The sequence below is a fragment of the Rhipicephalus microplus genome, chromosome 5 (genome assembly GCF_043290135.1).
Source record: "Rhipicephalus microplus isolate Deutch F79 chromosome 5, USDA_Rmic, whole genome shotgun sequence".
In the NCBI taxonomy this organism is placed as follows: domain Eukaryota; kingdom Metazoa; phylum Arthropoda; class Arachnida; order Ixodida; family Ixodidae; genus Rhipicephalus; species Rhipicephalus microplus.
Window position 1 is genome coordinate 39,658,754 of NC_134704.1, and position 72,089 is coordinate 39,730,842.

The following is a 72,089-nucleotide window of genomic DNA, read 5'->3' on the forward strand; positions in this document are numbered from 1 at the left end:
ATGGCTCTCTTTTCCTCTTATTCCCCTTTCCAGATTCACCGGCGTAGAGTAGCCAACCGGGTCGTTTGATAGTTATTCCCTTGGCGTATTCCTCAATTCATTTCTTTCTTTCTTTTTTCCTTTATTTCATTCTTTCTTTCTTTCATTCTTTCTTTCTTTCTTTCTTTCTTGCCCCGCCGCGGTGGTCTAGTGGCTAAGGTATTCGCTGCTGACCCGCAGGTCGCGGGTTTGAATCCCGCCTGCGGTGGCTGCATTTCCGATGGAGGCGGAAATGTTGTAGGCCCGTGTGCTTAGATTTGGGTGCACGTTAAAGAACCCCAGGTGATCGAAATTTCCGGAGCCCTCCACTACGGTGTCTCTTATAATCATATCGTGCTTTTGGGACGTTAAACCCCACAAATCAATCAATTGTTTCTTTCTTTCTTTCTTTCTTTCTTTCTTTCTTTCTTTCTTTCTTTCTTTCTTTCTTTCTTTCTTTCTTTCTTTCTTTCTTTCTTTCTTTCTTTCTTTCTTTCTTTCTTGTGCTCTTGCTCAGCATGCTACTGCTCTTACTGCGTTACGCAAGTGACTTCTGGTAAAGTACTTGTGGTGTTGCACTCAGCTCCTGTACTACGTTTAATAGACACCGTTATGTGACACACGACAGTGAATAGACAGAAGCACAATGTTGTCGAGCACACATTGGAACCTTAAGTTTCTAAAGCTTGTGCGGCACTTCGAGTTGTAGTGCGCAAGGCTCAAACTCAGAGCCCCGGAAAAGCCTCAGGCGAAATATTCAAACTTAGATTATGAATCTACCACTTTCTAGGACGGATGCTGCACGAGAGCTCCGCAGAGCTCCGACGAGCAAACCACATCGCAATGGAATCAGCCGCATTTCAAGCATGCCCGACTGTACTCGTTTGACCCTACGCTAAGTCTTCAAGTCCCGTCGAGGCTTCGCCGAGCAGACCAGACCTTGTTATGTAGGCTGTGGTTGGGCGTTGCATTTACCAACGCCTACGCTTTCCGCATTAGGATGGCCGACACCGCAGCCTGTGGCCACTGTGGCAAGGAGGAAACCATTCAACATGTTCTTTTTGAGTGCCCAGCGTATAGTAGGCGGCGATTGTGCCTTCGCAGGGAACTCAACAAATTAGATGATCAGCCTCTGTCGGAGCAGGAAATTCTGCCGTATCATCAGGATGCGACTTCACAGAAGAGGGTCCTGAAAGCGCTGCTGCCCTTTTTGCGATTGACCGGCCTTGCTGAATGGTTGTAGCTGCGACACCCTTCCTGTGTGTGTTTTCGTTTTTTTTATAAGTGCGCGTGCGTTTTTTTTTTTCCTCTATCTAATCCCTCTTTCTTGCCCCTACTTCCCCACCCCCAGTGCTGGGTAGCAAACCAGATGCCAATATCTGGTTAACCTCCCGGCCTTTCCTTTCTCTCTCTCTCTCTAGAATATGAATCATTTGGTCGGGCGGAGACATGATGACATAATGGTAACACGAAACACACGCCCAATATAGAAAGGTTAAAAACAGCAAGACAGTAAGACATCACTAGAAGATGTCGTTGTAATATCATCACGGTCATTTGCTGCCTGCAATGTCCTGTCATCTTGAAATTTCAACAACTTCTAAGCTGTTTTTCCTTTGACGCTCCTCATTATGAGAACGGAAACTCAGTCAGATGGTTACTTTCACATTTCTGGTCTTTCATATCTACCGGAAAGTAATTGTCATGCAATTAGTACTGTCTTGTAGATATTGCTCTTTGCTTACTAACTTTTGCTAATAGTTCGAGTGATTCAAGAGCTTTAAAATTTACTATAAGTAACTAGTAAAGAGTTATCAAAGAAGAAATAAGAACTGATTGCTATAACAGAGTACCCAAAATCAGAAATTTACAGGATGGAGACCCATCAAATGGGAAGGCACGCTCTGTTACTGCAAAACGCTTCAAATCTAGCGGATAAATGTGCGAGTCCTAAGAGCTGCGCAACAGGCTCAAACATCAAATTGGGCGATATCTTACCACATAATGTGGGAATGAAGCTTTCTTGATTGATTTATATCCTGCAAACCTATCCTAGTAGACGAGGAACAATGGTAATATCTAATGGCGTTTCAGCATGTAGCATACTTCCAGTATGTTATAACCACGGTTGTCCACCACGGTGGATAAGCGGTCCCGGTGCTTGACTTGTGACCTGAATGAAGGTGGCGGGTTCGGTGCTGGCCGTGGCGGTCGCATATAAGTGAAGGCGAAGCAGTGAAGGTCCGTGTACAGGGCCATGCCAGTGCGCATTAAAACATCAGGTTGTCGAATTTTCTGGAGCTTTCCCCAATGGCGTCCGTGCTACTCATAACCTGGTTTTGAGACTAAGAGCTCTATTTATTATTATTATTATTATTATTATTATTATTATTATTATTATTATTATTATTATTATTATTATTATTATTATTATTATTATTATTATTATTATTATTATTAAAACCATGGTACTAAGTATAATGTGACGCCCTGTATGTTACGCAATTCCTTGAGAAGCATGGCATGCTGATGAAGATATTAAAACAGGATGAGGAATATGGAGAGCTGCGAGCACCAATGTTCATCGGTCGGTACTGCCCACAAATCGCAACTGCAAACAACCTGGGTCTTCGGAAAAGCTGCCAGCTTCTTGTTCCTGACCCGGGTGTGTTAGCCTCCCATTCTTACAAGCAGCTCGGTAAACTCGTTCGAAAAACCACGCTTCATATGAATACAGCCATTCGTATACGGCAGACAGGTTCATATAAGCGTGTGCCGCTTGCGCAGGAAATCATAGATGTAACCTGCCCCGTCGCGGTGCTCTGGTGACTAAGGTACTCGGCCGCTGACCCGCAGGTCGCGGGATCAAATCCCGGCGGTGGCACCTGCATTTCCGATGGGGGGGGGGGGGGGAGTTGTAGGCCCGTACATGTGCTCAGATTTGGGTGCACGTTAGAGAACCCCAGGTGGTCAAAATTTCCGGAGCCCTCCACTACGGCGTATCTCATAATCATATGGTGATTTTGGGACGTTAAACCATACATATCAAGCAATCAATAGATGTAAGTTGATGTATACTTTTGCTATTATGTAGCGTAAGGGTAGATACGGACAACCAAGGTAACATATCTATGTGGCCGTCATCCAAAATTGCTATCTATCTATCTATCTATCTATCTATCTATCTATCTATCTATCTATCTATCTATCTATCTATCTATCTATCTATCTATCTATCTATCTATCTGTGATGAAAAATATGTACTACCAACAGCGCGAACTTATAATTTCCAAAAAGGCGAAACCAGTTTGGCCCAAACTTTCAGTCTACAAGTAGCCATACAGAAGAGAAAGATTAAAACAACGAAAAATTACAGCATATTCATGGAGTGATTGCATGATAATGAGTGGGGCAAAGCGTTCGTTCGTTCAAGCTTCCATCCGTCTGCGCATGTGAATCTGCGTCCGTCCATGCGTTAGTCCGCCCATGCTTCCTTCGTCCGTCCATGTGTCCATCCATGCGTCCAAATAAGCACGACCTGGCAAGCACACTTCTCTGCGTACGGCAATGACCAAGAAGAATGAGAGATCTCGTGCCGCCACGGATCAGACAATCGGAGGGCTGCTGAACCACCAACGCCATCTAGCAAGCCTTCCCCGAACCGCCATATTGCTCGCATGTCTATGGGCCAGCGTCCTCTCGGAAATGAGAATCATGTGCGTGCGTCTTCATGAGATGCACGCACATTAAGGCTCCCCAGACAAAGAAAACATACACTGTCATCTAGTATATTGTTATTCAACTGCAGTTTGCATGCATCTCTATGGAACAGTGCCTTCTATTGTACGATAAGAGAACACTACGTGATACGCCGGACGGATAGGCGATCGACACCTGGCCAGATCTCACTATAAAGAGCTCTTAAAAATAGTTTACGACAATGTGCTCTTGAGAAAAATGCGCGCCAAAACACACACTCCCGTGCACTAGCCATGACCTACACTCCTTGAAATTTTGTCAACTCGTGCAAGAGAATCTGGGAACGCAAGTAAATTGGAGTGTTCACCTCGTTTTCAGTTACAGGCAGAAACGTCATGGTTTCTTCAAAAAGAAATCAAGTGCCGAGAACGAAATAAAATTTTGAAGACGCGGTTCTGAATCGGGAGCAATTTGAGGTGAGGTGAGAAAGTGAAGTCGAAAGTTCTCGCTCATCGCGTACCTCCTATGAAGCAGATGGACTCGTACGCCACGACACGTGGTTTATTTATTATTACTTTTTTTTTACATCAACCAGCTTCTCGGTACCAGTTGTACGCAAAAGGGCAATAGCTTTACTTGATTGCAGCTTAAGGCGCGAAAACGACACGGACGAAGAGAGACAGTACACACACACAGTACACACGCTCCGTGTGTGTGTACTGTCTCTCTTCGTCCGTGTCGTTTTCGCGCCTTAAGCTGCAATTATGTTAAACCAACAAGCCCAGTCTGCTATTCTCACAGCTTTACTTGCTTTCGAGACACCACCGTTCGAAGTTGCATTCAGCTCAATAAACGTAAGTGCGATTGCCTTCTTAGAAGTCCGCATACCTGCATGCCACCGAACTAGAACTTGGCTTCTCTGAGAGAAGAGCTTTTTTTTTCTCCTTTTTTAATGAAAAGAAGCCCTTGAGCGCTGAAACTCGGTACTTTCCGGCGTTTTCGAATTGCGTTCACATCATCTTTAATCTGGAAGATTAGCTCCTTTTGAAGATCAAATGATAAAAAGAAAATAACAAGAGTGAAAATATCACAAGCCGCCGTCTAGGGCAAGAAACATCAAAAGTGTACGGAAGAAAAAAAAATTAGAACTGAGATTTCGATCGTCCTAATGACATATCTTCGGGCTACGTTTCCAAGTGAATTGCGCACGTAGGAGTGTACCTCTAGTACACACCGTGCACCTTGCAGCTTGTTAACAGAGCCTGATTTATTGAGTGGTGCGTACGCGTAAGATGAGTTGCTCTGGACCCGTGACCGAGTGGGTGTTGTCCGATGAAATGAGTCAACGGAAAAGTGAGCAAAAGCAGAGGTATTACAAACTTTTTACTCTTTGGTATTTGTTATATTACTTACGTTGTGTTCATATAAGAAAGAAGGGAATAGTAAAGAAAGGAAAGCTGGGGATGTAAGCTATCGTAGAATAAATTAGGCAGATCCGACGCCTTGTGCGAATTAGTGTCATGCAAAGCAGTGAAAGCCCCAAAAAAAGCAGTATGCTGTAATTTTTTTTTGGGGGGGGGGGGGGGGGGGTTTGAGACAAGATTTACGAGATAAATAGACGTTGTTTTTTTTTTCAAGTGATCAGTTGTGTGCTCATATTGAGATTATCGGGAACATCGAATACATCGGCGTTTAAAGGTAAAGTCATCAGCAGTCACGTAGGAGCACAGACATCAGTATTAACAAAATGAAGGGCACTTCACGGTGTGATGATGTCAATATTGCGTGTATCTTTTGTTGGCATATTCCTTCAGTGTCGAGCAACATTTGAATACAGCTTGTTGTGTCATGAGAATAAAATGTAATGTTTAATGTGCTTCTATAAAAGCGGCACCAATACTGGAACCACAACTGACGTTAACCTCACATGAAGCCTGCCTCATGTAAATACATATGTATTTTATTGCTTTGTTACAAAACTAGATATCCAGCATTGCAACATCAGTTAACGCTGCACCAACATTATGTGCGCATAGGGCATTTTTGCGAAACAGTTTCAAGACCAGGCATGGCTCTGTGGTAGGATACCTCAACGCCACACAGAATGCTTGGACTCAATCATTGCCGAGAGAGAGAAAGAGAGAGAGAGAGAGAGAGTAAACATGATTCACAGAAAAAAAAACACTCAATCACGTTAGGCATTGTCCGTCACCCCTAGCCATTGGCCGTAATGTTTTGAGACACAGCAGCAGAAGCAAGGATTTGACTAATCATGTTTTGCTGGACATTGGAGTCTGGGCTGTGGAGCAGGGCCTCCCGGGATACTACAGTGTGTGAGTCATCGTTGTGACTTGGGCATGTTTACACCATGTGGACCGAATTCACCACATCACCCCAAACATTGCACTGGGGCCACGAAACGGGGTTCAATTTGTTGTAAAATACAGGGTTACGGTGAACGCTGCACACGTTAGTTTTTTTGTTTCTTTGCGCCCTCGCATTCAAATTACCAATGAATGTGAAATTACCAATCAATGTTCATGGGTAGATTCACCTGTAGTGCGAACCCATATACCACGGCCGGTGGTATACTGGTATGTCCCGCGATATGCTTCCGCACACTAATGACCAGTTTGAGGAATTTACAAAGCTCTGTTTGTGTTCGTTATGGCACTTACCGCAAATATGAGATACGGGATCAAAGAACAGTGGTCTCATGGTTAATAATAAGTTTTAATATGAATTTGATTTCTGTCCTAAATATACAGGAGCAGGGGAGCTGCAGGAAAAGTTGTCATAGACAGCGTGACTTTCCCACAGCCCCTTAATACAAGACAACCAAGAAGGGCGATTCAAAAGCAAATCATTCCACATACATGACTTTCTTTTAAAAAATAGCCCACGCTATAACAAAACATGCATACAATGAAAGAGCAAAATGTGTTATTCTTATTGTGTACACTCATCACAAATTGCTTTCTTAAGAAAAATGCAAATCATGAGTTACTAAAATGATCATGTATCAATTAGCATATACGAAAAAGAATATACGAAATCGTTGCATGTTTTTCTTACTCAGCGTCAGCCTTTAAAGCTCAGCATAGTTGCTGGGTCGTCTAATAAAGAATTAATTGATTAACTGATTATACTTGATTGATTGATTGATCGACTTGTCGATTGATTGCTCGGGTGCGCAAACATAAACGTATCTACGAAGAGGGAGAAAATAGAAGGACCAATTTTTTGAAAAATAAAGGTTTCAAATAATAATAATAATAAAAACAATAATAATAATAATAATAATAATAATAATAATAATAATAATAATAATAATAATAACATCTATTTTACCCGCTTAAACCACATTATGTTTATGAGGCCCGCCTCAGGGAAGGGCCTCCATCGAAATGGCTACTGCGACGGCCGTGAGCGAATCTGCAACCTAGGGGTCAGAAGCCGAGCTACGAAGCCGCAAGGTCACCGCGGTGGACTTCAGGAATAGAAATAAGTGGTGAAGACAAGTGCCAGAAAGGATCCTTCAAAGTAAGAAATGTTGTGCTCGTTATACCGTGCAAATGACCAGGACCAGGAAATGACCAAATGCAGCCATATAACGGATATGCTGGCTCACAGAGTTAGGTACAAACATAACTTCTGAAGCGTTTTGCGACGCCCACAATAACAAAGACCGACGAAGGAGATGAAACCACCATGAAAACCGGGAAATGCAATAAATACAATGATAAGCGAACGACGCTACGCCGTCTTGTGATGCGCACTGAGGGAGTTTGCTCCACCGATTTTTACACCAGTGACCTTTCTTCGCAAACTTAAGTGACACAGGCTAATTATTGCTCTTTTTTTTACTCTCACATCTTGGCCGTCATGAAGATGAGGTTTAACCTGAACGTCCACGAGTGGGCCTTGCCATGGTGAGGTTGAGTTTACTCGCCTTTATTGTTGAGCGAATGAAGTTATTCCACATATTGCATGATTGTTCGGTTGCCACACGATGCTAAACGCTCCACCCCTGCTATTTATGACCTTTATAACTCTAAAAAATGGCCCCGCCACGGTGGTCTAGTGGATAAGGTACTTGGCTGCTGACCCGCAGGTCGCGAGATTGAATCCCGGCTGCGGTGGCTGCATTTCCAATGGAGGTGGAAACGTTGTAGGCCCGTGTGCTCAGATTTGGGTGCACGTTACAGAACCCCAGGTGGTCGAAATTTCCGGAGCCCTCCACTACGGCGTCTCTCATAATCATGTGTTAGTTTTGGGACGTTAAACCCCACATATCAATCAATCAAACTCTAACAAATGGGTATTTTTAAGCTGTAACAACACCACGTCGCTGAATTAACGTTGGAGTCCGGCTCGACAACGACGGGCCCGTCGTACGCCGCGCATGCCTGAGCCGCCAGCTGCGTCGGCTTCTAGTTTTTATTCCGCGGCAACACGTGGCATCTGCGATAGATCTGCACATGACAGGAACTTCGTTACGTAGGAAATTGCTGAGCCGACATGGATAGCTCGGTGAACAGACTTTGACGCTTTACTTTTGTAACATTTTCATTATACCTGTCGTCCTGTGTTCGTCAGCAAATCTCGCCAAAGCTGCAATGCAACGAGAATTCGCGGGACTGGTTAACGCACGGCTGAAACTCGCGGCATAGCGTCGGCAATCTTTTTGATTTTGACGCGATGGAAGAACTAGATGGTAAGTGAAGAATTGAACTGTTAAGCGATATTTTACATTCATAGCATTTTTCTCTAAACCGTAGTTTGTATTCGTTAGTATGATTCGTGTAAATACAGGTGGAAAGGCTTGACAGCTGCTAAACATGTGCAACTTGAGTGGAACCTTATGTTTTGTTAACATTTGTTGACGAACGCTGGTGTTCAAAGCGTGATCGCAATGTTTCATCGAGGAAGTTTGAGCAGCACTCAGACAGTATAACTCGCCGGACAACGGAGTTTCAGGGACCAGTTCTATCACCCTCAATTGACAGTGTTCTGTAGGAAAGCCAAAGTGACGACTGTGCATAACAAGCGGTGGTGTTTTTTGTTTGTTTCGTATCCGTAGCCAGTTAATCTTTGTTTCGTAAATGGCGAGATGTTGGGCCAGAAAAAAAAAGCGCGAGTTTTGAATTACTGCTCTCAACGCTTTGCACACGTCAGCACGCCTTGTGAAGCATTACGCAATATGACACGGACATACAAGCTTCCGTTGTGCGGGGGACCAATGAACATTCAGTGGCGGATTCCGCATTTCACGGTCTTTGCCGAATGTATTACAATGTGAGCGATGAACTGATTTCAGCAGCAAGTATGTTTGCCTGTTTTCGATTATACCATGACGCTTTACTGTCTCAGGTTTTGTGCCCGTGCATGACATCCTGGCACCATATAAAAAAAATATAATTTTGATATGTTTTGACCATGGATCAGGTCTTAAAAGGACATTGAAGATTAACAATGACTTGGTTTAGATAGACAAACTGCAGCCAAAGAAGTCTAATGTCATATAATTTGTTATTGGTTCAGTATTAGCCGAGAAAATCAAGATTCAAGTTTCATTCTTAGATTTCCTGCCGAAATCTACATGCATGCAGTCGAACACTTTAAAATGTATTTTCTTGTGTTTTGCGGACATTGGTTCGATGAATTTTTCCAAAAAAATCGTAGTCTATGGCCACCACAGATGGTACTATACTTTATTTAAATCAATTAGAAGCTACGTACAAACCAGTATATGCCTTCAGAATATAAGATGTCATGTTGTATGTAGCGGGAATTTTAAAGTGACGTCTCCATTAACATTTTTTTACAACAGAAGCTGTTATCAGATCACAACAATGGTCGCATGCGGCGCCGTAGTTATCCGCCGCCACCGCCCTATGAAACGAAATATGAAAAAAAAACAGTGAATGATCATGTTTCTTCGCTTTTGCGCTGCACACAAACGAAACGAAACCAAGGATTATTTTCACTCACCTCGATTATGAGTGCACGGAAAGTGTCATTTATGTTAACGAGCACCTGACGCGGCACAACAAACAGCTTCTTGGTGCCGCTATAGCAAAAAAGAAATCTGCAAAGTGGAAATTGGTATGGTCTGGCGGAGGAAAAAAATCTTGCGCGAAAATATGAAACGTCTTATGTAATCCGAATAACACGTGTTTTTGATTTAGACCTCACATAAGTAAAACATGGTGAAGAGAAAAACTTTTTTCCCCGATGTGAATTCCGTTAGTTCACAATGTCAACTCTTCAAACAACAATTCCTATAATAAATGAATGCTCTTTTACCGTACTGCATCAAAACATAAAAAGCATTAGGAACAAGCGCGAAGCGTTTGATGTATTTCTGAGTAGTATTCACGTGGATATTGATGTAATATTGTTTACAGAGACATGGCTGTGTAATAGGGATATTTCTCCCGTGTTTACAAATTATAATGTAGCGCACCTGAATCGCACAGGAAGGGGTGGAAGGTTGGCGATATACCTCCAGTATTGCTATTTTTTTTCAAATGCTTGATGAACTGTCTTTGAGTAGCGGTGACATAGGGTGCTTAGCAATATAAACAAATGATATTTAGTTGCTGTGGTATACATACCCCCAACTGGATATAAGCGACATTTTCTAAGTCATTTGTAACAAGTTTGCATTGCTTTAATAAAATAAAAAAACTACCTTTATTATGGGTGACGTCAATATCAATTTTAGAAGTGAAGACATGTACGCACTTGATTAACAAAAATAACTTCGTATAATCATTTGAAGCTAAAAAATGTCATTATAGATTCTACCCGTATTACTACCACTAGCTCCACGTCACTGGACGTATGTATAACAAGCTTAAATAGCAGCGATTACACTGCGTGTTTAGAAAAAAAATGTTCAACGACTTTGAGTACTTCGTATTCAACTATGGGAGAGCACTGAGCCGTCCCGCTAAAACCACACACAGCATTCGTTAAGTTTTGTAGGCACAATATGCTCAGACCTAAGTGATTACCTACCTATATATATTTCTACAGAAAACCTGTTGCGTAAAAATGAACACCCAAATGTCAATGGATTTAGGTGTATTAATGACAACTATCTGCTTAAGCTTGCTGATTTGATTGAACAGACAGACTGGTCACCTGTCTATGTGCAACGCAATCCAGACAGCGCATATGATACTTTCATAGCTATCTTCCTAGAGTGCTACAATACTGCTTTTTCGATACAACAAATCGGATCACTAAAGTCTAAGAATAGAAAACCATGGATCAACGGCGACCTTTTAAAGCGAACAAAGCAAAAAAATACGCTTTTTTTCACAGATTCCTTGCTACTAAAATTGCTGAAGTACTGCGTGAATTCAAGCAATTCTGTAACAAGCTAAATAGTGACACCAGAAAGGCTAAACTTGACTATTACGAAGCCATTTTCTCGCGCATAAAATGAGAACCAGCAAAAATATGGAAGCAAGTAAATTCTTTAACTGGAAGAACAACAACATCAGGACACCTGTAGGCAAGTAAAAGTTGGTGATATCATTCTAGAGGGCACAGAATTGGCAAACGCATTTAACCAATACTTTGTGAATGTGGCTGTGAGAGTGATGAAGAGGTAACACAATGTGCCAACGAGGCAAACGTTTCTGTAAATTCTCTCGTGCTACACGAAGTTTTACCAGATGAAGTGTACCTACTGGTATTTAAAGAACTAAAAACGAACGTTGCAAGTTGTTATGATGACGTAAAGGCAGCTCCAGTTAAGGCCGTCGCATCTGTACTTAGCCCTGTATTGGCATATATTATAAGTTATTTCTTATTGACTGGACGCTTCCCGAAAAAACTTAAGGTGGGAAAAGTTACACCCATCCATAAAAGTAGCAACACTTGTGACATTACTAATTATCGTACGATGTTTGTGTTACCTGTATTCTGAAAAATTTTGGAGAATTGTATAAATACACGCCTCATGAAATATCTTGAGAAATATAATATCTTATCATCGCATATTATGGATTTCACAAAAATAAGACTACGGAAGAGACACTAATTAGCGTAAGAAGTCGCATAATTGAAAACACTGAAGGTAGAATGTACACGCTAGGTGTATTCCTTGATTTGCGCAAAGCATTTGATTCGGTTTGATCATGAAATTTTACTGCTGAAATTAAGCCGCTATGGAATTCGTGGAGTAGTCTCCGACTTGTTTAAAAGCTACTTATCATCGAGATATCAATTTGTTAGCATACACAGTGAAAGGTCCGAATATTTAAACATAAAGAAAAGAGTTCTTCTGGAATTCATTTTAGGCCCCGTGCTTTTTCTTATACATAAATGATATTACAGAGGTTCAGTACACACCCGAAATTAAAATGTTTGCTGACAACACAAGTATTTTTTTACAGGCTCCACTATTCAGAAAGTAGAAGCTTCAAAAAATCTGTACCTCCTGAAACTCTCAAGTTGGCTAATAAAAACAAACTAAAGTTAAACATACAGAAAACCTAATTTATTTTGTTCAAACCTATAAACAAGCGCACCAACGATGAAGTAGTCACTTCATTCAGTGATCAGCGACTAGAACAAGAGAGAGCGAGAGAGATAAAGATGCAAGAAAAGCCAGGGAGGTTAACCAGACGCACATCCGGTTTGCTACCCTGCACTGGGGCACCCTTTTAAAGCTTTGGCACTCCATCATGAAAAAACAGAACTCGAGGTGGCTGGAGAATTTTGCACGAGAGTTGCCGTGAATATTATGAACGAGAGCATCGACGCCATGATCGTTCCTGAAACGCGATTACCAGAAATGGACATTCCATACACCATAAAAGAACTGGAAGGTGCGTTATTCGCTTCTAAGCGCATTTGATCGCCAGGTCCTGATCGTATTACTTATAGTGCGTTGGGACATCTTGGACAAAAAGCCAGAAAAGAACTTTTAACATGCTTCAACAACTCCTGGCTCAGCGGCAGTGTTCCCCGAGAATGGAAAATAAGTCGATTAATACCACTTTTGAAATCGGGAAAATCACCATTGGACTTGACAGCATATCGCCCTGTTGCCCTCGCAAGCTGTTTCGGAAAAGTGATGGAAAGAATGGTTCTATTTCGTCTCGAGTGGTACTTGGAACGATACACCAAATACCCTTCTTGCATGGCAGGCTTTCGTCGGGGCCGCTCCTCCATCGACTGTGTCCTTGACTTATCGACATTTGTGCAACAAGAAAAAAGTCGCAAGCGCATACCAGTGGCACTCTTTCTTGACGTGAAGGGTGCATATGATAATGTAGCTCACGATGCCATCCTCACTTCTCTCGCAGCTATGGGAATTGGTGGACGAATTTTTCAATGGATAAAAGATTATATAACTGGCAGGGGTTTCTTTGTGCAAACATATGAGGGTACAACTGCTGAACATTACACCTACTGCGGAGTACCTCAGGGAGGTGTTTTAAGCCCCACATTGTTCAATGTTACCCTGATTGGTCTGGTGAAGGCTCTGCCAAAGTCGGTGTGCCTATCTATATACGCCGATGATATTTGCCTCTAGAGTGATGCAGTTACTCGCCCTCAGGTGCGTGCACGAATACAGCGGGCAGGAACCCTCACAACAGCCTACCTTCAGAAACAAGGCCTAACTATATCAACTGTGAAGTGCGCGTTGATGGCGTTTACACGCAAACCAATGACGCCATACCCTGTTTACATTTATGGGCAGAGTGTCAAATATGCAAGGACGCATCGTTTCCTGGGCATAATAATCGACAGAAGTCTTTCGTGGAGCCCACATTGTGCGTACTTGAAGAAGAGACTGCTATCTATTGTGCGTATAATGAAATTCATGTGCGGGAAAGCATGGGGAACTTCTGTGGCCTCTATGCTACAGCTGTACAGGGCCCTATTTCTGGGTCTATTGCGCTACAGCTTGCCGGTACTGACTAACACTTGCAAATCCAATACTCATTCATTGGAGAGTTTGCAGGGTCAGGCACTGCGTATCTGCCTAGGACTGCCCCGATACGCTTCTACTTATGCCACAATTATGCTTGCCAAAGACCATCCGGTCAGGACATATAGAGTTGTGGATTGATCAGAGTGCACATTCGACATGCTAGCCGTGTCCCCGACCACCACTTCGCCCTTCTACCCTCCGGAAGACCACGTGTACGTTTTCAGACGTCATAGCCAAGCACCTAAAGCGCATTCCATCAAGATATACGCCAGCTGCGAGAATGGCATGTCCTTTGTGGTGCCTCGACCAGCCGCAAGTACGTCTAGAAATTCCGGGAATCAAAAATAAAAGCAATCACTCCAGAGTAGCATTGAAGCAAGCAACACTGCTAATATTACATGAGTCGTACTTAGACCGAACGCAGATATACACTGATGGGTCCGTCTCGTCCAGCAGCTTATAAGGTGCCGCTGTAATTCCGGCTGCAGCAGTGACAATCAAGTTTAAGTTGTCGCATATGACTACATCTACGGCATCAGAGCTTGCTGCTATAAGGGCTGCTTTACAATATCTCGTTCAAGAACGTCCAGGAAAATGGGTCATATTCTGTGATTCGAAGGCAGCGGTTGAGAGTTTGCAGTCTGCCATGCGTAGGAGGAGTCATGACCAATTGGTAAAAGAAATAAGACATTGCCATCATGAAGCTATAGCACGAGGGCATGATATTATATATCAATGGCTGCCTGGACATATCGGTATTACCAGAAATCAATTAGCCGATGATGCGGCCCGCTCAGCTCATGAAGGAACCCGTGTAGTCCCGATTCCTCTATCAAGGAATGATGCAGCAAGACAACTTTACCTGCTGGCTCGAGATCTCACACGCACGTTCCGGTCGTCTACCAGCTTCCAAAGGTGTCAATTTTATGAACCGGATCCTTCGCTCAAGCTAAAGCTACCATCACAACTTTACCGCTCCGATGCGACACTGTTATGCCGCCTTTGGTTAGGTGTTGCATTTACAAAGGTGTACTCCTTTCGCATTGGTATGGCAGACACTCCTACATGCGACTATTGCGGAGCTGAAGAGACCATCGAACATGTCCTGTGCAGCTGCGCTTGCTACGACACACAGCGATGCCAGCTCCGGATGGTTTAGAATCAACTTGACCCCGGTCCATTTTGTGTGCAGAAGATACAAGGACCTGGGCATCTGCCTCAGTTGCGCAGAAAGCAACTAAAGCACTGCTACTTTACCTAAAGTCAACAAACCTGAGCGACCGCCTGTAGACTGTGTGTGCTCCCCGAGTGTGCTCGTGATTGTGTGTACCTTCTCACTAGAACAAGCCAGTACACAAAATTCCTCCGTGTCTGGTTCCACGAGCACCTGTCATGAACGCCTCACGTTAATTGCCTCTTAACAGATCGAGCTCGTTCGGTAGGATGCTTGAGTAAAATCGCATTCCTCCTTCTCTCATGGTTATTTAAATCGCTCGATTATAGCTTGTTCTACTTCAAACTTTTAAATGAAATGTTGGTATGCGGAACAACTAAGAGCAATTATGATATATTATAACTTTTACAGAAGCGCGTGCTTCGTATCCTAGAAAAATATAAAGGTTATCTCAGGGCCTAGACAGTGAAACGCTTTTCGTCAAACACGAAATTCTGCCTGGTAGAAAAGTTTATAATTTTAAGCTGATGCAACATATTCATAGGCATAAACTACAGGATTCCTAACCACGGACTATATAAACGAAATAGGGCTTCAGAAAGTTTTCTCCCGAGACCAAGAAAATACGGATGAATTACGGAAAACAGGACATTGATTACAAAGTCATTGAGTTGCTAAACCTTCACGAATCAAATATAGGCTTTACACTGCAATCCAAACCACTTAAATCTCATCCTAAATCACTTATTTTTTCAACTGACCTCAATGTAGGCCCATAGTCATTTACACGTTAGAGTAATTGTCCGTTTTATTTTTGTTTATTTTTTATGATCGTTTACTGTGATTCTAAAATGGGACTGATTCCAACAGTGCTTTTTTTTTCTCAGTAGTCAGTGTATTCTGAATGTATACTATGTGGAACGAAGCGTGTTTTAAAATGCGTGCTTTTGTTTGTATATGCAAAAAATGCATGTTCTGAATGTTTGATTATTTCGAATATATGAAAATATATACTATGGCATGCCAGTATCTTCTACCAATGAAATATGTAAACGTGTGTGATATATCTAACCGATGTATATAGTTGTGTGTTGCTGATGTGTAAATGTATATGTCGCTGATGCAGAGTGCTTTGGTGAATAGGGGGCGAGACCTCGACAGGCTTTTAGCTTTTAGTCTTTGCCTCCCGCCGCAGAGAAATTCTGTATTTCTTTCTTCCAAATAAGCAATGTTGTTGTTGTTGTTGTTGTTGTTGTTGAATTCAAATATGGGTACCCTACTTGCCAGCCCAGTTTTCTACCATTGAGTCACGCCGTTTTTTTTTTTTCGGTTAAACTTCTCACACTGATAACAAGGTAAATATATTACAATACACAACAACGATGACGAAAAAATTTCTATGACCGTCAAGCACTGCTAAAGCACATCCTGTCGGTTAATAAAAAAAAAGAACACAAGAAATGGTCGTCATTCATTTAAGATTCAGTAATTGTGTCGACGGCCACAATTTTTTTTTCATTAAAAAATATAGGTATGATGCATCTTAAGCAGAGTACCCTTAGTCTATCTTATTGGATTCTTTCTCTTCGTGCAGAATGTCCTGAAACACATATTGACGAGCATGACGGCGATGACATTGACAATCTCGAGGTCACTGAAATCACCGGTAAGTCAAAAAGCTGCTTAAAGAAGTGAACGATCTGTTCTATAGTCTGTAAGCATCGTTTTACTATTGCATACGTACCTCAAAATATTGTGCTTCGTTTACTTTTAGCTTTACGAATAATGAGTGAAATTGTTATTTCTGTGCAAAGTACTTATGGCCAAATACTTACTTCCAGTTTTCTGAAAAATAATGCTGATACAATTACAATAGTTCTCGTTCAAGTTACGGGTTATATTGGATGCCTGGGATATCACAGCACAAGTTTAAATGAGATAAAGTACAATTATCTGCCAGAATAATTCATTACTAGTAATTTATTGAGTTTATTGGAAAAGCAGAAGGGTTTCTTGTGAGTAGCGGATATTGTGACAGCCACCTGGCAGAGCTGATCTCAACTACGAGCTTCTTTCTCAAACTTCTCTGAGATGCACTTTGTCATCACTACAAAACACGAAGTTAACCAAACCAGAGCACACGAGAGCACATTGCCTTTATTTTTTTTCATATACTGCCAAAGTGAGTCACCATACCTGTAAACAATAACTTCTAATGAAAATGCCAAACAACGCAACTTCTGAAAGAACATACATTGCATTTCGTGCACATATTTGCACGCTTTCAATATCCTTCCGTCATGAAAGCGACAGTCCTAATAAGCAGCATTGGGCAGCGAAGTGGCACAGCGGTTACCACGTTTGATATTTGTGTCGTTTTTTTTAGTTCTATTTGTTGACTCATTACGAGGGCGTGTACTGCGTAAAACTGCCGCTCTGCTCGGCGACGTTATGTGTGTGTATGTGCGCGCTCACCACTTCCTCTACTCTTCTTTGAACCCTATTTATCCTTTTATCCTTATCCTCTGCGCAGGGTAGCGTACCGAATACGTCAGACTAGTTAACAACCCTGCCATTTCTCTATCCATCTTGTTTCCTATTTAGTTTGACAAAGCGGTGCTTTGTTCACGTGAACCAATGCACAATAGCGCGGTTCAAACAATAAGAATAAAATTTCAAAAAGCTAGAAAACCACGCTTCCCCCCCCCCCCTTTTTTTCCTGGCCGGTGTTGGAAAAATGATCCATTTTTTCGTATCCGGCACAAATATCATCTTAGAGGGAAGGTTCCCATGTCAATCCTAGTCAACACTATGCATGGCCCTCCGTTGAAGCCTTTGTTTGCCCGCTTCAGCCACGCTGCTTCATTTAGAAATGCAAACGTTCCGGGTTGGCCTTTTCTATCCACATCTTGACCGGCCAGCCCAAATACGGCGGGCAGAGGTTTTTTTTCGTTTAGCAAAGACAAACACTGGTTAGTCGAAAAAAAACAACGCGGTATAAGTTTTCTAAGAAGTTGTTCGCTAACCGGGAACCCAATCTTCTACATTAGGCGTATACCACTCGGCACCGTCGGACTGAAAGGATGTGTTGCTAGGCTCCAATTGATACCCATTTTTTTTTCTTTTTGCCAGAACGGTGGCGCCACTGGAGACGAGTGAGTAAGCTTGTCACTATGCACATCGCGTTTCGCGCTTCTTGGTGCGGCACTATTTCAGTGAAGTCGTCAATATGTATGATAGAATAGAGAGAGAGAGAAACAGAGACAGGAGAGCAAGGGAGACAGCGGGATTGGTTAGAGGTCTCCAGTTTTCTACCCTCCCCTTGAGAAGGGTAAATGGGGTAGGGAAAAGGGTAAGAGGAGGACCGTCTGTGATGACACTTTGAAGTAATTATGACCGCATCAGTGATTGTTATTCTTACAAATACCAAGACCAAATAGACAAAAAAAAAGGCTCACAGCTGCCACCTATATAAACAACACCTGCATGTTGGTTCGGGAAGGGGGAAACATGGAGAAAAGCAAGATAGGAAAAACAAAGAGAGAACACAGAAGAGGAAAGTCAGCGAACGACACATAAGGACACACAGTAAGTATTACATAAGAAAGTGTCTTTGAACATGAAGACAAATACGTTTCCTTCGTGAAAATTAGCAGGGATCGATGAAACTGGCCATGCTGAGGAGCGCATCTTTCCGAAAACAGCCAGTCATCAACACTCGCGCGCTTACGCAATGTTCAAACAGGCACAAAAACATTGTCAGGGCACAGTGAGAATGTGTCATTCGGTACGGCTCCTCGGTAAAAAGCGCGGCCAGGCTTTCACAGGTTAACATGTGCACAGTCGCGCGCACGGGTGGAAGCAGCTTCCCCTCCCCCCCCCCCCTGGTCACCAAAAAGGGACGCAGTCACTCCCACACAGAGACACAGGCGCGTAGCTAGAAATTTCTTTCTTGTGGGAAGTGGGGGAAGGGCGGAATCTTTTAGATTTTAAGAGGGGACCTTCTCAAAATAATCATTGTTTGCTGTCTATGCCATGGCGGAAAAAAATTTCGGGGGAGAAGAGGAAGGCACGGACCATGTGTGCCACCAACCTTGATACGCCCTTGCATGTACGTAATAGGGAGAGGAGACTCGGTCAGTCGGAGGAGGAATACAAATTCAGCCACATACATTGACATAATACAGAGGGGTGATTGCTGCGACGAACCTTTGTCCCCTTCGCCCCCTGAAGGGAAATTCTGCGCACGCCTATGATCGTATGAGTTCGAACTAGTCGGTGCTCAGTAGTTTACCACTGTTAAGCATAATACTTACTTTCAACGAGCTAGGAACGTGTTTTTCTATAACGGACTTGAAGCGTTTACAAAGACTAACGTTTATGTCTGTATGAAGTGGTGCCGTATCTATGTAATAATGACAGGGAGTAATTTCACTCCTTTTTGCAAGTCTTGACTGCTTATGTACACGACTCCCTTTAGAGATTTTTATATTGTCATCGGAGCTTTGTGGCACACAAAAGAGAGTTAACGTTTCTCTTTAAAGCGAGTAAGTAATACACGTGACAAGTCACGATAAGTCACTGAAAACAGTGACACATACTCACATTTCTCTTTGAGTTTTGAGTTTAGATTTCTCTACGCAGATGACTGTCTAGCTTGGAGCAACTGAGAGTGCTACACTTCGGTACTTAAAGCGGCTGCATTCGCAAAGAATCTGCTGGACTGTTTCGCTGCAGCTGTAGAACCCAGATAGTCGGTTATTAAATTCACCATTTATGAAGTAATACGCGCTTTGGAAAGGTGATCTAAGCGAGAGGCTAACAAGCAGGGGGGAGTCACGCCGTGAAACGTCGGGCGTGGCATGTGGGCCCAATGTAGCATGAGCTTGCTACATGCGGGCGAATTCAACAGATCAAGTCTTACTCGATATGCTAGCTGGCGAAGTTGCTCCGAAGGAGGAAGAGGAGGGGGCCTTAAGTAGGCTGCAAATGTCCGAACTTCACCGAAGTGAACATCATGTTTAATGAACACTGCAACAAAAAAATTGAGTATTTTTCAACAAACGTTACTCTCTAAAACGAAGAGACTTCGTTTCGTAGAAACTCCCAAAAAAAGCATTTCTAACATCGCAATATATAACATGTGTGTATTTCATCATCACTTAAATAAAATCAACCAAAGAAGTTTGATAATACACAGGATGTGTTTAGAAAAAATAGTTAACAATTCAGAGTACTACTCTATTATGGGAGAGCATAAAGCTGTCCCGGGGGTTTCCTCTTCTAAAACCAAAAGACTTCCTCTACAAATCAGTTGCTACCGGGATAGTGCTCATGAATGGATTGCTTAGGTTTTTATCAACGTTTCATACATTATATTTGCTAAATGCTTTCATGCGTCAAACCCTAGTAAGCTCTCCGTCTTCATGAAGGTATTATTATCGCTCTATCATCGTTAATTATTACAATACTGTTCTCATTTTTTTATCGCATGGTTCATGTTACCACGCAGCCTTATTCCTTATATACAGCAATAAACTGAGAGTTTCGCTAGCAAGGACCTAAGAAGAAATGAAATGATTGAGTTTGCTTCTTTGATGATATAATCTTACGTAGACCTCTGTGTGTGTACGGTTTATGAAGGTGTTCATGCAGTCGCCATTTTCCACAGATTGCAATGCATTCAGTACAGCCAACATTAATTAACCACTTTGAGGCTTACGGACTGCCTTTTAAGGACGCTTTTCTGATGAAGACCAAGACATTGTTTCGCAATGAACAACACCCACCAGAATGAAGCCTTTTAGGGGTGAAGCTTCTTATAGCGGCACCCATTCGTCCCTCGTAGCCGTTGTAGTGTGTCACAAGTACAACATTTTGACCTCCAAGATGGTGCCGGTGGAAAACATCTTCTGCGCATTGTTGAACAATAAAAAATAGTGCTTAATGTACATGCCAATGGCTGCTGATTGGGAATGAGACACAGGAGCATTCGGCTTATAGTTAACGCGCACACTGCGATCACCATTAGCAGCCATTGGCATGTACATTTAGCACTATCTGACAAGAAAAAGTTGCTACTCGCTGGGCGTAACCTCCTTGGTTTTAGAAAGGTTAGGCGAGCGTTGGGCCGCAGTGCCATGAATACAGTGAACTAGTATATACTATAAACTTGAGGTGGTTAAAGGTGGGAAGTAGGCCCGAAGCGCAAGCCGTAAGAAAGTGTGCGTGTGCCACCCCTCGTTTAGTCCTTGGAATGCCCGCTGGATGGCGGTGCTTCTATATAGTGAATATATGATGAAAAGATGCGAGATGGTGGTACTTGGACTGTTGAATAGATGGACGAACGGACACACAGACAGATGCATGGATGGACGCATGAACGGGCGCAGGGGCGGATGCATGGACAAACACAGGGACGGACGCACGAACAAACGCCACACGGACGGGCGGATGGACACATGGATGGTCACACAGGCGGACGTATGGACGGACGGAAGCTAGAATGAATGGACGCACGAATGCTTCGCCTTACTTTCCATCATTCACTCCGTGGATATGCTGCGAATTTTTTTTCTTCCTTTTCCTCCACACACACAATAGCTTTGAAATGTATGAGACAGCGATCACATGTAGGCAACCTAAGAAGTGCAGGAGATAGCCGACGCGGAAGCGGACTGCCTGTCGAGACCATTCCAAGTTCTTGCAACGTCAAACTGCAGTCTAGTGGTGTCTGTGCGGGGGACACCAGGATTGCTCGGATGCGATACCGTGTGTGCTCGCGTAAAGGCCTCACTTAGTTGCGACCTTCACTATAGGTGCGTGTTTGTTCTCTGGTTTCGACCATTTGGCATAGTTTTTTTTTATTAAGCGAGTACGGATTGCTCCGAAATCCGTCACATCCAACCACGACCGCACACCACAACCGAACCAAACGCTATTGCTTTTCATAACGAATTTTTTATACATTCGGGCACGATGCAAAGCTGTCAACTAGTGTTTCTCATCCTTGCCCCTTTTGCTTACTCCTTATTCGTGTATATAGTCATATTTGTCAGGGGTGCAGCTAGAATTTTTTTATGGGAGGCTGCGATGTTACGGGGTTAACAACCCTCTATGTGTGGCCTTGCGTGTGTTTCTATATGCGCATGTGTATATACATAACCCAAACTGTGAAAATCCGAGTATATAGTAGTTTAAACCATCAAAGCCATTTTTTCTCCTCCGCTCATTGGCTATGCTTATGATCTTTGAACCAGGCACTGTGGTCTGGTGATTACAGTACTGAACTGTCCGTGCGAAGGTCGCAAGACTGGATGTTACCGCGGCGTTAGCATTCAGACCTAGGCGAAATGCTAGAGGTCATTATGCTTATCTATAGTTATACTAGATGTGCACGCCAAAACACCACATGGTGAAAACTTCCCTGGCCTTCCATTACGGCTTCCCTCACAATGATATCCAGGTTTTGGGATGTAAATCCAAAAAAAACTTTTCTTAGTGATCTTTGTTAACAATCACGGCGTCAAAGATACCTGCTAACTATGAGAGGCCAGGTGGGATATGGGTAAATAAGTTGGTTACCTCAAAAAAATCGTCTAATATGTTTGTTCATATTTTTCGTTTTCACCGTAGGAGTTTTTTATTCAGAACTTTAGCCCACCGTATTGTAGCGCGGCCTTTACGCGAGTTTATGCGGTAGTTTTCAATTTGTATAAAGTCGTGCTTCGCGGGCACGCTGTCCCGAACAGCTGCGCTCCAAACGGGATATTTCATAGCACACGCCGCTCAAGCGTGCAGCGAGGGGGGGGGGGGGGGGGGTTAAGCGACAGCTTCATTTTCTTTCAAAGCCACTCGATCGCCTCGACATTGGAGGATAAATGCTGTTGACAAAATGCTGCGTCACAAAGACAGAACGATGCAATGATTGTGCTTCAATGTTTCTCTATTTTGTGTCTTTATGGTGGTCTGTCTGATGCTCCATCTAAAGATATTAAATCGCTAACATGACACGGACAAGGAAGTCTACAACAGGAGCGCTTTGTTGCGCTTGTCACCCTCGTGTTTGCACCTTTGGTATTGACAGAGAAGCCGTCTAGACCGACTGCTAGTGCGTGCATGGCGAAGAAAAAATCTGCCATCATCACAAACCAGCACGCGGTCTCTCCGTTTTTTTTTCCTCTCCTGAGTGAAACAACTTTATTGATTTTTCTTTAGTGAAACAACTTTATTATCTCCTGCTTCACTCCCAGAACTATAGTGCGCCCATTTGTCTGGCTTGTGACGCAATAACTCTGACGTGTGCCTAAAGGAGGAGAGAGAGAGCGAGATAATAATAATATTATTGTTACGAGTCAGTGGGCATGGCTCCGCCGTCATAGACACATCGATGAAGAAGAAGCGTATTCGGCGCGCGAGATCCTAGCAGCCCTAGTGTCTCACACCTACGTGTAAATATTGCAAATACACTTGTTTCTCTCTCTCGTGTATTTGTAATCCCCATTACAATACTTTTCGTTTAACGTCTCAAAGTCACGAAATCACTACCAGAGACGACTGGGAGGTGGTCCTATTGAGTTGCTCAGATTTGGCTCAAAAGGCCTTGGTCAAGAAGGCCAAACTGGCGGCTTCGACCAATGGGGACCCGCACTAGGGGCTCCAACAATTATGTAGGGCTCCTACGTTAGTCCACCTCTCTCGTTTTACAAATGTTTTTCATCTTGACCACTATCGAAATGCAACCACCCCAGCTGGTAAAGACAATTCAAGAAATACACTACGGCACACTAACGTCAAGATGCGAGTGCCACAACCTCGGCGTTCGAGGATATTAGGGGAGGGGAGGGGGGGCTTCGAATTTTTTAGTACGAAGCAATCTAGGGTCTCGCTTTTCGGCATCACCTTTCATCCTGGTGCGTCACGTAGTCACGGTCCATCATAAAAGGGGTACGCGTTAAAATATTTTGGTAAATGCCACCACTCAGTTGGCCCTACACCAAGCTGTACAGTTGATCCTACGAACCGATGACATACAGTAGCCGACGACATATTTCGAGCCTAAGCTCCCATTCGTTCGGGCTGTAGGGAACTGAAATAGGGCAATAGGGAAAAAAATGAGGAGAAGGGATAAAAATGATAACAAAAAATGGCAGCATATCCACGGAGTGAATGATGGAGAGTGGGGCGAAACATCCGTCCGTTCATTTGTTCATGCTTCCGTCCGTCCATGCGTGCGTGTGTGTGACCGCTCGTGCGTCCATGTGCCCGTCCGTGCGTGCGTCTGTTCGTTCGTGCGTCCGCACGTCTATCTGTGCGTCCGTCCCTGCGTTCGTCCATGCATCTGCTCCTGCGTCCGTCCATGCGTCCATCTTTCTGTGCAGCCATCCGTGCGTCCGTCCATGCATCTGTCTGTGTGTCCGTTAGTCCACCTATTCAACCCTACAAGTACCACCATCTCACATCTTTTCATTATATTCCTCATATAGAAGCACCGCAATCCAGCGGACATTCCAAGCACTGAACGAGAAGAGGCACACGCACACTAATTCTTTACGGCTTGCGCTTCGTGTCTACTTCCCACCTTTAACCACTTCGAGTTCATGGTATATACTAGTTTGCTGTATTCATGGCACTGCGGCCCAACTCTCGCTACACCTTTCTAAAACCAAGGTGGTTACGCCCAGCGAGTATAACGTAGCAACCCTCTCTTGTCAGATAGTGCTCAATGTACATGCCAATGGCTGCTAAGGGGGAATGAAAGACAGGAGAATTTGGCTTATAATTAACGCGCGGTGGCGAATTTTTTATTGTTCAAGAACGCACAGATGATATCTCTCACCAACACCACCTTGGATGTCAAAATGTAAGACTGGTTACTCACTACGACTGCTACTACTACTACGAGGGACGAATGGGTGCCGATTTAAAGAGCTTCGCTCCTGAAAATCACAGCATATCCACGAGCTGAATGATCACGAGGGGGGCGAAGCGGAGGGACGCGCGAATGGACGCAAGAATTGACTGACGCACGAACGCACGGACCCATGCACGAACGGACACATGGACGGATGAACGCACGAAAGCACGGAAGGACTGATGCACGAACGCACGCACGGATGACCACTGGATGGATGGACGCATGGACGGACGCATGGGCGGACGCACAGACGAACGAATGGCAGACGGACCCACGGAAGGACACACGGACGGACTCTTCGCCCCACTCAGCATCATTCCCTCCATGGATACTGTGATACCGTTTTTATTACCATGCAATGTATTGCCACTACGACTACGACGCCTAAGATTGATATGATGTGTGAGCTTTAACGTTTCAAAACCACCATATGATTATGAGAGACGCCGTCGTGGAGGGCTCCGGAAATTTTGACCACCTGGGGTACTACGGGTGGCTACGACGGACGCAGCGAGCACTCCAACGCCACCGACGAGACGCGAGCCAAGGAAGCCGAGTGCAAGCGTCTTCAACGCGCCCACGGCTCTGCTTCGCCATCGGGAGAAGCAGGGGTGGCTACTGCGACGGACGTGGGACTAACCCACACCCGAAGGAGCTTCGCCTTTAAAAGAAAAATAAACACGGCATGCATCACCTTTCTTCAGGTTTCAATTTACTGGCGCTGAAACACCCTTTCCCAAATGCTTCGCTCCTCTCCAGCTTTTTCTTTTGTCTTCGACGTGCCAGGAACACATAATTATTGTCGTTTCACTTCGCACGAACTTGACGCATGCTGGCAACCGTCTTATCTTTCGTCATCTCTTAATCTTGTTTTAGCGTAGCGTAGCGAACTTTACAAGTGTCCCGATGACCATCTTGCCTAGCCCTCAATGATAGGCACAATGTGCGTGCTCCTATACCGGGAAACGCAACCCCATCAACTGGAATCGCAGTATTAGCAGTAAAAATCCTGGATCCAGTTGTTTAAAGCCTTCCTAAACATTATGTACAATAGTCCAACTCATAGGACAGTTCAAGCCGGACCATACGCTGCGATACCCCGGGCCCAGAGCCTTGCAAGCCTGCCTTAACATCATGCGTTGCAACCTCGCTCATAGGAGAGTCAAAGTGGAACCGCATGCTGTAATTAGTGATGTACACCCAGAACCCAGTCCATGCAGTTTTCCTTAACATAACGATTGCAGTCTGCTTTATAGGACAGTTCAAGTCGAACCTTACGCGGTGAGAGTTCGCAGTTTGAAATCGGCTTATGCGTGGGGAAAACTGATATGCATGCGAAGTATTAGTCTTCCCCAATTTCCTTCTCAGTTTTTCTATTGATTTCATTTCATTCCACCTCCTCTGTGAGTTTAGCTAATCGAGTGCCACATCATTAACGTCGCTAACTTTCATTTGCTTTTCTCTCTCCCTGGTACGTTTTCTTGTTTTCTTGAGATTAGGAACGAAGGAAAGAAGAAAGGAAAATAACTTTATTTTGGTCCTACGGAACGTGACAGTGTCCCACACTCGGTTCAGTCTCACGTAGGCACCGGCAATAGTCCCTAAGCGACAGTTCCTATAAGCGGAATAAAAGCTTTACCTATCATATGTCATAAAACGTATTGCCTTAACTCTTAGCAGGACGAGTAAATGTGGTAGGACAATCTTTCACAACACTCAAGAAGCTTTAGTGGTCGTGTGCTATAACACACTTGTTTACGAATGCAGTAACAAAAGAAAGTATGTTTCGGCCTACTTGGAATGGCAATAGTTGCTCCGACTGACGCTCCGTTTTAATCTGAGCATAGGCACTTGTTTCTCATGAAACATTACTATTGGGAATTCTGCGCTGGAAGCAATTTAGCGAGCTCAGGTAAACTATGACATTGAGCCCGAGTTCTTATTTCCGCAACGGTTATTGGTTATGTGGGGATACGAATACGGCGTCCTGACTTGAAAAAGATGTATCTACTTTTTCGCTTTAATATGTTGCATTATGAACTTCTATTACGCTTCAGTGCTGTGTTTAGTCGTCATCACTCCTTGAAGGTCAATTCAGAGTTCACCTTCTTATTCGTTACTACTGTTCAGTAAGTCTTAGTACCAGCTTGCTAAGAGCTCATATTGAAGAATCCTATGCGCATGTTATGGTAAAAAAATTCTTCGTAAAGCTGCGTCTTTATAAAAGGGTGCATCTTGAAGCGTACACATAAACGTAATCACGGCAGCCCTGCAAGCCAAATGCAAGCGTGAAAATCGTGAGCAGCCGCGTCGATGAAAACTGCATCGGAAGAATTGAGGCTTTAGAAGAACTTCCCATCTGGACTCAAAGCAAAGCAGCGATGGTTGGTCAATTTTTACATCATATCCCTGTAATGAAACGGAAGGATGTAAGACTCATGATACCATGCGAGTAGCGGTGACCTAATTTATTACATTTGTGACCCCGCAACGTTTATATAAACGATGCATGGGAGTTTCACGTAACCGATGCCAGCGCAGAGTCAAACAAAAATTGGCCGACCCCACGTACCTTGGGAATCGACGGGATGCGAAGCATGCAGATGGAAGGTGTTTTGTAAACTTATGTCGAATTTATAAAACTACATAGTCAACAATGCAACCACACACTTCACGTTTCGGCAACATTACGCCTGAATAGTATAATTTTCCATAGTGAAGACCTCGCGTGGCTCTGTGGTAGAATACTTGATTGAAATGCGAAAAGTTCGATTTAATCGGGGACACTGATATTCAGACGCGGATGGCTAGATAGATAGATAGATAGATAGATAGATAGATAGATAGATAGATAGATAGATAGATAGAAAGATAGATAGACAGATAGATAGATAGATAGATAGATAGATAGATAGATAGATAGATAGATAGATAGATAGATAGATAGATAGATAGATAGATAGATAGATAGATAGATAGATAGATAGATAGATAGATAGATAGATAGATAGATAGATAGATAGATAGATAGATAGATAGATAGATAGATAGATAGATAGATAGATAGATAGATAGATAGATAGATGCAAAATATACCTGCAGTACGCAAAGAAGTGGTTCGCAGTTAACAACCTGGCAACGGAGAACAATACATGCTGAAGTAAGGCGTGGCATTGATTACGCTTCACGGCGTTGTACACAATTACCCCCCGTGGAAAGATGACGCAAACGAGAGAACGCGTAAATGGTACAGTCGGTCACGTGTCGATTAGCGCACTACAGTCAGTAGCGCGTTGCAACAGCGCTTTGTTTCGCGGGATGTCATTGTTTCAGTTTACAGCAACCGCGCTCACTGTTCGTCAGCCCGATGCAGTAAAATACGCGTTATTTGAAAAAAAAAAGCGTCAAGTACTATGTTCTTACATCGTTGCTCTATAGCTAGGATCCTTCTATGCACGCTGCATTCGTTGCAGTATTTCTCATTTGGACTTCATGGACTATACGCCCACACACAATATGTATTATTGTCATAGCTCAATCTCGTGCAATAAAGAAAATAAGTACAGAAGGGCTAACTACCGAGAAATACTTATTTTTGTGGTAGGTTGCCAAAATCGTTGCTGATACAATTCATGCAAAAAATCACAGCATATCCACGGAGTGAGTAATGATTGTTGGGGTGAAGCGTTCGCAAGTCCGTCCGTGCCTCCGTCCGCCCATTCGTTCTTACTTCCGTCCGTCCATGCGTCCGTCCGTGTGTCCATTCGTGTGACCGTCGGTGCATCCATCCTTCCATGCATCCCTTCATGCGTCCATCCGTACTTCCGTTCTTTCGTCCGTCCGTGCGGCCGTTCCCCGATCTGTCTGTCCATGCGTCCACCTCTCTGTCTGTCTGTGCGTCCATCAGTCCGTCTGTCTATCTAGTGAACACTTGAAGTACAGCCATCTCACATCTTTTCATTGTGCTGCCATCCAGCGGACATTCTAAGGAACGCTCTTTTGGGTGTGTGTCACCGGTGACTACATACACCATCGGAGTATAGATAGGCCCACATCCTAAGGAGCTTCGCCCCTAAATGTATGAATTCACACTTGAACACAGACTCTGGCAGTGTGGGTCGCCCCACCTTCGTAATTTCCGAGATTGGTTTTCAGGCATGATTAAATCCCACGATCATATCCCTCAAGTCATGCCTCTTCAGTATGCATTTGACAGGACTGGGAGGCTTGAATTTTTTGCCCCAGAACGCGTCTAGCCAGCCAGGTGGAAACACACCAGACGGGGCGTGAGCAAAGTTTCAAGTGCGGTACATTTTAGGAGCTCGCGCACAGTCTTTTTCGGCTGTCGCTTGACGCAACGCAGGCATAACTTCCTATATAACAAAAAAGAGGAATGAGGGGAGATATAGAAACAGAAAGAAAGAAAGAAACAAACAGAAAAGTAGAGAAATAGGAATGAAGAGAGAAAGAAAAAGAAAAGAAACTAGAAACAAAGGTACTGTTTCTGATGACAACAAATAATTATACCGGTGTGCTTTATTATTGATGGGCGTTGTAGCCCACCACCTGTACAATTTACATGCTTTGATGCCTGGTGGGATGCTCTTCCACCACATAATATTGAATGTGTTAACGCCACTCCTCGCACCACATAACATTCATACCAATTTTTTAGTTTTGAAGGAATTTGGAGAACGGCTGTGGCACTGTGGTATAACACCTGCTTGACGTGCATAAGTTGTCGGCTCGATGCCCACTCAAACCAAAGACTTCTTTCTTTCCTTCCCCCTCTCCCTTGTACAACACTGACTTTTCGCCCCCAACCAACGACACCGATGCCAGCAAGAGAATATCTGTGAAACGAGCTCTTAAACGCTGTAGCGTTAAACCTTGACCACACATAGCTCGACGCTCACTTTAATCAGGGTATACTAAAAACAAATATATCAATCAACAATGTGGTGGTAGGGTTTTGTTGCTGTCATATAACATGTAGCTTTGATGTCAACAAATAGTCAAACGAGTTGTTTATCACAATTTAATTGCGAGCATACCGACATGTTCTGAAAGCAGCACTACGCACACAACGTGGCTTAAATTTGGAGATGCGTAGCACCTTTTCTCCCCGTGGCAAAGCAGCATCTGTGCGGTGTGTTGCAATAAAGCACTGTTGAAGTAACAATAGTACAGCTGAACAAATGCAGAAATTTTAAAGCTTCTTTTAATGGCCTGCATCTTACGGTGTCAAAAAAACTTCATTTCATAGGTCGATAAGTTTCCCAGATGCCCCTGAATTACCTGAAATCGCAGTGTGAGCACGCGGTTACGTGATCTGTAAAACATTATTGGCCCCATATCTGCACGTTAATCTGCAAATGTCGTAGGAAGACGATAGTCTTGCGTCTGGAGAGACTGAAGAAAACGTTTATATGATGCTCTGCGCAAGAAAGTCAGTGAATGGTATTCTGGAGGTGCTGCCTTAGAATGCCTCGAGCGTGCAGTGAGGCGAACGAGCGCATAAAGTCACGTCACGCGTGAGACATGAGCGCTATCTGGTAGTTAGCTTGAAAAACAAAGCGTGCGGGTCTGAGACGCACGTGCGCACCCGTCTCAAAGGTTATAAGGTGTAGAAAGCAAGGCGACGGCGGGTAGGTGCCACCACCCGCCATTAGCAAAGCGTTGAAAACACTTGCCTTTTCTTGCAAGCGTTGCATGGTCAGTGCAGCGTGATAAACGCTACAGTCCTTAGAAGGACTTATGTATGCCTTTCCTATTAAAAGACGCACACACAGAATATATTCGTGTTGTCATGGTGGCTCAGATACTCGCAATTATTGCTTTTTTAATTTACAATTGCATAAGTATGAACGCTGAATCTTGAGCAACATTGGTGGTTGTTGCGGTTGGGTTCGGCCGTTTTGGGTATAAGCTTGCACAGTTTAGAGTAACCAGTATCGTCAAAGATGGATCAGCGCTGCATTGAAATGCTTTTTTTGCACCACGCGTAACAGGACGGCTATATGCGCTCCCTTAGTAGAGTACAAAGTACCTAAATTTTTGCGTTGAAGGTCCCCAAGAAGGATTTGAAATAGGCTCTTGGGCACCCTGTGCTTACAAATTAGCGATGACGAAAGACGCCGCCTTTGGAGGAGTGTGTCGAGTGAGGGGAGACACAATGCTCAGGAGGGGGTTTGGCAGGGCGAGAGCGAAGAAGAGCACAATGTCTGAATGAGTTCCCCTCGCCACTGGCTGGGAAAGCGCAGCGCCGGCATTATATTTCACCAGTTTACTCAGTGGGGGCACCTGGTAAGACACTTGACTCCTGGCCATGCTCTAAAGAGTACAAACCTGGACACAACACAATGAATGACTCTCTTGCGTATAGCTGTGTGTTTTGTAAATGTAGGTATTTGTGTTTACATGTGATCATTGTATACTTCATAGCTCGTAACGCCGCAAAAACAAGCCAGGCAAATAAACCAGGCTAACAACTGCGGAGAGCTTCAAGAATAAAACCAAGGTAACGAAGTTAAGCCGAAGATTTGTTCTTTATAAAGTTGAACCAGTTAAACTATCGATCGTAAATAACCAACAACACCTAGTAAAAGAAGTTTCACCTCAAATGAAAGCTTCGTTTCCGCTGGGGCCAACGCACACTGCCAGAAAGTCTGCAGCTTAGCCAACGGCTCTCCCTACAGCGAATGTGACCACGTTACTTCGGGCTACCATATCAGCTTCACGTCCGCGGTCTGTTTGTTCAAATAGCGTGTTTCAGTCAAACTCAAAGTAAACACGCCCTAAACCTCGTTTCTTTGCGGCAAATACAGCGCGGCGAGGTCTCACTTTCTTAAATGTAAACACGATACGATACACGCAGGGAGCATTTTTCGTAATCAAGAATCCACACAACACTGGGTTCGTCCTCGTCTCTGTTACGCGGTTGTGAGTTCCCTCGAGCTGACTTAAAATATGGAGCTTCTGGCATGGCTAGTGACTATTTTGACGTAAGCACTAACATTTGCGAACACAATTTGCGGCGCACTTAAGCACACGGTGGGAATCGAATTAGAACTAATAAAGAGTGAGCGAGATTAGTTGCAACAGAAGAGCTGGATACAAGATGTTTGCTTGTATTCGCCAAGAATTAGGACCCGCTTGTCCAGTTCTTAGCCCCAAAAAGTTGAAACACGTTTCACGTGCTAATTAAAATAAAGTGAGAAAAAGTTTACAAAAAGGGAAAGAAAAGTGGTTCAGCGATCTGGCTTCTTTTTTATTTAACGTATAACCTGCAGGTAAACGAAGGTACTGGGCATAGCTGCCGGTAAGTAATTACAGGTACAGTGAAACCACACACTAAACTGTAAGTAATGTGTACATAACCGCCGGTAAACATATGCTATAGGCTGATGTCGCTGGGTAAGCCTCATTCGTCTGATACACGACACCTTTTATAAGAAGTCAACGCACATGTTGGTGATTTTTCGTTACAATCTCGTATGTTCATTCACCTTTGATCGCATGGTGACATTTACAAAGCTGATTCCCTTGGTCTGCCTATGATTTTTTGTACACCTTTTTACGAAGACAATCTACTGATTAGGGCATCTTTCGTCGAAAATTACCACGAAAATTGCATGAGAATTTGACGAAACATTCAGGGTATGTGCGAATATGGTGTGCCATGGTCCATTGGCTCTAAAACCTAAACTTTCAACTTTTTCTGGTTGTAGCTATATTCGATATAACATACTACTTAATGAAGCTCATTTCATGATAATGAAACGCACGTGAGGTTCGTCAAGGTAGTTTTCAACTTTCCACCCAGGCCACTCGAAAAGTACATATTTGGAGGTTTGTGACAGCTCGTTGAAAAGATGTCACATTGCTCATACTGATGCCAACAGTGAATGGTTGAGACATCATGTCCGGAATTCATCGTAACCGTTGTGGGTATCATTAACGGGTATACACGCCACTGATTGGGTAAATCTCACAACTCATCACTGATCCACTAAAACTCATAGCGAGAGATAGCCCAACGAACGGCTATGTGTCACGAATGGGTTATCAGAAGACTATCATCAACATGCTTCTGTGTGTCACAGAAATTGGGGATCTCAGGCTACAAGCAATTTTCACAGGTTCAGTGGGTCTGTGAGAGTCGCAACAGACGCCAGTTGTTTACCAGAAGGCATACATACGAGCACTTTACGTAGACAAAGTATCACTATAGTCATTTTTTTTCAGAGACACTTAATTAGGTACAACCTAAAGATAAGGTATTAAAAAGATTTTTTTGTTCAAACTTGCCACGTCAAAGTGATCTCGAAAAAGAAAGGACTGTTGCAAGTTACTGTTTTACGACATGCGAGCTGTTTCAAAGTGAAACAATTGTCACTTGTCATTTTTGATACAGGTTACATCCACAAAGGGTTCAAGTCAGGAGTAAGGAAAATGAATAAATTGTCGGGAGGGAGGTATTTATAATGTATAGTACGTGATATGTGAAAAAAAAATCAAAATGTGTACAGAAACTACGTTCTGGGTACACTTACGCACATGGCATAATTGCATTAAAATGGAAAGTTGAGCAGGTTAGTGTGAATCGATGGTGAGAACAAGCACTACAAAAAAAACATGGTTTTGAAAGGAAACAGAACATGCACTGTCATTTGTCACCACCTATTTTATTATATATTAATCAGTGTTATATAATTTGTATACATAATATACCAATACATATATGTATAACATATTACTATAATATATGTAAAGTAACGGGAAAGCTGCTTAAAGTGCTGTGATCTGCACGCCATATCAGGTTTCATAAACGGGTATGTGGCGTATAAATTGATAAGGCACAAGTCCAACTAGTCCCACAGTTAGCGTGACATTATAGGGAACGTGAAATGCATTGGCATCTGCGAGAGGACTCCGAAGCGATGGAAGGCGAATACGTCAAAGACAACATGCCTGTAGATCTATGAGGGGCAAGAACGCTTGTTTTCAACGCGAAAATGTTTCCAGTGGCACATCCACGCTGTGTCTGTGAATGTATGAGGGGGTGCGAACGCATGGCTTCGGCGCGATTTACGGTCTCTGGAAATTGGACATCCGTGTCATGTCTGTAGATATACGTGCTGTTATACTCGAACCTCTCTGCACTGAGAATGATTGTAGAGGCAACCTAGCGTCTCCTATCTAGAGCCTAGCAATGACCTTGAAGCAACTATCACCAGCTTCATAAGGCCTTTAGCCAATAGCATTAACCAGATTAGTCTTGAGAATCGTGCCCTTTCGCTTTTTCAAATTTCGCGTGGCATAAAGCTCAATGCAAGCTTCGGCATTTTTTTTGTCTCCGGAGCTGCCCTAAAGTTTGATCCTCTTTCACAAGAAAAAAAAAAACTTGTGAAAGCAAGGCGCTCTACTTAATGGAAAGTAATTTCCCTGAAGGCACACGCCAACACGAATATCTGAGTTGGGGTTTAAATAATAACGTCCGAAAGCATATACTACTTCGGTCTGATCTCGTAAACTTCGCCAACTGCAATTACGCGAGACGCAGCTGCGATCTTTTGATCCCCCGATGGGATTGGCTCGTTGAACAAAATTACGCAAAGCGCAAAAGAGCCTAATTGGGAGAACAGATAATCAATGGTGGCGGGATCAAATGATGAGCTCTTATAACAGGTCTGAAGATGTCACAATGAGCTGATGACAACTTAGGCTTTAAGCAAATTGAAAGAACACAGCTTCTAAGTGGCATGCAGAGCGGAAAAATTGCCTCAGAAAGTCTCAACTGTCAGGAATGGTTAGTTCAGTGACAAGTTTGATTCTCGCGAATGTAGCGAATATAAGAATACAATTATCAGAGACAAACCTAATACGTTCTTTTTTTTCTTTTTCTTTGGCAAAAACTTGAAAACTGCTGACGTCGTCTTCACTCATTGATGAGAATTAATTCCTTATGCTGAGAAATTTGTTGACAGTGGGTGCTTGTCGGAAGCTATCGCTCCAATATATGAGAAGAGCACGCTCATCGCGCAATTAAACAAGTACATAAATTTTTAATCATAAATATACCTAACTTGTCGGGTATTCCAACAATTCATGATGTATTTACTTGAGATAACTGAGATACGAGTTTTTATGCACTTCTTAACAGTAAACACGTTTAGCATTATTCATGTTCAGTGGACTAACATGATTACCCAATTAATAATAGCTTGAATAAACAAAATACCTTGCGATTAGGGCACAAATAACCTTTCTGGTTATGGTTACTCTTAATTTCGGCGCATTACTAAAAAAAATGTAGTTCTTTACGCAAATATAGCTTCACCTACTTGAATGAGCCTGTTTTAATTATTTTAATTATTTTAAGCAGCGATGGCATGTACTTGACATCGCTGCTTTACTGAAATACAACTACAGCAAATATTGTGTAACTGGAAGTGAGAACAACTGCTGTTTCGTTCACCGTGATCTCGTAATCACGCAGTTTGCATTGTTATGTCTTCATAATCAACAAACCCCTTAATTATCATAGGTAACTGGTGCCTACATACGCATGGAGGGTCGGTTCCAACATTGACGTTGAGAATAAGCACACATATATAGACACACATCTACAGGAATGATCAAGATTTTAGTTCGACCCTGTTAGCTTTGTTCTATTAAAATATCCAACATCGGTAAATATATTCAGGCTCCCCGGTCTCACTTTAAGTGCACCAGACTAATGTGCAAAATGTCGCAAGTGGTATGAATTGCTTACCACTCGAAAGGCGTCACACTCATGACGATAGTAATGAATGATGTATTTCCAATCTATATGTCATTGAACTGGGTTAAATAACCCCAAAAAGTGAGGTAAACGTTATCCTATGATTAAGTAAAATATTGCGACATCCAGTGCCCACACATAAACAGGTAACATTATCACCAGGTTACCCCGGAGACTCATTATTAGCGATAATAATGGATATTCCACTTGAGAACTACATGAAATCAAGCCGTGAGAACCTTGCAAATATGAATCATACTATGTGTAGTCCTCAAATGCGTTGCTATCGCTGTCGATGCGTTGCCTTTCCCTGGCTGGTCTGCGGCTTTTAAATCAGAGTTAACAACAACATCCTTCAGTAATTCAGAATTTTCTCATGTGATAGTCGTTCCTAACCTGACAAACTAATCACGCCTCTAATAGGCCTAGATGGTTTTCTCCCCATGAATCAGTGGTTCTAAGCCATGGACAATTAGTGTACCCTTTATGGATCGGCTGAATTGATGAGCGGCCCCTTGAAGCTGGAGAAAAGGGAGACGGGGCAAGAGGGAAATGGGGGTGAAGTCCTAAAGTAACAAAATATCGACCGTGAAGTAGGTGCTTTTTTTTTTTTTTGCCGAGCAGAAATTGGTCACACTAAGGTAGCACATCAATTCAATATCATCAGCTCGTCAATATTTCGCGTGGTCTGCAGCTTCAGTTAGTCAATTTCTAGCCAAGTTTGCCTTTAAAAAAAATGGCAGCATATCCACGGAGTGAATGATGGATAGTGGGGCGAAGCATTCATCCGTCCATTCGTTCTTGCTTGCGTGCATCAATGCGTGCGTCTGTGTGGCTGCCCGTGTGTCCATCCGCCCGTCCGTGCGTGTGTCTGTTCATGCGTCCGCACGTTCATGTGTGTGTCCGTCCCTGCTTTCGTCCATGCATCCGCTCCTGTTTCCGTCCATGCGCCCATCCATCCGTGCAGCCATCCGCTCGTCCGTCCATGCATCTGTCTGTGTGTCGGTTGGTCCACCTATTCAACACTCCGAGTACCACCATCTCGCATCTTTTCATCATATATTCCTCAGAAGCACCGCCATCCAGCGGACATTTCAAGGGCTGAACGAGAGGAGGCACACGCACACTTTCTTACGGCTTGCGCTTCCTGTCTACTTCCCACCTTTAACCACCTCGAGCTCATGGTATAGGCTAGTTCACTGTATTCATTGCACTGTGGCCCAACGCTCGCTAAACTTTTCTAAAAAAACCTAGAACCTAGAACTTTAGAACCTAGAACTTAAAACTTACAACTTTATGCCCAGCAAGTATAGCGTAGCAACCCTTTCTTGTCTTCTGTGCGTTGTTGAACAATAAAAGATCGTGCTCAATGTACATGCCAATAGCCGCTAAGAGAGATTGAGAGACAGGAGTATTCGGCTTTTAGTTCACGCGCACGTTGTGGATTTTTTGTTGTTCAACAACTCAGTGAGGGCACCTGGTAAGACACTTGACTCCTGGCCATGCTTTAAAGAGTACAAACCTGGACACAAAACAATGAATGACTCTCTTGCGTATAGCTCATTGATTTGTAAATATAGGTATTTGTGTTTACACGTAATTATTGTATACATTATAGCTCGCGACGCCACAAAAGCAAGCCAGGCAAGTAAACTAGGCTAACATCTGCGGAGAGCTTCAAGAATAAAACCAAGGTAACGAAGTTAAGCCGAAGATTTGTTCTTCAGAAAGTTGAACCAGTTAATCTCTCGATCGTAAATAACCAAAAACACCTAGTAAAGTGGTGTTTAACCTCAAATGAAAGCTTCGTTTCCGCTAAGACCGACGCGCACTGCCAGAAATTCTGCGGCGTAGCCAACGACTCTTCCTACAGCGAAAGTGACCACGTTAGTTCGGGCCACCATGTCAGCTTCGCGTCCGCGGGCTGTTTGTTCAAATAGCGTGTTTCAGTAAACTCAAAGTAAACACGCCCTAAACCTTGTTTCTTTACGGAAAATACAGTGCGGCGAGGTCTCACTTTCTTTAAAGTAAACACGATACGATACACGCAGGGAGCATTTCTCGTAATCAAGAATCCACACAACACTGGGTTTGTACTCGTCTCTGTTACGCGGTTGTGAGTTTCATTGTGCTGATTTAAAATATGGAGCTTCTGGCATGACTAGTGACTATTTTGACGTAAGCGCTGAGATTTGCGAAAACAGTATGCGGCGTACATAAGCAAACGGCGGGAATAGAATTAGGACTATTGAGGAGTGAGGGAGGTTGGTTGCAACAGACGTCTGGATACAACATGTTTGCTTGTATTCGCCAAGAATTAATACCAGCTTGTCCGGTTCTCAGTCTCAAAGAGTTCAAACACGTTTCACGTGCTTCTTGTTTTTAAGAAAGTGAGATAAAGTACAAAAAAGAAAAGAAAAAGGTTTAGGCTATCTGGCTTACTTTTTTTTAGTTAAAATATAACCTGTAGGTAAACAGAGGTACTGGGCATAGCTGCCGGCACGTAATTACAGGTTCAGTGAAACCACACACTAAACTGTAAGTAATGTGTACATAACCGCAGGTAAACATATGCCAGGCTGATGTCGCTGGGTAAGTCTCATTCGTCTGATACCCGGCACCTTTTATAAGAAGACGATGCACATATTGGTGCTTTTTAATTACACTCTCGTATGTTCATTCACCTTCGATCACATGGTGGTGTTTACAAAGCTGCTTCCTTTTGTCTGCCTATAAATTTTGTACACATTTTTACAATGACAGTCTACTAATTAGGGCATCTTTCGTCGAAAATTACCACAAATCTTACATGAAAATTTGACGAAGCATTCAGGGTATATGTGAATATGGTGTGCCATCGTTCGTTCGCTCTAAAACATAAACTTTCAACTTTTTCTGGTTATAACTGTATTCGAGATAACATACTAATCAATAAAATTCATTTCATCATGATCAAACGCATGTGAGATCCGTCGAGCTAGTTTTCAAATTTCCACGCAGGCCACTCGAAAAGTACATATTTAAAGGTTTGCGGCAGCTTGTTGAAAAGATATCGCATCTCTCATATTCATTTTAGCAGTGAATGATTGAGACATCATGTCCAGGATTCATCGTAACAATTGTGGGTATTATTAACGGGTATACACGCCAATCATTGGGTAAATCCCGCAAATCATCACTGGTCCACTAAAACTCATTGCGAGAGATAGCCCAACGAAGGGCTATGTGTCACGAATGGGTTATCAGAAAACTATCATCATTATAAGCGCTTGTGTGTGTCACAGAAATTGGGAATTTCACGCTACAAGCAATTTTCACTGCGAGAATCGCAACAGACGCCAGTTGTTTATCATACGGGCACTTTATGTAGACAAGGTATCACCATAGTCGTTTTTTTTTTCAGAGACACATAATTAGGTAGAGCCTAAAGATAAGGTATTAAAAAAGGCCTGTTGTTGAGACTTGCTACATCAAAAAGATCTCGAAAAAGAAAAAAAAACTGTTGCAAGTTACCATTTTACAAAATGCTAACTCCTTCAAAGCGAAACAATTATCACTTGTCCTTTTTGATACAGGTTATATCCACAAAGGGTTCAAGTAAGCAGTAAGACAATTGAATAGATTGTCAGGAAAGACGTTTTTATAACGTATGGTGCGCTCTATGTGAAAAAAAAATATCAAAATGTGTACTAAAACTATGTTCTGGGTACACTTACGCACATGTCATTTCTTTTTTTCATGAAAATGAAAAGTTGAGCAGGGCGAATCGATGGTGAGAACAAGCGTTTCAAGAAGAGGGGTGGCTTCGAAAGGAAAGCGAACATGCACTGTCCTGTGTGACTACCTATATTATTATACATAAAACAGTCCTATATTTTATGTATACATATTATACCAATACATATATGTATAACATATATTTATTTCAATATATGTAAAGTAACAGCAAAGCTGCTCAAGGTGCTGTAATCTGTTCGCCGTATCAGGTTTATCAGGGTCAATAAACGGGTATGTGGCGTAGACATTGACTAGGCTCAAGTCCAACTACTCCCACTGTTAGCTTAACATCATAGGAGACGTTAAATGCATTGGCATCTGCGAGAGGACTCCGAAGCGATGGAAGGCATATACATCAAAGACAACATGCGTGTAGATCCGTGAGGGGCACGAGCGCTTGTTTTCAACGCGAGATTGTTTCTAGTGGCACATCCATGTCGTGTCTGTGACTGTATGAGAGGGTGCGAACGCTCGGCTTCAGCGCGATTTACGGTCCCTGGAAATGGGACGTCCGTGTCGTGTCCTGTCTTACTCGAACCTCTCTGCACTGAGAATTATTGTAAAGGCAACCTAGCGTCTGCTAGCTAAAGTCTAGCAACGACCTTGAAGCAATACTCACCACCTTCATAAGGCCTTGAGCAAATAGCGCAGATTAGTCTTGAGAATCGCGCACTTTCACTTTTTCTAAGTTCGCGTGGCATACAGCTCAATGCAAGCTTCGGCATTTTTTTTTTTGTCTCCAGAGCTGCTTTAAAGTTTGATTCTCTTTCACACACAAAAAAAAAAAAACTTGTGAAAGGAAGGCGCTCTACTTAACACCAAGTAATTTGCCCAAGACACACGCCAACAGGAATATCTGAGTTGGGGCTTAATAACAACGTCTGAAAGCATACACTACTTTGGTCTGATCTCGTAAATTTTGCCAACTGTAATTACGCGTGACGCAGCTGCGACCTTCTGATCCCCCGATGGGATTGGCTCGTTGAACAAGATTACGCAAAGCGTAAAGGGGCCTGATTGGGAGCACAGATAATCAATGGTAGCGGGATCAAATAATGAGCTCTAATAACAGGTCTGAAGATGTCACAATGAGCTGATGACAACTTAGGCCACGATTTAGTAATGAACACAGCTTCTACGTGGCATGACGAGTGAAAGATCGCCTAAAAAAATTAAACTATCAGGAATGGTTAGTTCTGTGACAAGTTTGATTCTAGCGAATGTAGCGAATAGAAGAATACAATTATCTGAGACAAACCTAATACGTTCTTTTTTCTTTTTGCTTGGCAAAAACTTGAAAACTGCTGACGTCGTCTTTACTCATTGATGAGAATTAATTCCCTATGCTGAGAAATTCGTTGAAAGTAAGTGCTCATCAAAAACTGTCGCTCCAATATATGTGAAGAGCACGCTCATCGCGGAATCAGACAAGTTCATATATTTTTTTAATCATAATGATACCTAACTTGTCGGGTATTCAAACAATTTATGATGTATTTACTTGACATAATTGAGGTACATCTTTTATGCCCTTCCTAACAATAAACACGTTTAGCAATATTCGTGTTCAGTGGACTAACATGATTACCTAATTATTAATACCTTGAATAAACAAAAAGGCCTTACGATTAAGGCATAAACAACCTTCCTGGTGATTGTTACTCTGAATTCCGGCCCATTATTAAAAATTGTAGTCCTTTACGCAAATATAGCTTCACTTACTTGAATGAGCCTGTTTTGATTATTTTAATTATCTTTAAGCAGCAATGACATCTACTTGACATCGCTGCTATACTGAAATATAACTACAGCAAATATTGTGTAACTGGAAGTGAGAACAACTGCTGTTTCGTTCACCGTGATCTCGTAATCACGCAGTTTGCATTGTTATGTCTTCATAATCAACAAACCCCTTAATTATCATAGGTAACTGGTGCCTACATACGCATGGAGGGTCGGTTCCAACATTGACGTTGAGAATAAGCACACATATATAGACACACATCTACAGGAATGATCAAGATTTTAGTTCGACCCTGTTAGCTTTGTTCTATGAAAATATCCAACATCGGTAAATATATTCAGGCTCCCCTATCACACTTTAAGTGCACCAGACTAATGTGCGAAATGTGGCAAGTGGTATGAATCGCTTACCGCTCGAAAGCCGTAATACTGATAACGATAGTAATGAATGATTTATTTCCAATCTACATGTCATTGAGCCGGGTTTTATAACCACAAAAAGTGTGGTAAATGTTACCCTATGATTAAGTAAATATTGCGACATCAAGCGTCCACAAGTACACATGTAGAAATATCCCCAAGTTACCCCGGAGACAAATTATAGCGATATTAATTATTAATGCACTTGAGAACCACATGAACTCAATCCGTGAGAACCTTGCAAATATGAATCATACTTTGTGTAGTCCCCAAATTGTTGCTATCGCTATCGATGCGTTTCCTGGCTGGTCTGCCGCCTTTAAATCAGTGTTAACAACATCATGCTTAAATAATTAGGAATTTTTTTATGCCATAGTCATTCCTAACCTGACAACCCAATCATGCCTCTAATAGCCCTAGATGGTTTTCTCCTCCTGCATCAGTGGTTCTAAGCCACGGTAATTATTGTACCCCTAATGGATCGGCTGAATTTATGAGGGGCCCCTTGCAGTGGGGAAAAGGCAAACGGGGTAAGAGGGGGTGGGAGTGAAGTCCTAAAGTAACAAAATATAGAGCGTGAAGTAGGTGCCTTTTTTTTTTTTGCCGAGCAGAAATCGGTCAAACTATGGTGGCAAATCAATTCAATATCATCAGCTCGTCAATGATTCGCGTGGTCTACAGCTTCAGTTCGCCAATTTCTAGCCAAGTTTGCCTTTCAAATACGGAAGCATACAAAAAGTATGCTGGCGGGTATGTAGCGCAAAAAACTACAACAGAAGCTTCACACAGACCTCGTAAAAAAGAAAAATATTGTAGGTCAGCTCCGCCGCTATGCAGGACATTTATGTGATGAAGCCTACTAAAATCAAATAGAGTCATTTTATGGGACATTCTGTGGCTTCAAAAACGCATTATATCGAAGATCGGTTTCGTGGATCCTCGGAATGGCTTCACGGACCTTCTAGGGTCGGCATACTAAAATTTATTACCACTGGTTTATATTCTGCGCTTGAAACTACATTCAGTAGTACTTCAAGCGTATCTATAGGTCTGCTGACCTAAACAGTGCATGCGCAGTGTAACAAACGAATTCAAGAAAGCTTGAGTAACTGCGTTTGAGGCCTGCTCAAAAGAAAGACTGCAAATGCTTAAGGCTATCGTGTACATGCGCAGACAGCGTGAGAAGTTGAGATACCACCAGTTTTGAGAAAACATTAAATTTTCCAGCAATAGACCTCTACCAGGGTACGTCACAGCGTGACATCACCTGCGCACGTTCAAGGCGGCGGTTGACGAAACACCCCTGCTGGTGGCTCAGAGTGGCATGGTCATGCGGTGCTTAGAGCAACATTTTATATGCAAAGCATTTCTAACAAACTTCGGCGACTTTGTGCAAATCTATCATTCTATCTATCTATCTATCTATCTATCTATCTATCTATCTATCTATCTATCTATCTATCTATCTATCTATCTATCTATCTATCTATCTATCTATCTATCTATCTATCTATCCATCCGCTCACGTTTGGATGCCCTCGAGGTCACCCCATTAACTTGGCGTGAACCAAGGTTAGCAAGGGTGGGTAAGAGGGTTCAACGAATATGACGCGCTAGTCAAGACATGAATAATGACAAAATCCCGTCGCGTACGTCGTCAAACACTTCCCGGAAGACAGTGGCACATACCCATGGGCGGGCATGTGCCGCTGATATGCGGGTATGTGCCACAGGTGATTGACACTTAGCATCTACACAGGAACGAGGAGAACACACATGGGCGATTATAACGCGCGAGCGTTGAAAAATACCCGACATCGGTAGCGTCGACCCGACGAATGCAAAGAATAAATGTCAGGGTCCCAGCTGGAATCAAATCTAAGCATTCTGCGTTGCAACGAAGCATTTTACCACCGAGCTACGCCAGGTCTCGGAACAATTTTTCATATAGAAGCTAATCTACGTAAAACGTCAATAGTGGTTGCAGTGCTGCCTACCCAATTTTTCAAACATTTCATATGTACTCTTTTAATACATCCGTCACGTTGGATAAAAATCAATTGTGGTTAGTTGCCATGCGCTGAAGTTCATTTAAGTAGCAGTGTCCAGGGCCAGCATCACCGCGAGAATCAGCACTTCATATCAGTTTCTGCATGGTGTTTCTGATACGCATGTTCAAGTTCGCATCGTTGTGCAAGTGCAAACAACTGGTTATATAAACATCTGAAACTCTTCAACATATGCATGTGCGTGCAACATTTTTTACATATCATCATCATCATCATCATCATCATCAGCCTGACTACGTCCACTGCAGGACAAAGGCATCTCCCATGTTCTGCCAGTCAACTCGGTCCTGTGCTTGCTACTGCCAATTTATACCCGCAAACTTCTTAATCTCATCTGCCCGCCTAACCTTCTCTCTCCCCCTAACCCGCTTGCCTTCTCTAGGAATCCAGTAAGTCACCCTTAATGACCAGCGGTTATCCTGTCTACGTGCTACATGCCCAGCCCATGTCCATTTCCTCTTTTTGATTTGAACTATGATATCCTTAACCCCGGTTTGTTCCCTAATCCACTCTGCTCTCTTCTTGTCTCTTATGTTACACCAACCATTTTCTTTTCCATGACTCGTTGCGTCGTCCTCAATTTAAGCTGAACCCTCTTTGTAAGTCTCCAGGTTTCTCCTCTGTAGCTAAGTACCGGCAATATGCAGCTGTTATACACCTTGCTATTTTTACACATATTTAGTGTCAATTCATGACGTGTCTCTTAACAAAAGAATTGCAACACGGTCACTTTCCCTCCGCATGCTTCATATAACGTCGATTTCCTGGTACGCGGGATCATCCGAAATTTTGTCTTTGTTTTTAAGGCTTAAACTTCATCTTACTGTGACAATATTAGCTGTAGTATGTGTCAGAGAGGTTTTAGGTGCGGTGTACACTGCGTGACGAACTATTTTCCTCGCTTGCTGGCTGTTTATCTTCGAGAAGTGAACACATGTGATGACCTGGCGAGAACAGCGGCACCGTCTTCAAAAATGTGCCGTGTTTGTGGATTGTAGTGTGCGTTCAAAAGCATTGACAATATTGGTTCACCATGGCCTAACGCATAGGAAAGAGTGTTTCCTTGTTTGTTTGTTTTTTCATCTCCAATCAGATTTTAGCACCGTCAGTGAGGACCTTACTTGTGTCTTCGCACATGGCAGCTCAAAACCATGCTGCCGCCAATGCTGTACTTGGTTTAAAACTGCAGTGAAGATGCCGCGACGGAGATTGAATACGTTCACATTCATGGCATGCAAATATTTCTCGAAGCACCCGTCACCTTGAACATGCAAGACGACGCTTTCGAAGAAGCTAATAGTTCTTTTTTGTTGTTTTTTGCTGCCTTCTACTACGAACAAATCACTGCATGTTAACCCAGTATAATCGTAAATTCTGTAGGCAGCGACTCTCCCGTTTAAAAGCTGGGACTTAAAAAAAAGCGATTCGCAGAAATTTCTGACGAAGGAATTTCGACACACGCAGCGCTGCTAAGGAGAAATATCCCTGCCGGCGGAACTTCTTTGCCAACCAGCACCTGCTCCGAAAGAGGGAACGGTGCGTGAGGTGCTCGCAGTGACGTCACACTGTGCGCAAACTGAGAGAGGTTCACTCGAGACTGAATGTGATTGAAATGCGCAGTAAATGTTGTTAGCGCTCTTTTGAACGGGCTGAAACTATTTATTCAAGGCTGGTGGGTAAAGAAGAAGGAATATTTTCACATTTTCTATGTCTTGCGATCTCTATGGTTTCGACGCGGGCTGTAGATAGACACGTGGCAGTTCGTTTATTCGTTTATTAGTACCTCAAGGGTCCCGAGGGACATTACACGAGGGGTGGGCAAAAAAAAACATAACAGTTGAAACCGAAAAAGAAGCAAATTGGAACGAACAGTAACAAAATGTAAAAAAAAACAGCAGTAAATCATAATTAAAACGATAAAATATGGCTTTTCATGGCGTTTTTAAATTGATCGAACTGAGATGGCATGGCGATGTGGGCGGGAAGGTCGTTCTAGCCACGTGCTGTCTGAAAGAAAAATGACTTCTAAAAGGTCTTTGTTTTTGGGCGCATGGGATATACTGCGTTGGTGTGCTAATGTCGTGATGTCCGATATGCTGGTCTGATGAATGCACTACCTGGTGGCAAGGAATGAAAAAAAAAAACTTATGATACAAGCACAAGCGTGAAATTTTACGACGAGAGGCAAGATTAGGAAGATTAAGCTGGTGTTTGACTGCTGACACACTTATGTTATTTGAGTAATTTGAGATAATAAATCTGGAAGCACGGTTCTGAATGGATTCGAGCATAGTGGAAGGGTTAGCTTGATGAGAATAAAAAACGGCATTAGCATACTCCAGTTTAGGCCTGATGAGTGTTTTATAAGCTATTAGTTTAGTAGCAGCGGGTGCCGAAGCAAGATTACGACGTAGGTATCCAAGAACTCGATTAGCTGAGTTAGCGATGCTAATGATGTGTAAAGTCCATGTTAGATCAGATGAGATATGAACACTTAAGTATTTGGTAGTGTTGGTGGCGGCTATGAGGCAGTTGTTTAGAGAGTAAGTGTTAGCGATGTAGTTATTACGACGATGAAAAGTCATTAGGAAAGATTTGTTAACATTTAGCGACATTAACCAATCCTCACGCCATTGCTGTATAGTGTTAAGATCTGACTGTAAAACGGAAGAATATGAGGCATTATTTACAGGGTGATACAACATGCAATCATCGGCGAATAGTCTTATAGTAGAGGTGACGTTACGTGTAGAATGTAAATTGAAAGGAGGGTACCTAGTACAGTACCTTGTAGAACGCCCGAGTGAACGGGAGAAAGGGGAGATTTGAAAGAGTTAGTAACAGCAAACTGTCGGCGATGGGCTGGAAATTCGCGAATCTAGTTCAGCACGGAAGGGTCTAAGTTTAGGCATGAAAGTTTAAGCAGTGAGTGACGATGGGAAACCTTATCAAATGCTTCTTCCGAATCAAGTAATATAGCATCGATGGGGATAATATTATCAAGGTGAGAATGAATTTCATGCAAGAAAAGGGCTCGTTAGGTTTCACAAGAATGGCCGGGACGAAAACCATGTTGATTGGGATGGAAAAAATTATTAGTAGTCAAAAAACGAGCTACTTCACAGTACACTATATGCTCCATTATTTTGCAACAGCCACTGATGATGGATATGGGACGGTAATTCTTAGGAGACGACCGATTACTTTTCTCGAAGACGGGGACCACTTTCCCGATCCGCCAGTCCTCTGGAACAGAAGCTGAATCTAATGATTGCTGAAGTAATAGTGATAAAATGATACTGGTTCCTTTTTTGCGTTTTTTAACACTTTGGTATTGATACCGTCAGTTACAGCTGCTGACGAATTTTTTATGTTGTCGATGATATGCACAATGCAACTTGGACTAAAGGTAATACAATGCATGAGCGAATGCGCGTAGGGCGAATATGAAGGAAGCGTCTGAGTGGATTCACGGGTGAAAACCGAGCAAAACGTACTGTTTAGTACAATAGCGACATCCTTTTTGTCAATGGGACAACCATCATAATCGATTAGCAAAATACCTTCCGTTTCTTCGGGTTTAATATTTTTCTAGAGCTGTTTAGGATTGTTGTGCAGCAAAGAAGGTAGCGTGGTCCCGTAAAAGTGACTTTTGACCTGCGTGATTGAAGTTAGATTATCTTTCGCTGCAGCAAAATATTTAGCCCAAGCCAAGTTGAAATTGGGACACTTAGCATATCCGAATAACATTCTTTTATTATTTTTGAGTTTCTTTTTTACCGTTAAACCACGGGAAGGATGCTCACTCTTTAACAATAATAATGGGGATATATTTTGTGGTTAGACGTAACATCTCATTTTTAAATTGACCAGTTAGTTTTGATGTAGCGTGATTGATAGTGATTTTCAAAATCGTCACAAAAGAGAGCTAACTCATCAGTCATAGAAGCGTAGTCACCTTTGTCATATAACATCAAGATTTTTATAGTTTTCTTGGTTTAAGTAAATAACTAGTCAAGTTGCCATGAACTACACAGTGATCACTCATTGGTGGGAGATTAGTTAATGAGAACCAGATGTCAGCGTGTGTTGTAAAAAGTAGTTCGAGAATGTTTGAAGAATGAGTTGAAATGCGTGTTGGCTGAGTGACTAGTTGAGATAGATGAAATGTGAGACACGTGTTCAGGAAATCACTTTCAATGCTATTTCTTAATAGCATGGCTGCTTGTTTAGACCAGTCGATCAAAGGAAAGTTGAAATCACTGATGATGGGAGAGTTAGGATGGGCTTCCTTTATGGTTTTCAAGCATACATGGAAGCTTTCATTGAACTAGCTGGCACTATTAGGTGGTCGATAACAGCCACCGATTAGCATACGCGGCAACGTAGCATCACAACATATCCATAAGAATTCTAGATTTGATGATACGTTTGCTAACGTGCAAATCAAAGATTGGTTAGCAGCAATAAGAACGCCACCACCGCGCGAGCCATCGGGTCTATCTTTCCGAAATATATGAAAATTAGGAAATGCTGGTAACAACTCGGAATCTAGGACAGACGAGTTAAGTCATGTTTCGGTTAGTAAGACTACATCGCTTGAGGATGAGGATATGAGGCCACAAAGCAAGTCACGCTTGGGTATTAAGCTACGGATATTTGTGTATAGGAATGACAGGGGCGTTCGGTGCGGGCTACTTGGATCATTACGTTGTGTACCTGGCGCTAGAATATACGCTCAACGACCTTTTACGCAGTATAATAATAAATATAGGTTTTTTTTATTAAAATAAAGGGCGTCGTATCGGAGCAGGAAGTCTAGTTTACTAGCCTTACCAAACTGCACTAGTTGTTTGCGGGCTAAGCGTGTTTGCGGCAAACAAGTCCTCGCTGACACCATAGACAGATCTTTTAATTTTTTTTACTTTGAAGAAGGATATTTTGTTTTACTCTAAAATTTCCAAACTTAACGTTTATGGGTCTATTTCTGCCTTGTTTGTAGGAGCTCAGTCTGTGCGCAAGCTCAATGGAACCGGAATCAATAGTTAGACCGAGGGATGTCTTGCCAAGACAAAGGATTAGTTGTTCGCTTTCTTGCCAAGATTGTTTTGGCGTATCACTAATACCGAAACTAGAAGTGTTCCCAAGGGACGGCTTCATGCTCTCCCATGGTTGAGTACCAAGTACTCAAAATCGTTAAGCTTTTTTTTTTCTAAACACAAAACGAGATTATTACGATGGGACCTGTCTTCTGCATCTTCGTCCGAGCAGACAGCGAAGAAACTTGGCTTGCGCAATCAGCAGTAGCTACTTGAAGTTTTTTTTTCATGTCAACTTGAAGAGTGTTCAATGACAAGCACTCTAATTCAATTTTTTCAAGCCTTGTTTTGAACTCATTGAAAGAGTTATCGTGAATAAGAAAGGGTTAGACGGATTGTTATCAATCCCTCTAGTATGGCCGACTGCCTTGATTGCAGCTCTTTCATTGCGCAGACAAGCTCGCGCGGGACGAATAATCAGAGAGAGGGCCAGGATTGGCTTCAATATCACCGTCTAGAAGTAGCAAATTGAGCAATATACAACCACAATCATAAAATACTTTCGCGTGCATCGTGGGCTGGGCAGCACAACAAGCGTACTACAACTCGTTTTTTTGGCAAACAAGCAATGGCAGTTAGTTACCTGCATGGTAAAGACGAGCCAGTTATGTCCAGCCATAGCTGTCGTGCTGCCACGCTGATTACACTGTGATCTTCGAGGATAGTTGCTTTTGTTGTAGTAACGTGGTATCATCGATGACGTCACTGTCATGGTGTGATGGCGCTGCAAGGCCCCATAAGATACCAGAAGAGGGGGTGGGTTATCATCGTTCAACGCATCAGATGGTGCACTCACGCTCCGCAAGTGGAAGGCGCAGTAGTCTTGGTGGTGTTGAGTTCCGGGGGTCTCGGCACCGCACCCATCGTCGACACCGCAGAGCAGTGGAAAGCGGTTAACAGTACTCGAATGCCAGGGAGGTCTGTCAAGGCGCGTGTGCCGCCGCAGGCAGCAGGCCCTCCAGACCACTACAACGGTGAGTGTACGATATCGAAAATCTGCATAGCAAAGACGAGCCAGGTAGGTCCAGCCATAGCTGTCGTGCTACCAAGTCCATTTATTACCAACGCATTTAAGAGCGGAGCTGTTTAATCCAACCACTACTCAGCGCTCAGTTTGGGACAACACCAAACACGTATCTTAACAAGTTAAAATTTTGAAATCATTATGTTACAAAACTGCCGGTCACTTCCGTTCGTTCTCCTTTCGTGCAGGGGAAGAGGAACCCGACGACTTGTCATCGAGCATTTTCTGGTACATGGTTATGCCAATCGTCTTCGTACTGACCGTGCCCACCTTTGTAGTCTGCACAGTCTGTTTTGTGATAACGCATTGCGCTACGCTATCTCTCGCCCTGGAGTCCGGATTTCTCAGTTTCCTATGGAAATCCTTGACGACGCACGTACTAGGGCCGCGGGATGGTTGGCAGTTCCTACTGGCGTTCGCGCTGTACAGTTCGCTGTCCATCGAAGCGCTGCGCGGCAAGAAGTACTGGGGCCCGACCACTTCCTCTGGACACAAGCCCGTCTACTGGAACACGGGTTTCACCTACTACCTGATGACCATGGGATTCGCTGTCCTGCTTCTTCTCAGGGAAGACCTTCCGTGCTTCACGATCTACCGAGCCCTGCCCGGCTTCACGGTTTCCTTGGTGATCGCGGGAGCGTTCGTGTCGGTCCTGCTGTTTCTAATGGGAACAATAGACCCTTCGCCGGGAGAGTTTGGCGTCACGGGCAACATCGTGTTTGATTTCTACTGGGGCATCGAGCTCTATCCTCGGATCGGTGACAGGTTCGACATGAAGATGTGGTTCAACAGCCGGTTTGGCATGATGCTCTGGCAACTCCTCGTGCTCGCCTGCTGGAAGGCGCAGGTGGACACCATAGGTTGGAACTGGGCCATGGCCGCATCGGCACTTCTGCAAAGCTCGCACATTGCGAAGTTCTTCTGGTGGGAAGACCTCTACATGCAGAGCATGGACGTAACGGTGGACAGGGGAGGTAAGCAGGAAGCAGCACTGATCGTAGTGCACACGCAATGTCCAATAACATCGCTAGTTTAATCCTGAGTTGGTATTTACTATCAAGGCTGTCATTCTCTACAATTGTTCGTGCGAGAAACTTCCATATCCTATCCTGATTCTGTATTATTGAAGGTGGTGCAACAACGCCAAGAGGCACAAGTAAAAACATTGTCAATTCTAACGCCCGAGTGTTAGCTTATTTCGCGGAAATTGGTGTGGGCAGCATTGGCTGCGGCGTCCTTGGTTGTGCGCGAAAACACACCATGTTGTACGTAAGCGAAGACTCGAAGTAGTTACAAATCAACATATGAGCCGGGCAGAGTTTGCCCTTTGGCCTTCCACGCAGTTTGCTTTATGTCAACATAAATAAGCTAGGCTAGCGCTTGTCAAAGTGGTATAATCACGGCTGGATTACGGTGTCGCGTTCTGCTTTTGTCGCCGCCTGCGAGAGAGACGGGTGCATGGTATGGTAGCCATCTCTTCGAGGCATCGCGATGGTGCAGTTTTCAGTTTTCCCACCGCTTTCGAGAACTGCTTTGACCATGCCACGTGGTCGTCCCTTTAAAATAACGTAGCGGGTGCATCGCTAGTTGCCCATACCAAAGGGTTCAGACATTTGTGCGCGCATTCTCTTACGCCCGCATCCATCGATACCATGAGAGAAATGTCGAGAGTGTGTAGACGTTCCACCGAGCTGTTGACACGCCCTTGTGACAGGTTCTGTGCATTCGAAATGGCCTCTTACTACAGCAACTGAAAGTGCCAGTGCAGTGCGTGGGTGAAGTGAGCGAACTCAGCGCATACGAACGCAGTGACTGCCATGACAAGCCCCTACAGCGCACAATACTCGCTCGTACTTTGGGCACACAGGACACTCTCTTCAAAAACTGTTGTTGAAGCATGTGTAAACCTTTACTACAAGTACTTTGCGTGTGTTTGTGAGGGGTGGGGGAAGTTTGCAGATAAGGTAACGTGTTTAAGTCTTAAAGACGAAGCTGAAGTGTCCTCCAATTTCGTCCCATACGTTAGGTTAGCAAGTGCTTTTCACCATTTGCATACAACCTCAATAATACGTAGACCACCCACACTGAGCGGAACTTTCAGCCGCAATACTTCGCGCGGCGCCCGCTTGGTGGCCGCAACTGTATATGACCCGGAGGTTTACTGAAAAGGTTTAACAGATAAATAGAATACAGTTAATTGAGTTGAGTGGCTTGAGTAAATTAGTGAATACAGTAGAAGCAAGAAATGCATTGATTCAATCGGTTTGGTATTTACAAATCTTGAACGCAATATTACACGCAACTCTAATGAATTATGTTCATTCACACACGCGAAGACTGAAAGAGATAGTGAAGGCCACCTGTTCGTAGCAGTAAGACACAAGAAAGTCCTTACGGAGTCTTCAGAAATAAAACCCTATTTTGTTTTACCGGCCACTCTCGTAAGGCCCAATAACATGACTCTAATCCTTCGAGGCAGATGCTCCGCTCAAGATACAAAAACTACTCACAGCGAACACGGGGCTTGAACAAAAAGCAAGAAAAAGTAAAGAATACCTATAACGCCTAATTATTTTCTTTTTCGCAGGCTTTTACATGTGCTGGAGCCACATGGCCTTTGTTCCGGCAATGTATTCACTGGCCAGCGTCTACATGGTCGAGAATCCAGTGGACATGCGCCCCGTTTCAGCCACGGTCATCATGGCGGCGGGGATCGTCATGATTTCGTTGTCATGGTGGTGTCAACGTCAGAGGCAGTTGGTTCAGGAAATGAAGGGAGACTGTAACGTATGGGGCTCACCGGCCAAAGTGATGAAGGCTGCGTACAAGGACGCAGCCGGCAACGACGACACGAAGTTCCTCGTCGCATCCGGGTTCTGGTCTGTGTGTCGGCACCCGAACTACGTATTCGATCTGCTCGCAGGTCTCAGCTGGGTTCTGCCAGCTGGAAACGCCAGCGTGGTGCCGTATTTCTACGTCATCTTTCTCGCGTGTTGGTTTGTCTACCGTACGAACCGCTTCGAGGGGCTGTGCGCGAAGAAGTACGGGAAGTACTGGGAGGAGTACTGCTCTTTAGTCAAGTATAAAATGGTGCCATACGTATTCTGAGAGGCACCTTGTATTGTTAATAGTAGCAGTGACCTCGAACTCCTGTAAATACTAAATATATATTTACTTCCTTTATTCCTTTTTTAAGCTGTTTTCGTGTGCTTAAGATATTTTTTGACGTGCTTTCCGAAGCCAGATTACATGCAGGCGCATACATGTATACGCTGGTGTAACTGGCTGTGTGGAATAAACGGCTCCACTGTCAGAACGGGGCTTTCTAATTGTAGTAGTTTGTTTTAAATGTACATACAAAGGACTAAATGCCCTATGAATTTGTGCCTGTAGGTGAAGCCGCACTCTAACTCGCTCACCAGATAAATCGATCAATCAATGAATCAATCAATCACTCAATGCTCTTCCTCCTTTTTACTTTAACTTTTCATATTTTTATTTATTTATAAAATACTGCAGGCCCAAACAGGGGCCCAAGCAGGAAGGGCAAAAAAAAGGACACAAACAAAGCAAATAAAGGCAGAGAAATCGCATACTCAGCAAAAAAATAACACTGGCATGTGTAAAAAAGAAACTGCAGCAAAAAATAAGGCAAAAACTACATAATTTCTTTAAAAGTGTTACGTCAAGGTGAAGCAACAAAAGTATAAACATCAAACAAAAAGTTTTCACACACTGAAATAAGACCATGCGGTAAAAGCACGTCAGATATATATACACAAAGAGGCATGAGACAAGGCAAGTGACATTGGCTTTTTAAACTATGAGTCGAGGAACAGAAGGATAACATATAATGAAGCTATAAAAATTGGTAAATCATTGTCAAAAGTTCAAACAGTAACATGTTCTAAGAAATCGTCGTTATGTATGGGGGTATATGGTAGGTTGTTCCAGGCGGTGATAGTTCTTGGGAAGAAGGAATATTTGAAAAGATTAGTGCGTGTCCGATAGGGTGTTAGAGAGTCAGCATGACGATGCCGTGTTGTTCGAGCAGTAAGCGACAATAAATAAGGACTTGGGCTTATGGCAAAGCGTTTATTTTTCAGTGCAAACAGGAGTTTTAGTCTGTATTTTTCTGCGCAGGAGTAGTGTTTGACTATTATTCTGCATCATTAAACTAGAGGGAGAGTCACTATTATGATATTTAGAATAATTGAACCTGACAGCTTTACGCTGAATCATTTCCAGTCTATCGATATTAATTTTTCTAAACGGATCTCAGACAATGCTGGCGTATTCGAGTTTAGGCCGAATCAGTGATGTATAAGCCGTTAACCTTGTACTAGAGGGTACATCCTTTTGTTTATGTCTGAGAAAACGAAGTTTCCTGAACGAAGAGTTGCATCTGTTGGTAATGTGCATATTACAATTAAGGTTATTAGTTATTGTGATTCCCAGGTACTTGTATTGCTTCACTTCTGCAAGCATTTCAGAACCCAGCTTGTACCTAAAAGAAAGTTTTTTAGATTTCTTTCTAGTTATTGACATATACACTGTTTTACTGAAATTTAACTGCATGCTCGACCGATCACACCAAGAAACAATACTTTAGAGATTATTGTTGAGCAATACTTGATTTTCATGGCTTTTAATTTTATTATAAAGTACACAATCATCCGCAAATATTCTAATTTGAATAGGGGAATGAATTTCGTTGGTTATGTCATTATTGAATATCAAGAATAATAAGGGGCCAAAAACACTGCCCTGAGGCACACCAGATGAGACTGGTAGCTTCTCAGATGAGTGGCCATTAATAGAAACGACCTGACTGCGGTTGGTCAGATATGCAGCCACCCAATTAACTAAATAAGAAGATTAATCGATTCTAGTTTAGTAATAAGCTTGCTATGTAACACAAGATCGAACGCTTTCTTGAAATCTAGAAATATTACATCAACCTGGCCTGACCCATCAAGAACACTAGCAAAATCATGAACAACTGTTGTTAACTGTGTGATAGTAGAGAAACCATTGCGAAAGCCATGTTGACAGGACGACAGTAAGCAGTTATCCTCTAAATACTTATTAATTTCCTTAGCTATAATATGTTCAAGTAGTTTGCAACATGACGAGGTTAGTGATATAGGGCGATAATTTGTTACTAGTGTGGGGTCACGTTTTTTTAGTATGGGTACAACACGTGCCAAAAGCCAATCATTGGGCAGTGTAGCTGAAGACAGGGACATTTGAAATGTACGAGCTATGAAAGGTGCTAACGCTTGTGAATATCTTTTCAGAAAAACATTAGGTATATCATCTGGACCTGAGGAAGACTTCGTTTTAAGGTTAAGTAGCATAGAAACGACACCTGGCATTGATACATCGGGAGCAGGGAAGTACGCATCTACGGTTATGAAGTGTAGCAGCATCAAAACTCGAAAAAACGCTGTGGAAGTATTCATTAAAATATTGCGCAGTGTTGTGCCTTTCGTTATTGATGATTCCCTCGTGTACAATGTGGCTAATTTCCTGGTTCTTTTTTCTTAGAAAGCCCCAAAGTATTTGTGGCGTGGAGCGAATAAACTCTGGTAGCGTATGCTGGAAGTACCACCGCCTAGCATGGCTCACTTTTAGATTTAACTTATTTTGCATTTGTTGAAAAACTTCACGTGAAGCACACCGCCGTCTTAAGCGCTTAACTCTTCTTTTAAGTTGCAAGATATCTCTTGTCATCCAGAGAGTAGCTTTAGATGTACGTTTAGTTTTGCTCGGGATAAAATTGTTGAGGCAATGATTGATAATTTCTTTAAAACGGTTCCAAAGAGCAGTAATATCACGGCCTTGTAAACCGTCAAGACATATTTCAGCATAATCTAAAACACTTTCATCATTGGCTCTAGAATAATCTTTAATAGTGATTTTGTTATTTTTAATGACGTCACACGGTTTCAATGAGCACGTGAAATACACGAGTTTATGGTCCGAAATGCCAGGTTCAACAGAGACAGAAAATTTTTCAATTGATCGGCTTACAAAAATAAGATCGAGAATCGTTGCTGACGTATCGTGAATACGTGTCGGTTGTTTGACAACTTGCTGCAAGTTATGATAAATAAAGCATGATGTTGCGTAGGTAGTTCACGTGCAAGTTGGATTCGACAAAGAAGGACGAGTTCTCCAAATCAATACCTGGGAGATTAAAATCACCTATAAGCATCACATTGGTACTTTTAAAGGATGCAATATGTTCGCAAAGGTCAGAAAGAAATTGGGCAGGTGAGTTGGGGCTTGGTACATCGCAAACAACAAAACTTGACGTCCGAACTTAATTCAACAAAAGCTTAAAAAACAACAAAACTGAAAACTCCGAACTTAAGAAACAACAAAATCAACAAAAATTGACTTCCGAACTTAATTTAACTGCTGGGAAACAAACCACGTGCCCACATCTGAATGCTTCCTTTGGCCTTTTTGTATAATCTGTAGCCGTTCGTACGCTTCTTCGTTTAATTAGAAGTGTATCAAAGGAAGTCAAAGTTGCTCAATATCAAGACAATGGGAAACTGACGCCACAGTTACTTTAGGTACATCGTGCTGAAACAAAAGAACAATAAATTACCGGCAGAAGTTGGGTTACAATACAGTTTAAACAGGGTGGTCTTGCGTAGTTCATTGTCTCTGGGGCTTCTTCTGGAGCAGAGTACGGTATTGTGTTACTTATGAAGGGGGAAAAGTCGCGCCGAAAGGCCATAGTTGACTAAAGAGGATGTAGTCGTGTATTATGGCTTCCAAGATATAGCAGCTAGGTAAACTTAGGACTCGGAGACACATGTCACCCATTTTTTTTTTTGCGTTATCAAACCTTCGTTCCATTCACACACTTTTGTTGCACTTATCATTTTGCTGAAAAAAAAAAGATTCTTTTGTGCGATATTCCCACATGACACGAAGACGTGATTTTTCCCAGCTCAAGGCTTTCAATACACCCAGGACTTCTGCCATTCCACTCCTCCCCCTCAAAGCGAATAATAGTAAGTGTTCGCCCCAGTGTGTTGCTTTAATTTTTTGTTTTCATTAATTACCAAAATAGATCACGGTCAGTTTTCAAACTAGACATGTGTTTCCTTCTTTTATAGAAAAAAATTGGGGCAATTGACGTTCGAAAATCACAATATGACAGTGCCATTCGGTGTATTGGAGATCTATGAGAATTTAGAGCATCCTGGATTATATTTCCTTTTATGTTATCGTGCTTCTAAATTTAGGTACACGCTTCTCTAGAACTTCGCCTTCATTGAAATGCGGTCGCCACAGCCGGTATTTAATGCCGCGATCCTCGGGTGAATAGTCCAGCTACGTAACCACTATACCACTATTGTGGTACATCTGCCTTCGTTAAGTGCCCCGCCGCGGTGGTCTAGTGGCTAAGGTACTCGGCTGCTGACCCGCAGGTCGCGGGTTCGAATCCCGGCTGCGGCGGCTGCATTTCCGATGGAGGCGGAAATGTTGTAGGCCCGTGTACTCAGATTTGGGTGCACGTTAAAGAACCCCAGGTGGTCGAAATTTCTCGAGCCCTCCACTACGGCGTCTCTCATAATCATATGGTGGTTTTGGGACGTTAAACCCCACATATCAATCAATCAAAGCCTTCGTTAAGTAAACAACAGAAAATCAAACACTTGTCATGTCTGTCTGGCTCTCTGCTTCTCGAAAGTTTTGATATTTCTCAAAATATAACTGTCAATTCCTTCAAGATGAATTGGGAAATATGTCGATTAAGAGCAGCTTACTCCAGGGCTGCTGATCTTTGACGTTCGCGACAGTGAAGCTACGCTTTATTTTTTCCCATAGGCACATGGCGCTGAAGAACTCTGAAAAATTGCAGTTGTATATTTATAATCTTACAGTTTAAATGCGGTTTCATTGCGCAACTGAGTGCCTCCGGTATTAAATATAGCTTGGAATAACGTTTCAGTCATCCCCACACTCCCCCGTTTAACTAAAGGTGTGGTGGGGAGTTGCACTGCCTATCTCAGACGTCCAGAAAGAGATTTGAACGATCCAGCAAGCCGAGTGAGCTGCCGAGAGACAGGTTTTTTTCTACTGCCTCCAATGCCGCCCAGATATAGGGCACCACTTTGCGGGATAATTAATAGAGATATCTCACCGACTCACGCCCTTTCACATCCTCTCACACAAAACAAAACGCACATACAAAACGCATGCACACAAATACGCTCACTCATTCACTCACTAATTCGGCTTCTCTTGCAAAACCAGTAACTGAGTTTACAATCCTTCTATTTGTTCTAAAAATAAAGATAACATACGAGACATCTTCCGAATACGTATTTCTAAGATGCAATATAAATACCCCTTGCAAAAAGATTGCGTCTTCCAAAAACTGGGCGTTTACAGAAAAAACTCTCCTAGCTCAATGTTACGCAAGAAGGATGCATTTAGCTTTTGCGTGCTTCCGTCATTTTTCTCGTAGTTAATGGGCTAAGCTTTTTCATACTTTAATATAAAAGAATGCCTGCCGCCAACAAAAAGCTTTGCTCTGCTTGTGCAATCCTCGTTAACTCAGCAAGCATGTCTGCTTCTACGACAGATTGATAATTCCTCCTATGAAACAATTTTCAGAGTAAAGGTCCTACGTAAGTTTCGGTAGGGGGTTATTATGTGTTCGAATCATGTATGCCCGAAACTCAATAAAGTAGACTTGATGCATTATCTGCTTTTTTTTCTCTTTATACACGTTGTTGACTTCTAGTACTTCTCCTGAAACAGTGGCTTAAAGCAGCCGACAATTCGTACTTTTATTTCTTTCTTCATTCAGTTTTTTTTTATTTATGATGGCTTGCTTTTAGCTCTGTAAAACACCATGTCCAAAATAGACGAACAATGTTGACTCGGGCAAGAAGAATGTTGTTTTTCTTGTTCTCGATAGTATACCAGATATTCTAAGAACACTTGTCGTTTGGCTAGTTGGTGCATTGCGTCAGAAAAAAATCCAGCTGATATAAATAACGAACACAGGAAACGAAGTTTCTGTGGCAACGAGTCCTTCAGTTCTGGCCGAAGAAGGCTAGAACGGCGCCCACGAAGCCCTGCACTCTGGTTTTCCTCGACGAGGCGTCTGTACCTGAGTGTGTAGCTGCCATTGATTTTGTTGCATATGCAGCATATTTTTTCCGTGCACTCAATTTTGTTTTGTAGAAGATGCCATTTGCAGACGCAGCATGGTAAGCAAGGCCTCTTGAGGTTTATAAAAATAGCTTTACGTTAAGGAAAAGCACCCAGTCTCGGCCTAAGCCGATGTAACGCGCTGTATTGAGATATTGTCCGAAATTTAATAATAATGCCTCTGCCTGCAGTGTAGCTTTATACAGACTTTTCTCCAGCACGACGCAACAGCACGACGCCGTTGCGTCGTGCTGTGCTTTGTGTTGAAATGTCGCACTGCTTACGTGTTATCTATAACCACCACCTCTAGCGAAGGTTCTTAAGCAATAAGACCACTCCAATCACTTGTTTTCGAATATGCTCTTATCAGGCGAATACCACAGAACACGTGCACGCGCTCTTAAAATACGAATCATTGAATTACGACGCTTCAACGCATCTGCCAGGCATCCGCAACGTATAACTCAAATTTCACAATTGGGTAATCTGCTGGCACCTCTGCATGTCTGCTACGAGAGCACAGCTCTGAACCAGAAACAAGCGAAAAAAAAAAGAGTTAACTTGGACAATTGGGAACTGCGAGTACGAACGCGAAATGTGAAAGAAGCAATGTAATCTCAACTGGCACCCTCAACACCAACGCAAACATTGTAGACAATCGCGCATTTCCACAGTTATTATAAAGAGGCAATCGAGCCAGTCACGACTTTTTAATAAGAGCAGCAAGTAGGCTTGGGTGGCTTCTCCGCTGTGCCGAAGGTAGGCAGTCGCGTTGGAGGGTTTTCGTTGGTGCGCGAACTTTTAACGTTATCGTATTACCAAAATACCAGATAAATTATGCCACGCGCAAGGCTTCACGGAACATGGACTCTCTTTCACACAAAAAAAGTAAACCATACTCGCAGTTTTCCGCTCATGGAATGATGTCGTAAAATGACGTCTTTCTTGGTACTCGCGAGATCCTCTTCGCGGAAACAGCACCTGCCAAGTCTAGATCACGACCTTGTTTATGAAGTGATTGGTTAAATCAAAATTTGAATGCTCTTTCCGACCACTCTGTCTGAGCTGGTTTGCCGTAGCCGCAGGCATCAGAGTTCAGATAGGCGGCGCCAACGAATGGAGACGAGATAAACCAGTCAATCACAAAAGTATGTCATTGCAGAAGCATGAGGCATTCTAATTCACTGCTGGTGTTAATATCTTGCAGCGCCATTATTCCAAATAAGTTGCCATTTTAATCTTTTACTACACGATAACCCTAGGCCACAGCAAGCGTGGGTCCAACAGTGGTTGTAAAACGCGTCACAAGTTGACACCAACGCCCGGCCATCCGCTATTTTTTGTACACTTTAGCGTATGCCGGAATACCATACACGCCAGAAACCTACCTCTATAATGGTTTTGTCGCAGTCGGAATTTTATTTATTTATTTAATACATACTGCGGACCACACTTCGGTCCAAGCAGGAGGGCATGGTGTAATGCAAAGAGAAATACAATACACGCAAAACAAAACAAAAAAAAACAGTGCACAGTTACTCAGTATCGCAAGTACTACATTTGATTGCCTGGTTCCAGTCTGAAATGGTGCGTGGAAAAAATGAAAATTTGAACGTGTCCGTTCTTGCGAAGTACGGAGTTAGTGCATTTGGTTGGCGATGTCTTGAATATTATCTTGAATATTATCTTGAATTGAATAGTATCTCAAATAAATAGGAATTAAATGCATCGTTATCGTCTAGTTGTCTGCGCAAACGCGAAATTGGGCGTTTACGTACGTACGTAAACGTCTGTGCCTGTGTGTCTGTGTGGTTTTACGTATGTGTCAGGTAGCGCAGTTTTTTCCTCTTTTTTTTGTAAATATGCCCCAACTCGCCCAAGAAAAACTTTTCTAAGTCTACACCTGTGTAGCTAAGACTGCATCAAAAAATTCGCTCGAAAAATGGCGCGTAGATGTTCATAAGCAAATATGTTTGCTCTTATGCATAAAATTGTCTAAACCTCCGCTTCGTAAAGCATTTATTCTTGAATTCTTGCTTGACATCTATAATTATTTATTTAGTTAGTTGTTTATTTATCATTAGACTAATCACACATACGAGGTTGTTGCTTAAAAGTGGGTACAATACATTGACAAAAAAAAACATAGTTAGGTAGGCGTGCGCATAAATGGACAGCGTGCATACGTGAACTGTGCATTTTTTTTTTTTGCCATGTTTCAGGTAATCTGGTTATTTATTTGTTCTTTCCTGCTTCCTATCTCTACCTCCTTTTTTTCGATGCGAATCAGCGTTTGCTCGGGGCTGTGTCCATCTTTTCCTCATGCGTCCGCCCCCTCCCCCCACACCCACTGCACATGCGTCCACTCTCCTCTCTCTCCTCTCTTACTATGCTCCCCCTTCACTGTCCCTAGTCGGAGGCTAAGGTAGCAACGTTTCGGTGAGCCAGAGCGCGTCTGCGTTGGTCCCATCATAGGATCGCCTTCGATGTCTCTGGCGTGCACGTTGATGGGTCGACTGTTTAGCAGTCATGGTCGCCAGCAGCGTTGGTCACCGGCCGTGTTAGTCAAATAGAGATTTTGCTTAAGGTGACGTAAACGAGTTTCTGTCGGTGCCGTTCACCGTCTCTCGGCTGCTTTGCACCTACACACGGTTCCCTTTCGCGCGAGATGGTGTGTTTTTTTTTTGCACATTTTCTTTGTTCTATGTAAGAAAAAGCTTCTTCTCGCATGTATCATATTTTTTACATATACACTAGAGGGAACACCGGCGCTAGTGTCTATGGGAGCTCCAACTCACGGAGCTTAAGCCAGCAAAGGAATGGAGCATATACAGTACACGGCTTTGTCTAAACTTAGTTCTCGCGGATGTGTTTGGCTCCGCGGGACCTGAATCCGCTTTGCCCCAAGACAAAATACACCAAAGGTTTAGTAATTACACACCTTGACTTTTTTTCTTATGATCACTAATTCATATAGGCCCATGAAGCTCGCAACGGTCTGTTCTCTTATTTGAAATAAAACCAACACACAAAAATAAACAAAGCCAAAGGTGCGTTCAAAGCCCGTCAGCACGAATACTAAGCAAACTTGCGTACTACCCATTATTCACATGGTGGCTGAACGACCACAACACCAGAGTTCCCTCTGGCGAATAATATGGGAAACTCTACGATATGGACCACAAAAATTTTGCAACCCGAGCCTCACTACTCCACACCAGTTCAACAAAAGTAGAAAGCAGGTGCGAATACATAAATTAATCATTCTTCAATATTTCTATAAATCTATAACGATCCCGGTTGGTTTCTTTCTTTCACCTAAATCGCAAATTTCTCCTACTATATTACCCTCAGTATCATGGCCGATTTCTCGAAGTGGGTGATAGCCAAGAATCAAAGGTCAAGCAGGCACGAGGGAGTGAGCACAAGGTGAAAAAAAAGCTGTCCTCTCAGCGTTCTGAACATTCACTTATTCAATTTATATTCTCCATTTGAATCCGACTTTTATTTATGTGTTTTTAGGACATCCGTAACGAAACGTTTTCGGCTGATAAAACAATTTCAATTCTTAAAGTGGGTAATGCCCATTTCATGGCCGATGATGCGTGGGGGTTGCGCCAGGACATTAGGGAACAACCAACCGTTATCCCTATAGCCTGGTATAAGCTGAAACGTGCCGCCCTGGTGTGTTGTAACCAGGTAAAACCTAAACCTAGTACTAGCCGTTGCGATTAAAGCATTACTAAACGTCGGTTTCACTGGTTAAAAAACTCAGAAGAGTGCATGAAGGTGTGCGAATGTGTGTTTTTCTTTTAGTTCCCCACTCCCCACGGAGCAGGCAGACATTGTGTACCCGCAGTCAGTAGCAGTTACCATGCTGCTATTCCATTAATTCCTTTTCACTGCTTCCATGTATACGAGCTTACGTATACCTACGCTTTATATTCATAATAACCAAATGATCCATCTGTACGCTCTCCATTCATCTAGACGGTTTCCCGCAGACTCAATACACTTTCAGCCAGCTTAAAGCAGCATTACCATCGCTAGCGTAATCCCCATAAACACTGCCGTAATTCCACTCAGTACCTGTGTGTATAGGGAATACGTGGCTAGCGAGAATAAATGTGGTGTATGAAGGGTGCGTTGAATTGTATGAACAGATGATAGACTCATTCGAGCGATATTCGTTCGTCCTCAATGATGTGGCAGTCGGCTGTATATCGGATCAGCCTGCATAATGCGCATTAAAGTTTCTATGCTAACACAATCCTCATGCACATTGGCATATCTCCACACAGGGTGCGCGTAGAAGGAGTGCGTTTTTTGTAACGCGAGGAAAAGTTCCCAGAATACATTGCATGCGATTGTGTGCACAGGCTTAAGTTATTTGAAATAATATTCACTAGTCCTGATCGAAGGTTGATGGTAGAGTTAGTACGGTTTAAGAAGGCTTAAAAGTGTTTGAACTCTACTAACGTAATCTTTATAAACACGGGCTCCACAAAACGCCCATGCAGTCTATAGGAACATGCTTTGAAGACACTGCATGAAATCTCGTGCCCACATGTTTTATTCGAATCATGTCCGCTCATATTGATGCGTGACTTCCCCCTGAATGTAGCTGGACGCTATCAGGGAGCGCACATTAACGCAACAAGAAAAGAATCCCAAGTACAGCGTTGCGGCTTTATGTTGCATTAATTATATGAAGCTGATGCGCGAACGGGGATATGAAAATTCTCTCCACCCCCGCCATCGCGACCGCATTTCGTATTCAAGCCAGTGTATATTATTCAAGTTTTCTGATCATGCGTTCTTATTCAAAAGAGTACACATCAAGTTTTAGCTAGCCGTGTATGATGACGACAGCTGCGATTACCTTTTGCACTGTGTGGCCGACCTTGCGACAGCTTATAACGTTTTTTTAATGTGCGCGGTTCAGAAAAGCATGGTATTGTAGCACGTTTTCTAGCTCAGTTTTTTTCGCACACATGCTCACGCTTGACTTTTATGCACTCAATCACGCTCATGAAAAAAACATAAGCATGTACATTGACGAAATATGCAATCAGGATCTGAAAACTGGTCGTCACTTGAGTGTAATCCAGGATACTGCGACTTACATAGAAATACTGCGACTTACACAGCACCGCGTATAGGTGGAACTATGGTCGAAAGAAGAAATAGAGAACGCCGGTGCAGGAGGAGGAGAGAGGAACGTTACTTTTATCTTACTAATGCACCCAAGGGATTTACTTTATACTGGGGATCCTACATAAACGGTCGGTCATGTAGGCTCACTATATTACACAGCTGTGGAGCGCCCGCCCCCTCAGGCCGAATTCCTGAGAATGTAAAATCACAACCGAAACTGGTCCGACACCACAATCATTATTCACTTCGTGGAGATGAAAATAGATGTTGGTATTGAAAGACTAAAAACAGCAGTTGCTTTAACTTTGGTCATTATCGGCTTAGGGTGTATCGAACGCCAAGTTATTCAAGCTCTCTGTCTCATGAGTCACTCAGGGCTTTCACCTTGGTAGATGAGAAAAACAGCAAATAAAAGACGGTTTACGATAGAAACTTCGTGAGTGTAGTAAAAGAGAGGTAAATGTGTTGGCGGAATCGAAATGCTAGACAGGCAACATGCTGCGAGACAGTGGTGACCCCAATGGAGGCAGTTGTCACGCGCACTATTTGTTGTTACTCTTCTATTTTTTCCTCTTGTTTTGAATTAAACTGGTTTCTGTTTAAAAACTGTGAGTCTGCGAAGAACTTCTTAACAAATTCTGATGATGTTTATGATAATATTTTTTTCAGATGAGGTTCAAACCCACACCAGGCGATTCATTCATATTTGTCTTTTTTTCCTCCTACCTTAAGGCACATGCTTACTTCGCAGGATTGGCGAGGAATCCATGGTTTGAAATTTTGAAGATAACTTGAACAATATTGGAGTACAATAGCGAAATGAAGAGAAAAATTCGCAGATCTCACGCACAGCGGAAATCGATTATATGCGAAACACGAATGAGAAATGTCCATATGTCACTCTACGATCAGCACAACGTTACGATGTGGAGGTAAATGAGGCCGTAAATGATTTCCGTGTGGTCATTATCATATTTGGATGTGTCGTTTACCTTCGTCATCTATTCACGTCACGTGATCCCAAGTTTATTATATGTAGAGCTAGCAAAACGGCCCTGAGCAAGCCATGAGCGTAGTATGTTGTCATGTTCTTATATGACACATGTGTCAGGATTATCATTTTTGCACCAGTCGTATATTTCGTCATCCATTGACGTCACGTAGCACCAAATTTGGTATATGTGGAGCTAGCAAAACAGCCGCGAGCGCATCATGAAGGGCCCAATATACTCCAATATAGCGTCGACGCGCGCGCACGCTAGGCACAGTGACGCTACGTTAGCAAAACGCGAGCAATCTATATTCTGACACAAGGTGCGACCAGCGTCCGTTGGCGCAGCCCGATGGCAACCAGCACAAAATGTGACATGCTGCATTTCGCGCCGAGGCGTAATTCAGATGACACTGCGTCTCCCTTTTTTCGTGACGGATGGATGCCGGACGCGCAGAAACGCGCATGCGTCGAAGCAACGCTGCGCGGCGCGCGCCTGCGAGTATAAGGCAGGACCGGCACCTGAGGTGGCAACGCCGGCGCGACGCGACGAAATCAACGCCGGCGAGCATGCGCACCGCGTCACGTCAAAATGTATTGGCGCCTTGATGGTGGCATGTAGTCAGATTCTCACATGACACGCATCTCATGATTATCATGTTTGCACCAGTCACATACCTTCGTCATCCATTGGCGTCACGTGATACCAAATTTGGCATATATGAAGCTAGCGAAAGGGCCGCAAGCGCATTATCAGTGTGGTATGTTGTCATGTTGGTACATGACACGCATGTCGTGATTATCATGTTTGGATGTGTCATTTACCTATGTCGTCCGTTCACGTCCCGTATAGCCGAGTTTGGTACTTGTGAAGCTAGCGAAACAGCTACAAGCGCATCATGAGCGTAAGATGTAATCATTTTGTTACATGACACACATCTCATGTATATCATGTTTGCACCAGTATCATACCTTCGTCATTCATTCCCGTCGCGTAATACAAAATTTGGTAAATATGAAGCTAGTGAAAGGGTCGCGAGCGCATTATCAGTGTGGTATGTTGTCATGTTGTTACATGACACGCATGTCGTGATTTTCATGTTAGGGTCTGGTGCTTGAGTTCGCCAAGCCATCATACCATTCTAGTTTTACAACATGCCATATAAACGAAACCACTTTGAGAACTTCTGGACCAAGAAATGTAAGTTATGACATTCATGACATACTTGTCATTATTTTAATGTTACGACTAGTCAAATATGATCTTCATACAGTCATGTTACGCCATACCAATTTTGGTATTGATATCAATATCGAAACGGCCAGGAGAGCTAAAAGTCGTTTATGCGGATATGGTATATGTGTATCTATGATAGATAGATAGATAGATAGATAGATAGATAGATAGATAGATAGATAGATAGATAGATAGATAGATAGATAGATAGATAGATAGATAGATAGATAGATAGATAGATTCAAAGTCGCCGAAGTTCACTAAGAAATGCTTCGCATTTTAAACAATAGTTATTATATAAAACAAATGCTGCGATTTCTTCACAATTGCGCAAGTAGTTCGGACGCTGCTGACCCGCAGGTCGTGGAATCGAATTTCGGCTGCTGTGGCTGTATTTCCGATGGAGGCGGAAATGCTGTAGGCCTGTGTGTTTAGATATTGGTGCACGTTAAAGAACCCCTGGCGGTTTCCGGAGCTCTCCACTGCAGCGTCTGTCATAATATAATGGCGGTTTTGGGACGCTCAACCCAACACATCGATCAAATCATCAATCCTGATGAAGGGCCTATTTAAGCTCTACGCGCGGTTCCTGGTGCTTGTATTTAGCGCAGCGCTCGCTGTTGGCTATTTCCCACGCTGCTGGCGCCGGGGCACGGTCATTTTCATCCCGACGCATGGCTGACCTCCCAAGCACACGACGTCGTATAGGCCCATTTGCGTCTAGTGTGCGGCAAGACCTTGGAACGGCTCTTGAACTGTCGCCTGCACTACTGCACTACTTCTTGCGAAATAACGGGCACGCATGCTCAAATACATCAATTCAGGTATACAGGAGAAGTACGGTGAGAAGTACGGGAGAAGTACGTTACAGGAGAAGTGCGGTGCACCTGAAAGAAACGCTTCTACTCGGGGTCTTGAAAACATCCACGGCGTTGATGTCGTTAGATTTTCAAGGTGCCTTCGACAGTTTTTGGCACCCTCGAGTGCTCAGTTTTTTTTAGAGCACCACGTACCTGCCAATTTATACCACCTGATATAGGTGGGGTTTAACGTCTCAAAACGACCATATGATTATGATAGACGCCGTAGTGGAGGGCTACCTATAGATTAAATGATCTATATGTTCGATGCTCACTAGACTGCCCTTCGCACTGTTTTTGTAAGCCAAACCAAATAATGGTTCATCAAACTAACGAGAAGATCAATCACGAATTGCTTGCTTGCCTCAAGTTTGAAACCGACGTTTCGCTGCTCGCTTATCGCTGAAAAGAAAAAAAAATTACGGTGCTGCGTCAAATTCTGCCTGTGGTTTCGTACTACATTATCACGTGGCGGTCGCTTTTTCGTTCATGTTTTTTCTTTATCGGTGCCATCTTGCCATCGCTTAACGTCAACAATATTCAGCGATAGCCTGTTCAAACGACCTTCTTCTATGAATAGTCTTTGATGATTCCTAGAACCTATAATTGAAGACACTAAGCCCACAGCACGTTAGGTGGCAGTGATGCGATAACGTTTTCATTTTGCGAACTTTAATCCAAGGCTGGAGAGAATTAGGAAGTGCAGCTGTCTTACCGCCGATTGAAAATGCCATTATTTCTGTTTAAGCACTGAAAGTTTAGTACTTAAGTTTTTTTTTTCTAGAGTCCCTGTTTCAATGTTTATTAAGTTATATTTGTGAACTGCCAAGCTTGATGGACTGGAAATATATTTTTACATCCTCTATATGGCTCAGAAACATTCTGCGCCAATTTAAGACGGGTAGTGCTCAAGTATAACTTCTTTCATTATTTGGTGGTTTTTAGCTAAAACACCCTCTAAAGGTGAGAAGATGTGAACTATATAGGGGCACAGCACCACAACTATACTATGCGCATAAAAAAAGATATAGGGGCGTGGTGGACAGAACACTGCAATAACGCAATACTACATGAGCGCAGGTGAAGGATGATCGTAGTATGGCTGCTGTTTTCATATATATAGGCACATAGTTTCAGGTGTACAATGATGCAGTGGTTTCTAACTGTGGGGGTGGGTAATGGCCAAATTTTGTAGACACTCCCAACCACATGCATGAAAATCTGATGGGGTATTGTCGGTAGAGGTGCTAACAATCCAGAATGGCGCGCCAGCAGCCGCTTAAATTGTTGACGTGTTCGCTTTGCAGCACGCGCCATAACTGTGCATATTGCATGTTCGGTCTACTAAAGTTTTCTTGCAGCTCATGGAGCAAGAATCGTTGGTCGATGTGTGCTCTGTCGGAGTAATCACAAGCTGCTGTAGTGTGAAAAGCGTGAAATGCTGATAATCTGAACACTTAGCGCTGATGCTGTCAACGTGTTTTATGAAGCTGTAAGTGGTGAGGAGGGTAATGAAAAAGAGGGAGATGCCCTTTTTCGTCTTTTAACTCAGGGTGCATCGGGGTCCTTTAAATGCCAGAAACTAGGTATTTCGATTCACAAGTTTTTATTCTACGGTACGTTTGCAGGAAAGACCAATTAGCACTACATCATGAGTTCAGCGCATCATGGCCCTTGATCGAAGCAATCCTCATAAAACATTCATACTTGCCCCATCTGTCCTATCGAAAATATTAGTGCTCGAGTACACATTGATGTAAGGCTTAGCTTTTCGCCATCATCTAATATGTCTACCTGCATCAGCCGAGAAAATCGTCTCCGCGCAAGAACAACGTTTATGGGGGCTCAACGTGTGGCCCACGACGACATGGTAGAACCGTCGCTTACATTCAGAGCGGCACTTCGAACCTCGAACTCATGCTCATAGTTAAGGCGCTGCGAACTGCGACTAAATGGTGCGACTTGAGCAGCCTGCGGCTTAGAGGTGGAATGCTGGCATGCACAGAACTCGAAAGGCATCCTTAGATTTGTATGCCCCGGTGAACGTGACGACTCGCTGCTACTTTCGGGCTTGCCACAGAGGCGCTTCGGTGAAGGTAGCGTTGGCGCCAGAGAGCGTGCCGGGGATGGAAATCTCCTCGTAGCTGTGGACAGCACTCCATTGGACGTCGCGTTCAGGGCCAAGGCTTCGTTGTGAAGATGTCTGCTACGGGAGGATTCCCGACATGCTGACCTGCAGTTTCCAGTCATCGAGACGTTTTGTGGCTCCCGACGCAGAAGGGGAGAAACGAGAAGTTTCCTTATTTCCTTGGGTAGCGATTCCTTGCCATAGACAGCAAACGCTTCACACGTCCTCGCTTTGCGGTCTGGGCCCTTGCAGACGACGCGATCATAAGGCCACGTCGGCTGACTGTTGGTGGAACCCAACTTGAGGTCCTTTCGGACATCACGTTCGCCGGTTGGCAACTTCATGCATGACCCGCAGCTACATCCCACGTGTTGACTCCACGACTCGACGGTGGGCCCGTAGAAATGTAAGTTGGGACAGCTGTGACCGCCGCAGCAAGACGAGGATGACTCTATCTGTATTAAGGGAGAAGCCCGTGGATAGCTCTTCTGAAGGACCGTTTCGACGTGTTCGTCGCCGTCCGACACGACTGGCCGAACACGCAGCGTCGACGTTGGCTTAGCGAGTTCCTCGGAACGCAACATCCTGAGAACTCCGCCTCGAAGCTCGCTTTCCGTGAACTTGACAAATTCTGGTGTGCTCGTTTCGACCACAGCAGTCCGTCCTTGCTGGTCGGGGCTTCTTTCTTCGATTGGTCTACCGAAGTTGAACGTGCTGTTCCCCCAAAAACCACGCGGACCTCCATACTTAGCCTTCACGACCGCAGATGACGCCGAACACGATCTGTAGTTACCACGCCAGTATGCACGATTACAGGGCATAAGCGTGCTCGTCGACAAAGTCGATACCCTTGTTCTAGGGCTTGGTACGGGTCCTCTTCGTTTTTCCCTTTCTTCCGGATAGGCAGTAACACCCACTGCAGGTGAAGCTGTGCTGCGAGAAGTTCGCGTTGCGATGCTAAGTCCTGACTTGAAACGTGTCGACGTGCCGTTGGTGGTGTTGGAAAGCACGGGTTGGACAGCGTTGCCCGATTGGCCGCAAGACTCAGTCTGGGTTGCAACCTGAGATTCTGGAGTTTGCTCCGGCGCGTTTTCCCATGCTGGACTTCTGTCAGACAAAGACCATCGACAACGACGCCGGACTTCTTCCAGTCTACACGTGACACTGGATACGAAAGAACCAAGCCAGCGCCAGGGCGACTTAATGCGATCGTCGTGCTTGTCGAGGCTGCCGTCGAAAACATTAGTGACGCGGCCGGAGCAGCTGATGCTTTTTGGTGACGACGACGGCTGCAGTAGGCGCTGTGCCTCATGACTCCTGGGCCTGCGCAGCCTGCGATGCGCAGCGTGGTTTGTAGTTACTACGTGTGGTTCTCACTTGGACGCGTGTTCCCAAATGTTGAGCGAAACAGCAATTGAAAGGATAAGCGTTGCTGAGTCTACGCTCTTACCTAATGGCGCTAAGAACTTCCCCTAAATTTATCAGGCGCTGATAGACAGTCCAATATGTCAAAAGATCGACAATACGGTGTATGCAGTTCACGATGAACCACACACAAGTGGGAACGTAGGCATGAGAATCTTCAACAATGAGATGGGACAGTGACACTGAACCCCGCCTCCTGCTAGGCAGAATCACTTGCGTTAGGAAGTGTGGCAAGGTTCATTTTATTGAAGACGACGGCAATATTTGAAAGCAAGACGTCATGGCGCATACATAATGACCATGCAGAATACATACGTCTTCTGACAGGATAAGACTGAGCTGTTGATTTGTGCAAGTAGATGTATTATGTAATCAAACACTATGAAGCCTTGAAAACACCTCGGTGAAAAATATTGTTTTAGTATGGTAAACGTCGAAAGTGAAGTTTTAAATGAATACTGTACTTCTCATAAGCCTATCTACGGTTTCATATAAACGTACCTAGGATTTATGAATGTTGTCATGTAAACCTACAAGGCCGTAGAGACATAAATCACATAGATCGTAGCATCCCAGTCGGTACACTGCTTCTAGACTTCAAAAAAGCCTTTGATAAGATGCCCCTCTCTCGTCTTTTACTAAGCATTCACTAGCATGTTTTCAACTGGAATAAAGAATTCCTAACGAACCAGAAACAATTTGTGCACGTTAATTACTTTTCCTGCAACCTCTCCCCAGTCCTGTTTGGGGTGCCCCAGGGTACCATTCTGGGGTTTCTTTTATTCTTGATATATATCAAGGACAATGCACTTTCTCTTGAGTCTAACATACGCCTTTTTACTGACGACTGTGTCCTTTACGACTCGTTACATAACTCAACCGATATTCCTTCCTTGCAGCATGACCTTTTACGCATTCAACAGTGGTGTAGCACTTGGTTGATGCCACTGAATACGAATAAAATGTGGCTAGTTTTTTTTCATTATCGCAGAAACTACGCATTGGTACGTACACCATAAACAACTGCCATATAGCTACTACTATATCAATCAAGTCCCTAGGTGTCCATCTTTTGAGTGACCTAATATAGGGTGACCACATAAATCACATAGTTCACTCCACTAACCGTGCTCTTGATTACATACGCCGTATAGTTTTCGCCATTACCTTCCAATAAACTTCTCGCTTATATCACCATCGTCAAAACTGAACTTCAATATGCATCCGCCGGCTTTGACCCCCACCAAACTAATCATACTGGAATTTTGAAGTGTGTTTAGAACCAAGTAGCCAGATTTATTACATCAGAATACTTTCGTTACTCCAGCATCTCAAAAAAAAATGGCAGCATATCCACGGAGTGACTGATGGAGAGTGGGGCGAAGAATTCGTCCGTCCATTCGTTCTTGCTTCCG

At 43.3% G+C, this 72,089-nt stretch overlaps 1 protein-coding gene across 2 annotated transcripts; it reads left to right on the forward strand.

The window, feature by feature from the left end:
• Positions 1-8,329: 8,329 nt before the first annotated feature.
• On the forward strand, positions 8,330-53,146 carry LOC119174683 (uncharacterized). 2 transcript variants are annotated; one of them, XM_075895257.1, is made up of 4 exons: positions 8,330-8,435; positions 16,448-16,519; positions 49,876-50,661; positions 52,275-53,146. In XM_075895257.1, exons 1-4 carry the CDS (start codon positions 8,420-8,422, stop codon positions 52,793-52,795), a joined length of 1,395 nt encoding a protein of 464 aa, XP_075751372.1. In that variant the 5' UTR covers positions 8,330-8,419; the 3' UTR covers positions 52,796-53,146. The 2 variants fall into 2 exon arrangements, with proteins under 2 accessions (XP_075751372.1, XP_037281607.2); XM_037425710.2 differs by lacking the exons at positions 8,330-8,435; positions 16,448-16,519 and adding an exon at positions 49,367-49,637.
• The last annotated feature ends 18,943 nt before the right edge of the window (positions 53,147-72,089 follow it).

What these genes read in the sequence shown, in the direction of transcription:
- LOC119174683 (XM_037425710.2), top strand. Translation starts at nt 49,382, where the DNA reads ATGGCGCTGCAAGGCCCCATAAGATACCAGAAGAGGGGGTGGGTTATC. An exon ending in CCCTCCAGACCACTACAACG is followed by an intron (nt 49,638 to 49,875) that starts GTGAGTGTACGA and finishes CCTTTCGTGCAG; the next exon opens with GGGAAGAGGAACCCGACGAC. An exon ending in CGTAACGGTGGACAGGGGAG is followed by an intron (nt 50,662 to 52,274) that starts GTAAGCAGGAAG and finishes TCTTTTTCGCAG; the next exon opens with GCTTTTACATGTGCTGGAGC.